Source organism: Lissotriton vulgaris, chromosome 5 (assembly GCF_964263255.1).
Source record: "Lissotriton vulgaris chromosome 5, aLisVul1.2, whole genome shotgun sequence".
Lineage (NCBI taxonomy): Eukaryota > Metazoa > Chordata > Amphibia > Caudata > Salamandridae > Lissotriton > Lissotriton vulgaris.
In genome coordinates this window covers 1,781,086,663-1,781,158,751 of record NC_141693.1, presented here as the reverse complement: position 1 = coordinate 1,781,158,751, position 72,089 = coordinate 1,781,086,663, and positions in this window count along the sequence as shown.

Here is a 72,089-nt window from a genome sequence, read left to right as displayed (position 1 = left end):
TCGCCTTGTCCTGGATGTGGTCCTAGCCGACCGAGGAGGAGCATGCCGCATCATCGGATCTAGCTGCTGCACCTACGTGCCAGACAACTCGCCTTCAGTCTACAAAGCCATTGAACACCTCCACAGACTCTCCTCGGAGGTTCACCAGGAGCAGGAAGGATGGTCGCTTGGGAGCTGGTTTTGGGACACTTTGAGGAACTGGGGTTGGAGGTTGTTTTCCTTCGTGCCGATACCTGTTGTGATCTTATGTGGGTGTTGCTTAGGTATCCAATGTCTACCATCTTTGTGCGGCCTTGTTTCCAACTGTATGTGCCCAAAGACTTTGGACTTCCGAAATGAGCACATGAGTCCCCTCTATGAAGTAGAAATACGTGGCCTTATGGGGATAAATCCAAACTGACAAGTTGGCGAGATATGTTAAAAGGGAGGACTGTGGAATTCTAGTTTGTGAGCTAAACATTATCTGCGCCCACTTGTCACCCACGTACAACGTGCACGATCGCCATTTTAGGCATCATGGTCTCCCTGTCCACGATCGATCGCCAGCGCGCCCCTCTGACCCAGCAAGCATCCTCCGCGCACCCTGGCTCCCCCTCCCTCCCCTCATGAACATAACCCTTCTGCATGACCCTGTCCTTGGGAGTCACGCCAGCGCCTGACCAACACCTCCTCTCCTCCGATGAATGCCCCTCTGTTGATCAACCTTCCCTCCGCACTGGATTGTCCACGAGGCATGAATACCACTCCTTTGATGACCCCTCACCCCGTGTCCAGCTGTCCACACAGGTCCGAGGCCATTGCCTAAGCCGGGAGATATCATTTACTGCCCCTTATTGTATGAGGTCGCTCTCCTTCAAAGGACCCTCTATTGATCCAGGCCTCCCCACCCCCTGTGATATGATCAGGCGCACACATCCTAAGACTCGGCAGAACACTCAGCTGCGTGATGACCCCCCTCCTCTTATCAGCAGGTTGAGGACCTCTATTGTGAAGGTATATGGGGGTGGGATTGACACGAGGATTGCGGGGATGTCTTTTTCCGGGCTTCACAATGTTCTGATTATAATAAAGAAAGGTCACATGCCATAAACCAGTGTATAAGAGGCCAGGCCTCCGAGAGGCTGTTAGAGCACCTCGAGATGATACCTTGTTGTCTGATCTGATGTGTTCTGCTCCGTCGGAATAAAACTTCTGTTTCCTGCCTTCTGGTCTCCGGCGCCTGCCTCATTGCTTGGTAAATTTTGAATGGTACAAGGGCGGTTAGCGCCGGGCAAATCTTGAGAAAGGTCCTAGCCCTACCTTTTTCCACAGCCAAGCACTACAGAACTCGATGCGCAGTGTGGGATTGGCTTCCTTTACGAGGTTGGCCACAAAGCCTGGCTGCAGGTCAGGCCTTGTGGCCAATCCCCCACAGTGCACAGGTGATGTAATTCATTAGAGTTCTGCACACATTTTCTTATAGAAATAGCAAAATAGTAAAGGTTAGCACTTACGGTTTATCAACAACCTTTTATAGGATAAATAGCATAAGGGTTACATTTGCCAATAAAAAGAAATGGTAGTACCACCAGTTACATAGACTGAGTTTCTTTATCACCACTGAACCGCCCCCCCCCCCCCCATCCCCCCCGCCCCCTCGTGTGTGTCAGCCCAGGCTGACGCACCTTTGCGGGCTGGCGACCATCTAATTGCAGCTGCACTCGACTACTTAACAGGTATTTAAAAGACCATTTACTTGTAAATTAGGTTTTTATTGTGTTTTCACCCCTTCTTACAGCTACTCTGTCTATGGTTGGAAGAATTAGCCCCCCCCCGAAATATTTTTCAGGCCCCCCCCCCCAAATTTGGCTCTAGTTGCCCGCCTGCTATGAGCCACTCTCCAGCAGTGCCACTCATTAAATGTCCTACAACGCACACAAAAGTGAGTCATTCCACTTTGACAATCTATTCAGAGCAGCCGCTGAAAGGGAGTGGGGGAGGGCCACAGTCTAAGCACAATACAAGGCACCAAGGCCTGCAGCGGGACTTCCCTTGTGAGCATACTGGGTGTCCCATTACAAAGCACTGGAGGGGAATAGGGCGCCTAGAAATATCAAACAAACATTTCACAACCGGCATGGAGGAGTTAAAGGCCTCACGTGGGCGCGCCCTCTCTTCGCACGCGAGCTCTCACGCGCACTCTCCAAGATGCTCCCTCCCGGGCAGGCACTCGGGTCTGCTCTGCATACCAGGCATAGCTCGGCCTGCTTTTCTCCGAACTGTGGCCGATCTCTGCAGGCAACGGCCTTGTGCTCACGCGAACAGATCACGGGAGTGATAAATTATAACTTTCCAGCACGTGCAATAAGCAGGGAAAGTTTATTCCCCCACTGCTGCCCGCACCTCTTCTGCGATCTTTTTCTTTCTGGAATTGCGCCTGCCCGCGGTTGTGTACAGTTTATGTCTGGGCGCACACAGGCTAGCACGTCTTACCTTTGCATTTTTCCGCATTTGTGTAGATATTTTCCTACCCCTTAAAATGCCAAAGCGCTTTCTGGATGGTTGGTATCTACTCCGTTTCCTATGCGTGGTTGGAGGAGCGTGGGTTGTGGTATGGCCTATATGGAGTATTTTTGGTGTTGTGTGTGTGTGCGTTGGAGCCCGTTCTCCAGCCAAATTGTGGTACGCATGTAGCAGCACAACATATTTGAAGGGACAAGCGAACGACTGTGAGAGATGCCATCACAATTTACATATATAAACCCTCCCACAGCGCTGGTAAAAGTGGAACTCGGGTGATAAATTTCACACACCACCGGTGGAAGGGTCTATATAGAACCTTAGTTCAATTTAAACTACAGACTAAATCAGTAAATGTCTGTGTGACCCAATTGAATTCAAAGACACTTCCAGTATCTGGGTCTGTGGGGTTCGCTCAGAATCAGGGAACTTTCGATCCAAGTACAACCGCAGATCTACCAGCAGATTGGTCAATATGTTCAACCCTCACTATGGCCAAGTAAAACCACAGACCTACAAATAGATTGGTCTATAGGCTCAAACCTCACTATGGCCAAGTAAAACCACATAACTACCAAGAGATCGGTCTATAGGCTCAACCCTCACTATGGCCAAGTAAAACCACAGACCTCCAGGCAGATTGGGCTATAGGTTCAACCCTCTGTATGAGCAAAGTAAAACCACAGACCTACAAAGGGACTGGTCAATAGGTTCAACCCTCACTATGGCCAAGTAAAACCACAGACCTACAAAGAGATTGGTCTATAGGCTCAAACCTCACTATGGCCAAGTAAAACCACATAACTACCAAGAGATCGGTCTATAGGCTCAACCCTCACTATGGCCAAGTAAAACCACAGACCTCCAGGCAGATTGGGCTATAGGTTCAACCCTCTGTATGAGCAAAGTAAAACCACAGACCTACAAAGGGACTGGTCAATAGGTTCAACCCTCACTATGGCCAAGTAAAACCACAGACCTACAAAGAGATTGGTCTATAGGCTCAAACCTCACTATGGCCAAGTAAAACCACATACCTACCAAGAGATCGGTCTATAGGCTCAACCCTCACTATGGTCAAGTAAAACCACAGACCTCCAGGCAGATTGGGCTATAGGTTCAACCCTCTGTATGAGCAAAGTAAAACCACAGACCTACAAAGAGACTGGTCAATAGGTTCAACCCTCTGTATGACCAAAGTAAAACCACAGACCTACCAAGGGGTTGGTCTATAGGCTCAACCCTCACTATGGCCAAGTAAAACCACATACCTACCATGAGATTGGTCTATAGGCTCAACCCTCACTATGGCCAAGTAAAACCACAGACCTGCTGGCAGATTGGGCTATAGGTTCAACTCTCAGCATGACCAAAGTAAAACTACAAACCTACCAGCAGATCCGTCTATATGTTCAACCCTCGGCATGACCCAAATAAAACCACAGACCTACCAATAGATTGGTCTATAGGGTTTACTCCGAGCATGACCCAAGTAAAACCACAGACCCACCAGTAAATTGGTCTCTAGGGTTAAATCTGAGCATGACCCAAGTAAAACCACAGACCACCAGTCCACTGGGTTGGTCCAGAAGCATGCCCTGCTAAAACGAGAGACTCATCAGTAAATGGATCAATGACGTCCACCCTTACGCAGTGACAGTCTGACCCAGGTCAAGCTATGCTGGTGACTGTAGCATGGACTACATGTGTACCTAAAGTGTCTGGATTCTCAGATTGCTCCATCACAGCAGGGTGCCAAGGCTACGGTCGAAGTTTTTGCCGCTTCAGATCATTATTAGGTGGGTTGTACCTGTGTATGTTACATTTGTTATGTAAATGTAACTACAAAGCATTGGAGCCTTCATAATAGATGGGGTGGAGCACAAATGAAGGAAAGGGGAAGGAGGCGGAGGGCGCAGGTAGAAGAACCCTGCTGGGGCCACGGATATCAATCAGTGGTAGACAGCTGTAGTAGCTGCTACTCTGACCTGTCCTTATGTACTGCTGTAAAGAATGCACATTCAGTTTTGAATCTTATTAGGGTGATGCCTTCAGCTATGGTGGTATTGTTCGAAGGCCTGTTGTGGATAATACCAAAGTTTAAAGTGGGCTTTGGGTTACCCCACTGCTTATCATACGTTAGCTTTCTTGACATGCTTACTTGCTTGCACCTTATCCCATTGCCTGCCTTCCTCTTTTTGTGTTTGATCCTCCCCTGGAGGCAGGCTTCTTAACATCCCTTTTGATTGGATGACTTGTCCCCTTCTATTGCTTACATTCATAGAATTACCTTCTTTTTTTTGCTTTCAGCACCTCATTGATTGTATTTGTTTTCTTGCTCTGTCCTCCCTTAAGTCCCTTAAGTCCCCAACTCCACGCTCTATACGTCGATTTTCCTCAACTTCTTGTCCGTTGTTGCTCCATCCTTCCTGATACAGCTCAGTGTTTATGTTTTGTTTTTCACTGACCCTCTCCTCCATTGCCTCTCCTCCATCCCTCAATTCTCACTGTTCTAGAAGCTTGGTGGTGTTAAGTTGCCACTGTTCCTCTGTTTTTGTTCCAGAGGGCTTGGTAGCAGCAATTCACACTTTTTCTTTTTTAATTTACTGCTCCAAGAAGGATGTCCACCATCTTGGAATGGGAAGCAAAAGCACATTTTACAAAATGGCTGCCAAAGCATCATGACTCATACATGTACTTTAATAGTGGCCCCCACATACGTATGTTTTATCATGCTGGAGCCATTCATGCAGTAGAACAAAAATGCCTACCACACAAATCTTTATGCATGCTTGGTGACGCATGTATGCATATCCTACTGGTGTCAGCCATTTTGACTTTTTTTATTTGCTTTTGCTGACGCTGTCCAGCTTTGGCAAAAAGCTCTGTCAAAGTCTTAAGGTAAGCTATTACCTCCAAAGGTGCCATGTATTGGCTTTGCCAGTGCTCATTCTTGTTGCTGTCTTGTTGATCTCACCAGGTAGTGACCAGCTTGGTAGCCAGAATAACAGCAAAACTTCAGTAAGTTACATCTGAAGATCTTCTTATTGAGGTAGGGTGTAAACAGGGCATCTGCCAAAATGTGGTGGCTATCCAGTCTGTCCTCTTCTCAGTTCTCCACCTCATTACGAGAAGGTAGAACTAGGATTTGTCTGAAGACAGATGTTCATGTCTTGGCTGTCAAGAAATCCATCCCCAGATCCAAGGCATTCCGGAAAGGCATCAGGTGGGCTGTTTTATTTAGAACAACCCCACTGGACTCCATTGTGTCCATGACTAAGATTTGAACCATAGTGTTCATAAATGTCCTCCAAGGTTGGGGAAAAATCCCATTACCTCAGGGATATTAGCAATGTTTACTTTGGTGGTCATATTATAGCACCACTGCACAGTTAACCTACAGTTAAAAGCTTTTTTACCACCAAAGCAGCACCTGACTTAAGGGGGAACTGCTTTGTCAGAAAGACAGGTTGACAGCACCATTTACATTTGGTGGGTCCAGTGCTTAATTGTAAAAGAATAAGTGCCAGGGCCCTGCCCAGGAGGCCACTGCAGTGTGCGCCACCCATCACCCCCTTCATTGCAAACAAAACAGCTAATAAACATCTCTTTAACCGGCAAGTACGACAGTTCAGATTATTCCAGGTACCCAACGCTAAAGGAATGACTGGGGAAGCAGGTATTGGTCATTTTTAATGTATATTCGCATTAAAAAACAACTGCTGTTCTGCGTATCTCTAAATTTGATGAGCAGCGCCACTATGTGGCAGACTGCGGTGTTGACAATTAAGTGCCGGTTACCAGCACCGGAAACCACTGACTAAAATTAGGCACTGGGTGGGTGGGCCACAGCTGGAGAGGCAGATGTGGTGCTTCCATCTCCAAGTCAAGCAGCGAACTCAACTTAAAGACAAGGTACGGAAGTTGTGACAGAATCTTAACAGACTCATAGGCAAATCTCATGTTAAATACTTAGTTCAAACTTCTCCTTGCTGCTCATTTTGTCCTTTGCTAGACGTTCCTTGAGCCTTCTTGATGGCTCTGGTGCTTCCATCTGGTTGACAGAGATTACCAGGTAGGTGCCAACCCTCCAGATCTCTCAAGACATGAGCCTAGATAGAGCCCTTTCCCTTCTCCCTCCCCTCCCCTCCCCCCTGAGTCCTTTGGAAGTTACTTATGGTAAGGCTGCCACTGGATAGCTGAGCCCAGATTTGCTGTCCTTCATGGAATGCATGACAAATGCAGCTCTGCATTGTGTGAAGAGTGAAAATAGTGCAGAACGGACAGATTTAGCAAAAGTCACTCTCTGATTAATCATTAGAGGTGCACATGCTAAACCTGGCTGTTCTGCGTGATGCTCAGCCATGTACTTTGATGCACAGGTGAGTTAGTAGTTTATAGCCTAGGATTTGTACATTATAAATCCCCACATGTAGACAATAGCACAGGGGTCTGGCGTGTAAGATGTGTGCTTGTTATACCCTGTTATACATAGGTATATTAGGAGAAGCGCCACTTGAGCTCTTGCTTGCACCTGGTTTCACCAAGCATTAAAATGTGGCGCAAAGCCAGATCTCACTAGCTTACTAGATCTGGTTTCGCGCCAAAATCTATTAATTTTGTGCTGGCCCACCCCAGATATGTCCTCCCTTGCATACATTAACAGCGGGCTTGCACTAAGAGCTTTGGATGCAGAGTGAAGGTTGAACTTGAGAGAAAAGTAGCTTAGCGCATGGAAGCCAATCTTTGCTGATGGTCGCATGCCTTTGTGTTGCATAAATACGGGGCTTGTGTACCTCTGTGACGCTCACTGAAAATAACCACTCAGTCGATGGCTTCTAAAACCCAATGATGTTCTCGCTATAGGACTCTGCCGTGGTTTTCCCTTCTCCTAGCATAGCATGTCCGCCTGTAAAGCAGTCAACACCATCACCAGTAAGGTTCATCTAAAATCTACAGAGTATACAAAGTACAAAACTTTACACTTAGAATGCATTTAATAGCTTGCCAATGTTGGGCCCACCATCGAGTTTATAAAACTCGTTGAGAAGATTCTGACACAAGTCAAGAGCAGTCAAAAGGTTGTGAGTACTCTCTAGGTACACCTCAAACAGAGAGGTGCAGAAAACCTACTGATTACCCACCGTGCGGCCCAATAAATAAAAGTGAAATGCATACTCCAGCCATATCCCCCTACACATTCAACTCTTAGTCGAGTCGTTAAACTTATCGAACAAGTTACTTACCTTCGGTAACGATATCTCTGTAAGAAACAGTAGTTAGTATTAGATTCCTTACCTTGGAATATCCCCAGGCGTCAGACTGGATCCGGAAATTTTTGCGTAGCAGTACCCTTGCGCGTCGGTAGGTGTCGTCTGCTGCTCCGCGTCTGTCGTCGGCGTCGTGGGCGCCGTGATGACGTCGTCGGAGTACTTAGACGCCGCCTCCGCGTGCTGACGTCAGTTCTTAGACACAGCTTTTCCACGCCAAAAACACAGAGCCATGTCAACAAGCATTTGCAATGCAACAGTTTCGCCTTTGGAAAAATTAGAGCTATTGGCATTGTAAATTACAAAATTTGTATTTATGTGTTGGTTTTGAAAACAGATAAATAAATGGCATTGTCATTTACATTGCCAATAGCTTAATCTCTCGCAAATGTGAGACCTATTGTACCCTACGGACTAGCTCAGCAGACAGCAATTACTACCACACACACACACCCAGAGCCACACACACACACACACACACACACACACACACACCCAGAGCCACACACACACACACACACATACATACCCAGACCAACACACACACACCCACTCTCCCCACGCCTAAGAAAACAAGCCCCCATCGCTTCGTGGCACTCTACACTCTCTCTCTTGTATCAACCGGTGGTGCACTTTGGCCATAGAGCCTACTGTTCAGTGAACCAAATAACTACCTTCTGTGGGCACAGGCCCAGTAGCACATTGTCCACTGAGGCAAACACGTCTCTAACCCCTGTATGGTGGTGGTGGCACGTTCGTCACTGTCCTGTACCGATGATCATCCCTCACCCCATGAGACAGTGCCCACTGTCCTGGCGAGGGAGGGACAGCGAGAAGACTTCGTTGAGAGTGTGAATAAGAATTCCTTACAAATGCACTAGGGGGAGACATGCGTCTGCTAGAACACATGTACTGCACTGCTGAAGTGTAACTTCCAGCGGTCGCTATTTCACTGACGAATGGCTTGTGATAGGAGGAAACATATGGGTACCAGATGCTACCATGATACCGTTACCAGGGCAAAGGTACCAACGCCCTGGTGCAGCACCATTCAAGAGCATGCACAGTTATCAGACAGGAAGAGGGAATTCAAACAGGGCAAATAGCTGGGTTAATGCCGCACAGGCCAGACCGCGGGAAAACGGATAAAAAAACAACGCCTGCTGCAAACGAGCTTTGAATACAGACGCACAGCTGCAGGAGCCAGCACTGCTTCGGTTACAAGCATGCATTGATGAGAGTTTTTTGCAATATGAAACTTGACGTGGGAACCTCATTGCAAAGTCGTGCATGCAGAGAAAGTGTTTTCCAGCTGCAAGCAGCAGAGCCGGCTGAAGCCACAACCACAATGTTTACCACACACAACCCAATCTACCCCTCACATGCCCCACCTAGCTGTCACGCCCAGGCCACCACAAGGGGTCACTACACTCACACCTTTTTACCAGTCTAACCCCGTTAGTTATCACTGCCAGGTAGCCGCAAACTGCATTCTGGTCAATATAGTTTCCCCCCGCCACCCCAGGTTTCACCCCCTTTGTGCGTCTCCTGCCTCTTTGTTCGAGGCACTAGAACCCCGCCCCTCACACCTCACAAAAAAAGCAAGACATTTAAAAGCAGCCTCCACCAGCCTCAGCATTTACTTTGGCTCGAGACCAGTTTGCTGGGCCTTTTGAGCCCCCTCCCCCGCCTCCGGCTCTCAATAGCACACGATAGGCGCAGGAGCCTACGACGAGTGTTGGTAAACCCTGCAAGGGATGGGGCCCCATAATGCGCAAACCCGAGGAGGCGAGGCGCGTGGGACTGGCCACATCTGAATGCAATCAAGAGAAAAGAGTGAATGAGCCGCAGGTCCGACGACCCCCTTCAGACACAAAGCCAGCCCATGTGCAGCCTAAAAGAGGGCAGAGGGGGTGTCCGTACCTCGCCGAAAACCAAGCAGCAGTTCTCAAACTTCAAGAATCATTTAACCATAACGTACCCCCCCAAAAAAGTGATCAATTTGAACTTAGTAGACTCAATTATGAAGAGCACCCCCATACCAACTAAAGGCGCTGCAGACCAGCCCCACCGACACCTATCCAACGTGTGAGGGCAGACTGAACTTGAACTGACGCCGGAGCAGTAAATGCAGATAGATTCCTTAGTTCAGCCCAAGGACTAATCATGAATTGCAGCCCAAATGCAACTCTCACCCCACCCCCGTCTAAACTACTGCTTGAAGAGATTTAAAACAAAATAAGTCACAGCCGCCAGAATCAATAATGAGTACAAATATAAATATATTGCATAGAAACACCCCTCAATCATAAGCCGTAGCCCCTTCATGTAAAACACACCCATGAAACGCTGCCCTCCCAGACTGTGTACCACCAATTTTGAAATACACTTATGGAGAGAATGCGCGCGTCCACCCATTAAAGACTATCACGTGCGACCACCTCAGTTAATTAATTTAAACTCCCCACTGCATCTCACGCGGTCCACTGCAGGTCACAAGAACTTCTCAGCATCACACTGGCTCCCGCCGGGCGCCCTCGCTCCCCTTCATGACATCCGAGATGCCGAGTCACAACAAAGGAAATGCAGGCAGAAATCACAGGCACCCACCTTCAAGGAGCCACAGAGCAGCAGCTGGGGTACGAGCCCCCTTTGTACCCTTCCAGAACTTTCCTGCACGCCCCGGGTCAGGGGGGCTCCAAAGGCACGGGTGCTCCTTTCACTGGGGGAAGAGTTCATTCCCGCCCATGCTCCATTAATCCCTGCGCTCCGGCATCCCTGCTGCTGGATGGCGGTCACCGGAGCTCTGCTTTCGGTGCAGCGAGCCCCGGGCCTCCACTCCTTAAACTGTACAAGCTTGGAAAGGCCTCTGACGTGATCCACCAGACTCCGGTGGGTCTCCAGGCACACAGGACCCGTCTCTCTCTGGATCACCGGCAGGACACTGCTTCCTGGCTGCAGCCCAGCCATCTGCTGATGGCGCACTTGGCTCAGCTGCACACACAACTAAAGTGCAGTAAAAAAAAGGCCACGGACAGTGGGCGGGCGGGAGGGAGGAGGCACGGACAGTTGGCGGGCGGGAGGGAGAAGGCCCGGACAACGGGACGGCGAGAGGGAGGGTGTGGGGGGCGGGACTTAAAAATAGACACGGAAACGCCCCCGAATCGCGTCGTGACGGGGGAAAGAGTAATTGACAACCATCCTTTCCAAAGGCTAGCCTCCATTTATGGAGCTAGCCAATGGAAGAAAGAGGCGGGACAAAGCCCCTTACTGTACATCAAAAGATTTCGCCTGCGCATTGGTGGCACAGGTAAGGACACCGAGAGTCTCAGCCCAGGTGAGCAATGAGAAACAGCAAATATAGTAAGATGATGTATGTAGCGCTGAAACTTTTCAGACACACACCCCGTCACTTTTAAGTTAAATCCATCATCGTTCTTTTGTTCACGTCCCCACTCCAGTTCAGACCCACCTATATGCAAATCAGTCTTGACCCTTCCCCTCATGGGAACAGTCCAGCCCTAACTGCCAGGCCAGGACCATTCTTGACCGGAAACAAGTATCCTAGGACTGGGGGTGAGTGTCGGGAGAGTTTCAGCGCTCCTTCCATCATCTCCTTGTGTTTGCTTTGTTCGCCCCAAGTTGGCAAGTTATGCCCAGGATGCTTGTTTCCAGTCCACAGGGTCACCCAGCAGGAGCTGATAACACATGGTGAACACTGACGTCCATTAAAGAGTGTACAGACACCCCAAGACATTGGTTTCAGCCTCAATATCCATTATTTGTTTGGGGGAGGGGTGCTGGAGGCAAAATAGCAGTCTGTTTGTGTGATGTACAGTCCTAGCACCAAGTATGCTGTGACTATATATATATATATATATATATATATATATATATATATATATATATATATATATATAGCTCCTGTATACAGCACCCTATATATTCTATCTCACCCGGGTCGCTATAGCAGTACATTTCCTTCAGGCAGCGCGGGCCTGTCATAGGGTGTTTTGTGCTTCCCAGATGTTCGTTTTGACAGCCCCCGAGCCTGCAGCTGTGCGGGCCAATGCTTCGCCCCTCCCCCCTGTGTTCACCCCTGCCCTTTGCACCTAAAATCTCCGTCGTAAACTTGTGTTCTGCAGGGTTGTCTAGCATTGTGGGGGGCTCGTAAGGGAGGCGGGCGGTTGCTTCTGTCAGAAAGGCCTCTCTACCAGGGCACGTCGAGGGGGCACCTTTCAGTGTCACCGCTTGGCTTTGTAGACCTGTCCGTGTAGGTTACACCAACTGCTCAGCTGTGCAGCACACGTGCAAGGCCTCCAGACCGAAGGAGGGGGGGCAAAGGTCAGAGATGAAAGGCTTAGTGTCCGCGCTGCCCATAAATCACGTTGGAACCAGGAGCCGGCTGAGAACATCCAGCATGGCAGGAGTCGGAAAGTGGGCTGTGTTGCGCACACCTGAAATGCTCTGACCCCCCTCCAGTCACACCATAGCCGCATGACGGCTCAGAGCTGAACACCCTTGGTGAGGGCCATTAGCACGTGCCCCCGCCGGCGTCCATGCCCCTAGGAAGACCCAATGTCCACTCCTCAAACAAACACCATACAATACTTCTCCGCATAAGATTAAACAATTAGAAAACCACCGGGAGCCCGGACTCACCCATAGTGTCAGCTTCAGGTTCCAGAGCGGAAAGGAAGAGGCCCACAATTCACCGCGCGAAAGGAAGGCTAGCAAGGACCCAAACCTCCGGGCAGCCGTCACCGAGAAACTATAAAACATGAGTCCCAAACGAAAGGGATGTTGTTTCACGTTAGGCCCATCCGTACATAGGTTCATCTGTTCTAGGTACCCGTGTGTCCAGATTTTTTTCTTCCGAGTATAGGGAGTGTTTCCTTGAAGCTTCGAGGCACTGAGGAAATAGGGAGAGGCAGAGCGGTAGGATCTGTAAGCGACATTGGACAGCATCGAACACGGACAGTGGGCGGGAGGGAGGGAGGAGGCACGGACAGTGGGCGGGCGGGAGGGAGAAGGCATGGACAACGGGACGGCGAGAGGGATGGTGTATAGGGAGTGTTTCCTTGAAGCATCGAGGCACTGAGGAAATAGGGAGAGGCAGAGTGGTAGGATCTGTAAGCAACATTGGACAGCATCGAACACGGACAGTGGGCGGGAGAGAGGAGGCACGGACAGTGGGGGGGCGGGAGGGAAAAGGCACGGACAACGCGACGGCGAGAGGGAGGGTGTGGGGGGCGGGACTTAAAAAAAGACACGGAAACGCCCCCGAATCGCGTCGTGACGGGGAAAGAGTAATTGACAATCAATCTCTTCCGATGGCTAGCCTCCATTTATGGAGCTAGCCAATGGAAGAGAGAGGCGGGACAAAGCCCCATACTGTAGGATCAAAAGATTTCGCCTACGCGAGCACTGCTGCGCAGTGCTACGGCCAGGCAAAACCTAAAAACCAACACTCGTGCCATTGAAACTAGGGCCCTGAAAGGGGATGACCTTAACCCTAGATATCGGTTCGCAGAACGGGGAGGATGGGTGGGACGGTAAGGAATCTAATACTAACTACCAGACACTTGGTGACCCAGGTTAGAAAGGGCGCTCTGCAAGTAAGGGTAAAGTAAGCTTCTCAAATGTACGTCTCGGTGCTCAAAGGAAAGGTGTGGTCACCAACACCCCACACAACCTACCAGTAGGTCTACTAAACAAATTGGTTTTCCTGAGCACTCACAATCTATGCAATTCAATACCAAAAAGTACAAGAATATTCCAGTATATCCAAAGCAGTCCCAGGTGGGTAATCCAAAATGATATATCAAAGTCCTTCTGATCATGAAGCTTTATTTTTACTTCTCTTCAAGTGTAACTTCTCCACATTCCATATACAGATGTCATTGGATATATTCAGCCTGAATATATCCAATGACATCTGTATATGGAATGTGGAGAAGTTACACTTGAAGAGAAGTAAAAATAAAGCTTCATGATCAGAAGGACTTTGATATATCATTTTGGATTACCCACCTGGGACTGCTTTGGATATACTGGAATATTCTTGTACTTTTTGGTATTGAATTGCATAGATTGTGAGTGCTCAGGATAACCAATTTAATACTAACTACTGTTTCTTACAGATATATCGTTACCGAAGGTAAGTAACTTGTTCATCTGAAAGAAACAGGTTAGTATTAGATTCCTTACCTATGAATAGATACCCCAGCAATACCAACCCCGGTGGTGGGTCTGCGAACCAATAATCACACCAGAAAGTCCTGGAGGACGGAACGGCCAAAGAAGCCATCCCTCAGGACTTGGCTGTCCAGGCAGTAGTGTCTTGTAAACGTGTGCAACGATGCCCACGTAGCTGCCTGACAGATGTCCTGCAAGGGGACACCCCGGGCCAGGGCAGTGGTAGCTGCCGTGGCCCGAGTGGAATGGGCTTGAAGCCCAACAGGAGGTTCCTTCCTTGCCAAGGATTAACAAGCCTTGATACACAAGACGACCCACCGAGAGATGGTCCGCTTGTGTACCGCCCGTCCCTTCTTAGCGCCCACGTAACCAACAAAGAGTTGGTCATCCACCCGGAACTGGCGTGTGCGATCCAAATAGAATGAGAGCGCACTTTTTGGGTCCAGACGGTGGAGCCGCTCTTCCTCCTTTGAGGGATGCGGAGGCGGAAAGAAGGTGGGCAAGGTGATAGACTGCCCGATGTGGAAGGTTGTGACAACCTTGGGCAGGAAAGAGGACCTAGTCCTCAACACAACCTTGTCCGGATGGACAGAAAGGAAAGGAGGTTTAGAGGAAAGAGCCTGGAGCTCGCTCACTCACTCTCCTGGCAGAGGTGATGGCAACCAGGAAAGCAGTCTTCAAAGTAAGAAGGCGGATAGGACAGTTGTGAAGTGGCTTAAAGGGAGCGCACATCAGATAAGTAAGAACCAGGTTCAAGTCCCACTGAGGCATCACGAAGGGAACAGGTGGAAACGTGTGAGGCCTTTCAGAAAACGAGTTACAATAGGGGACTTGAACAAAGATGGTTGATCAGGCAGCCTTAGAAAGGCCCAAAGGGCAGAAAGGTAGCCCTTGATAGTGCCCAGAGCAGAGCCCTGCTGGGCAACAGAAAGAAGGAAGAGAAGAACCTCAGAAAGAGGGGCAGAGAGAGGATCGACAGCCTTTGCTGCGCACCATGCCACAAATCTGTTCCACCTGCAGGAGTATACCGACTTAGAGGAGGGACGCCTGGCTACCAGAATGATATTACAGACTTCAGGAGGCAAGTCAAAGGGCCTCAACTGTCGCCGCTCAATCTCAAAGCATGGAGGTGGAGACTGGACAGGTTCGGGTGGAGGACCGTCCCCTGCGACAGAAGGTCCTCCTGAAGAGGCAGGTGAACCGGGGGATCGACTGACATACTGAGTAGCTCGGGATACCAGTACCTTCGTGCCTAGTCCGGAGCCACAAGGATGACTTGGGCCCGGTCGCGTTTGATCTTCTTCAGCACTCTGGGCAGAAGTGGTATAGGCGGAAAGGCGTACAACAGACCGCAACTCCACTCGCGACGAAAAGCGTCTCCGAGCGAGTGCCGCCTTGGAAATTCCAACGCGCAGAACTGATGACATTGTGCGTTCTCTTCGGTGGCGAATAGATCTAACCAAGGCTCTCCCCACAGCAGAAAGAGACCTTGCGCCACGTCCGAGTTAAGGCGCCATTCGTGATCCATCATGCACCGTCGGCTGAGTTCGGCCGCCCTGGCGTTCAGAGAACCTGCCAGGTGTTGAACCACCAGGGTCACGCCCTGACGTTCCAGCCACTGCCAGAGGCGCAGAGCCTCCTGGCAGAGGGTCCACGACCCCACCCCGCCCTGTTTGTTGCAGTACCACATGGCGGTGGTGTTGTCCGTGAACACCTGCACTACACTCCCCCAGACAGAGGGGAGGAATGCCTTCAGTGCTAGACGAATCGCCCGCAGCTCCAAAAGGTTGATATGGAGCCGGGACTCCACCGGAGACCAGAGGCCTCTGATCTCCGCCTCTCCCATGTGGCTTCTCCAGCCCTGGAGGGACGCGTCCGTCACAACTACGTTCTCCGGTTGGGGAAGGGAGAGGGATCTGCCGCTGACCCAATCGCGGTCCGTGAGCCACCACTGCAGTTGTCTCGCAGTGCCCTCCGAGATCAGGACATGGTCGGACAGGTTGCCCTGATGCTGGGCCCTCTGAAACTTCAGGTCCCACTGCAGAGCCCGCATCCGTATCTGTACAATTTGATCATACAAAATGGGGGAAGGGACAGGGGCAATGACAATTTAAAGGTGTAGGCCTCAGAATGATGGGGGCGTGATAGTCGTCGTTTCGACCCTGGCGCAAAAAGGGGGGATTCACAACCTCTGCTGCGGGTCTTCTTCAGGACTGGGGTCAAGGGAAAGGGGACAGGGGACCGATGGTAACGTGTAAGGCTCAGGTCAATGCGACTGGACGGGCCACCTAACGATGACTTGTAGGTGAAAATCCAAGAATGAATATATAATGCGGAGCACAATTATGTGGAAATTTCAGAGTTCCCTGATGTGTCGTTCCCCGTGTTTTCAAGGGTAGTTTAGTTGAAGGGTTTGTATGATCGAATTGTACAGATGTTAATGTATGGGTAGGCCCGTTTTTGGTTGTCCAACTGAAAAATTGTATTTTTAGTTGTACATAAATATCTTAACTTTGTCCTTTAATCTACTTTTCTTTTCAATTCACTTAAGCACCCCCTTTTTTCTTACTGCAGGTTGCAGTCCTTCCTTTTTTTCTATTTCATAAACATGTAAATAAATTTGCTATTATACTAAGAAGAGATTGAGTATAAAATGGCCTTTTGCATTGTTTGTGTTGGGTTAGTTGTACGAATATTGTTTTTTGCAAATAATACATCTCCTTTTTTCAGATTTATGATCTGTTTACCTTAAATAACAAGATTTACATTAAGTGAGAGATTGAAGTTGTGTCAGGGACCACCTTGTTTCTACATACAAACTATTACCCAGGTCCTTTGACTTATTGGGTCAACCCCATTGGTTTAATTGTCACCAAAGAGGCGACGGCCATCAAACGGCATGTCCATGAGAGTATTCTGGACATCCGCTGAAAAGTTGGCGGACCTCAACCAGGCGTGGTGACGAATCGCCTCCGTCGTTGCCATCGCTCTGCCCAGTGAGTCGGTGGTATCCAGCCCACACCGGATGGAGAAACGTGACGCATCTCGACCCTCCGCAAGGGCTTGGGCAACTTTAGCCTTGACCTCCGCCGGGCATTGTGGCAGCACGCCAGCGACAGTGTCCCACAGGGAGTGGGTGTAACAGCCCAAGAGACACGCGGTGTTGGAAGACTGCAGTCCCAAACTAAGAGAGGAGAATATCTTCTTTCCATAATTCTCATACCTCTTGGATTACCGATTAGGCGGACCCGACGGGAATGCGGTCTGGGAATTAGAGGCCTGGATGACCAGGCTCTCTGGGGTGGGGTGGGTGGACAGGAAACAAGGGTCGCCCGGGGCCGGGCAGTGGCGTCTGGCCACGTTCCTATCTACAGGCTGGCCTGTGGCGGGCCTGGACCAAGTGCCCAAAAGAACGTCAGTCAAGGCCTCATTAAATGACAGAAGAGGCTCAGTCGAGCTTGACTGCGGTTTAAGGACCTCAGTTAGGAGGTTAGTCCTCACGGCCGCAACGGGGAGCTCAAGGTCCAAGGCCTTGGCTGCCCGCGTCAACACCACACTGAAGGTTGCCCCCTCCTCCGAAGCCACGGTGGGAGGTGAGACAAAACCAGTGTCTGGCAAAGCGTCCAGATCACTGGCATCCCCAAGTCCACCTGTCCAGTCCTCCTGGGACTGACACTCACGTGTGAGAGGGTCCTCAGACCCCTCCCAATACTCCTCATCACCCATCTCCTGATAATCAGGGTTGTCAAAGGACGGTGCCGGATCATTGAAGTAGAACTCCCCAAGCGGCGTCGAGAGCGGCCGACGCCGGAACCGGGTCGAGAGAGGAATTGGGGACGGCGCCGCCCGGGAACGGCACCGGAGGTGACACCTGTGGGACCGGCGCCGGTGAGGTCGTCAGGTCGACCGGTGCTGATCCGGATCCAGAAGCGGATCCAGTGGGGCCCGAAGGCGCCGGGCCCGAAGGCGCCGGCAGCGTCGGGGCTGAAGCACCCGCCGGCGTCGGGGCCGAAGCACCCGACCCGCTAGGGCCCCCAGACGGGTCCGCTGGGCCCGAAGGCGCCACGGAGCCCACCGGAGGAGTGAAGGACCTCATGGCCATGAGGAAGCGCTCGATCTCCTCCGGCGTCGCTTGCTGCCCAGGGACCGGAGGGTATGGGGCAGGTCGCGACGCCTGCGACTCCGACGGAGCCGTGTGGGCGGTGTCACCCGAACCCCCGGCCGAATTGCGCAAGCATCGGGGGGGAGTCGGAAGAGCGATGATGTCTCTTCAACTTCTTGTGCTTACCTGACGACTTCGATCCTGAGGAGTGATGTTGACTCCCGGAGCTATGATGGCTCCGCCCACGCGTCCGGTCCCTCAACCTCCATCCGGACCGGGACCTCTCACGGCGCGGGGCCGACTGCTGGAGCTCGAGCCGCTTGCGGGACCGCTCCTGCCTAGCTTTCGAGGTTAAGGCCCGACAGTCGGAGCAGGTCTTGTCCTCATGATCGACGCCGAGACAGTGGAGGCACCGTCGGTGAGGGTCGGTGACCGACATCAGTCGGTCGCAGTCCCCACAAGGCTTAAAACCTGGCAATCTACCGGCACCGATCGGAGTCGAAGTCTCGAAGAATGATCAAAAAGATCTCCAAAAAGTTTAGTCAAAAAGTGACTAAGGTACCACTTATTCTGGATCTGCGCTACTGGCGCGGAAAAAAGAAGAACTGACGTCAGCACGCGGAAGGGGCGTCTAAGTACTCCGATGACGTCATCACGGCGCCCACGACGCCGACGACGGACGCGCAAGGGTACTGCTACGCAAAAATTTCCGGATCCAGTTGGACACCTGGGGATATTCTAAGGTAAGGAATCTAATACTAACCTGTTTCTTTCAGATATATATTGTGACTGAATGATTATGAGAATGCAGACTCTAGTTTGCATAAGTCGAGTTTGCACTCAATGTTACAAGAACAGCGAGCATTCTTGTCATCAATGATTTCAGAGCTGTCCTGATAAGTCGACATCTATTGCTGACTAATTGATTATGACTCAATCATGGTATAATTGAACCATAATCGATTAGTCACATGATTTACAAGTCTTGCGATTTACAAGAGCAGAAATTTAGCACCGAATACAGCGGTTTTGCTGATTCTAAGCACTATAAAAACAGGCGTTAGTAGTATCCAATGCAATTATTGACTTCGGAAGGATTAAAGGCTGAGTTGGCCTTTTCGTGACTCGAAGTCATGACCTACAGTTCAAGCACACGTGCCAGAATTCATCCAAACATCTAGCCGTGCACAAATGAGGAGACCTCGTGGCACCCTCCGGCAAAAGATGGGGAAGGCAGAAACAACACAGGATGAATGAACTACACAGCAACACAGGCAAGACAGCCACCCGCATTTCTGTACTCCTCCTGTTCTGCACTATTATCACGGTAAATGTTATGTTATGTTAAAATGATTTATACAGCGCATGGCTGCCCCAGCGACAGGGCGTCCTAGCAGGACCCAGGTATTAATTGCCGAAAGACAAGCAGAGGGAGAGACATTAGACTGGGAATAGCCATGTTTTTATGGCCTTTCGGAAGGTAAGATGGTTCTGAAAACCTCTAGGGCAGGGAGGGTGAAGGAGGGAGTGGGGTACAGGCTAAAAACTGATCGGCTGAACGCAGGTTACGTCTTGGAGAGTACAGTGCTAGCATATTCACTAGGACAAGAGGCGCCTGCTGGGTCAAAATTTTGTAGGCAAATTACAATGGCTTGAATTGAATTCCTTTATCCACAGGCAACTAGTGTAGCTTACGTAAAAGCTTTGACACCGAGCAAAATTTAGGGAGATCAAAAAGAGTGTGTGCTGCCGCGTTGTGTACCCTTTGAATGCGCTGAATACCAGATTTATTAGCGCCTAGGTATAAAGAGTTACCATAGACCAGCCTGGATAAGATTGTGGCCTGGACAATAGACTGACGAGTTTGTGGGTCAAAGAAACCAAGAAGGGGCTTTAATCCTCGGAAAAACGCTAAAACAGATCCCCACGACCGCCTTTGTTTGGATTTCAAAGGATAGCCCTCTGTCAATCCAAATTCCCAGATTTTTCACTGCCTCCTTAGGTAGGGGTACAGGTTTCAGCTAATCTGGCCACAATTGCTCCGACCACAAATTACTGTCTGTTAGACAGGACCTGGAGGGTCGGCCGAGGATAAGGGGAGAGGTCTCCGGGGAGAGCCGTCTCCAGCGATCGTACAGACAAGTAACTTCCCCCCCACAGATAGACACCACACAAGGATAAGATTTAACGTTCTTTATAAGCAATCTTGAGGTACGGTAGAATGGTACAAGGAGGTCTGGACTCAGGGGTCCCCTCGATTCTAGTCTCTTGGATGGGAATGGGGGTAGCGGGACAGTCTTATTACCAATCTGGTAGTTGCGATGAGATGATGGGTAGCTCACAATCCTCGAGCTCGGCGTTCTTGAAGGACGGGCCGCGGCAGCGCCAGCAGGTCCCGGGGTAGTCGAAGGTGGCAACCGTCCGCGGCAGCGCCAGCAGGTCCCGACGAAGATGGTAGTTACAACGGGTCGCGGCAGCGCCAGCAGGTCCCGACGAGGATGAAGGTTGCAGAGGGCCGCGGCAGGACGACAGTTCACAAGGCAGGGCTGCGGCAGCGCCAGCAGTCCGTCAAGGATGAGTTCTTCTCGGTGTCTCTCGACTCCAGGATACAACTGCCTTCCTGCTCTGGAGCTGCCCCAGTTATAGGTCTGGCGGTCTTTGATGTCCGGACCCTCGCACTTGGAGGTCGGGAGGTCCGGGATGAGGGAGTCCAGACACCCAGCAGGGGGGTGGAGCCAGCGCCCGGGGAGGCTGGGGGCGATCGGCACCTGGCGGGGGAGAGCCATCGACACTTCTTTCTCCCATTGACCTGCCAAGTGGTCCGTTCACCTCCTGGGTGGATGGTGGTGCCGGGATGTCGGGGCCTGGCCAGGCCCAGGGTTGGGGTCGAGCTGAGGCCGTGCGGCCTCGTGGTGCAGTGTCCAAGATGGCGGCCGGGCTGGGCAATGGTGCTGACGGTGGCCCGGGCCCAGGATACAGAGATGTCCGGGAGTAGGAGTCCCGTAGGGGACGGAGTGTGGGTTGCTTCTGTGGGTAGCACCTGGAGAGCTGATGTCCGGGCTCTGTCATGCGGGGAGGGAGCGAGCCCTTCATGTGGCCTGTCCAACATGCGTCCCCCCCAGCTGAAGGCGGGGAGAGTCACCCATCTCCTTGGGGACTCTCCTCGTCGAGGCGGAAAAATCGTGACAGGCCATCTGCGTTGGCGTGATCCTGGCCAGGGCGATGTTCCACAGTGAAGTCCATCCCTTGCAGGGATATGGACCATCGCAAGAGCTTGGGATTCTCCCCCCGCATCTGCATTAGCCATTGCAGGGGGCGATGATCTGTTTGCACCCGAAAGTGGGTGACGAAGAGGTAGGGCCGGAGCTTCTTGAGGGCCCATACCACTGCGAAGGCCTCCCTCTCGATGGTGCTCCAGCGCTGTTCTCGGGCCAACAGACGTCGGCTGATGAAGGCCACTGGTTGGTCGACTCCCTCTGTGTTCAGTTGGGAGAGGACGGCCCCAATGCCATGGTCGGAGGCATCAGTCTGGACGATGAACTCCCGGCTGTAGTCGGGAGCCTGGAGTACCGGGGCGGTGCACATGGCGACCTTCAGCTTCTCGAAGGCCGCTTGACAATCGGGAGTCCAGTCGACTCTTTTTGGTTGGTTCTTAGATGTAAGTGCCGTGAGGGGCCCCACAATGCTGCCATAGTCCTTCACAAACCGCCGGTAGTATCCGGTGAGCCCCAAGAAGGCCCGGACCTCGGTTTGCGTTACGGGTGGTTGCCAGGACTGGATGGCAGCGATCTTGAGTTGGAGGGGGGCCACCAGACCGCTCCCCACTTGGTGTCCGAGGTAGGTCACGGACCCCTGGCCAATCTGGCATTTGCTGGCCTTGATTGTGAGGCCGGCCTGTTGGAGGGCCTGCAGGACCTCTCGGAGGTGGCGGAGGTGGTCTGACCAGTGGCGGCTGTAAACCGCGATATCGTCCAGGTAGGCGGCGCTGAACTCTTCGAGGCCCGCCAATACCTGGTTCACCAGGCGTTGAAAGGTTGCTGGAGCGTTTTTCATGCTGAATGGCATCACTTTGAAATGGTAGTGGCCATCCGGGGTGGAGAAAGCGGACCGTTCTTGCGCCCTGGGGGTGAGGCCGATCTGCCAGTAGCCCGCTGTTAGGTCGAAGATGCTGAGGTAGCGGGCAGCCCCCATGCGGTCGATCAGTTCATCGGCTCGGGGAATGGGGTGAGCGTCGGTCCGGGTGACAGCGTTCAGGCCTCGATAGTCAACGCAGAATCGGAGCTCAGGGGTGGTGCCGGGGGCAGCAGCTTTGGGGACCAGTACGACTGGGCTGGCCGAGGGGCTGTCCGAGGGTTCGATGACCCCGAGTGTGAGCATCTTGGAGACTTTTTCTTGGATGCGGGCACGTACCCGATCTGGCACGCGGTACGCCCGATGTCTGATGGGGGGCCTCTCCCCAGTGTCCACGTCGTGCAGGCACCAGGGGGTGACCCCTGGGGTGAGGGAAAATAGGGCTGCGAACTGCAGCAGGAGAGCCCGACAGTCTTGGCGCTGCTCTGAGGTCAGGGCATCTGACAGTCGGACCCCGTCTACCGAACCATCTTTTTCACGGGTCCTCAGTAAGTCAGGGAGGGGCTCGGAGTCTTCTTCCGCTCCACTGTCTGTAGCCATCAGTAGGCTGAGCTCCGAGCGCACAAAGTGGGGTTTGAGTCTGTTGGCGTGGAGGACCCGGAGGGGGTTCCGGGAAGATTCCATGTTGATGAGATAGGTGACGGGGCTCTTGCGCTCGATCACCTTGAAGGGCCCCGTCCACTTATCTTGCAGGGCACAAGGTTCGGTGGGGGACATCACCCATACTTGCTGGCCAGGTACGAACTCTATGGAGGAGGCGTTCTGATCGTACCATTTCTTCATGTCCTCCTGACTGGCTTCAAGATTGGCTTTGGCGATTTCTCGGAACCGCCTGGTCTGATTGCGGAGGGTCAAGAGGTACTTGTAGACGTCTGGAGGGGCTTTCAGGGGGGCCATCTCCCAACCTTCCTTGACTAGGCTGAGGGGCCCTCGAACAGGGTGCCCGTACAAGAGTTCGAAGGGGCTGAAGCCGAGGGACTTCTGAGGGACTTCTCGGTAGGCGAAGAGGAGGCACGGGAGGAGCACATCCCACTGGCGGCGGAGGGGCTCTTCCAACCCCATAATCATTCCCTTGAGTGTACGGTTGAACCGCTCAACCAGTCCGTTTCCTTGTGGGTGATAGGGGGTTGTGAATCGGTAGGTGACCTCGCACTGCTGCCAGAGGGATTTCATGTATTTTGAAATGAAGTTCGTGCCTCTGTCGCTGACGACTTCCCGGGGGAAGCCCACCCGGGAGAAGATCCCCATTAAGGCTCGGCCGACCACCGGTGCTGTTACAGTTCGAAGGGGGATGGCCTCGGGATAGCGGGTGGCATGGTCCACCAGTACCAGGATGAAACAATGCCCTTGTGCTGTTCGGGGGTCCAGGGGCCCCACAATGTCTATTCCCACCTTTTCGAACGGGGTGGTAACCACCGGAAAGGGCTGCAGGGGCGCCTTGAGTTTGCGGCCGCTCTTCCTGCTGGCCTGACAAGTGGGACAAGACCGGCAGTGGTTGAGTACGTCATTTCTCATTTTGGGCCAGTAAAAGTGGGTCACCAGGCGGTTGTAGGTTTTGTCCTGACCCAAGTGTCCGGCCAGGGGGACGTCGTGGGCCAAGTTCAGCAGGAAGTCTCTAAAACGGAGGGGCACCACCAACACTCGACTGGCCCCCAACTCGGCGATTCTTTGTTCGCTGTACAATAGATCATTGTCCCAATAGATCCAGTGGGCCCTGGCGGTATCTCCCGCGCTCTGGGCGAGGGCTTGTTGTCGTAGTCCCTCGAGGGAGGGACATGTCTTTTGCTCTTGACGGAATTGTTCCTAGGTGGGTCCCCCTTCTTGACGCCACTGAGCCAGGTCTGGGAGATCCTGGGGCTGAGCGGGTTCTTCTTGGGTTTGTTCCGGGAGGTCGGTGGTGTCGGCGTCCCCCACTAGAGTGATCGGGGGAGGAGGTGCTGGCCATTCGGGTTCTTCTGGTCGGGGGATGGCGCGGGCCGCCATGGACCGGGTGGTTACGCACGCCCAGTCTGGGAGGCCCAACATCCCCAGGTGCTCTCTTCTTTCCACGGCGGCCCACGGGGAACTCTCGAGATCGTTCCCCAGGAGACAGTCCACGGGGGCATCATCGCGGACCGTCACCTTCAGCATGCCGGATACTCCTCCCCACTCGAAGGGGATGCAGGCCATCCGACACATGCTCTCCGAATTGTCGGCTGAACGGACGGGGCAGAGAACGTTCGGTATTATTTGCTCGGGGGTCACCAGGTGACAGCGGACGGCCGTCACACTGGCCCCCGTGTCACGTAGGGCTTCGGCCTTGCGCCCATTTATGCTCACCCACTGACTGTACTTTCTGGTGTTGGCGGGTAGGGGAGCCCGTGGGACCATGTCTCTCCCCCCCAGGCACGCCAGGACCATGGCTGCCGGTTCCCACTCTTGTTGCTCTGGTTCGTATTCTTCCTGCTCCTCGGAGACTTGCTCTTCTCCTAGGGCGGCGGCAGCTACCTGGCGGGGCCTCGGAGTCTGGTTCTGTGGGCAGTTCGGGTCATTGGCGTAGTGACCGACTCGCTGGCACCGATGACACGTGACATTGGCTCTGAACCCCGGGCGCATCGGGGGGTTGCCCCTGCTGGCCGGGGGCGGGGTGCTGGTAGCGGGAGCGGCCAGGACGGTGTCTTTCCCCCGGCCCTGGCCTCCTCCTCCTCCTCGGGGACGGTGATGGCCTTGGTTGTACCGGCCCTGCTCGTTCGGGCCACCCCGGCCCACTCGGGTGCTTTCCCATCGGTCAGCCTCAGCGGCGAGCTGCCGTGGATCAGTCAATTTACTGTCGAGGAGGTGCTGCCTGAGCTCGACAAAGCAGTTGTTGGAGAGGTGCTCCCACTCAACAAGGTTAAAAAGCTGCTCGTAGGTCGTTACGTTGCTCCCCTTGATCCATCCTTCAAGGGCTCGGCTGAAATAGTTCACATATTCCACCCAAGTTGTACCCGGGATTCGGGTGCAGTCGCGGAACCTCTGGCGGTACATTTCGGGTGTCAGCCCATACCGAGTGAGGAGGGCGGCCTTCATGTGATCATAGGACGTCATTTGGTGATCCGGGAGCTGTAACAGGGCATCACGGCCTTCATTGACGAACCTCCCCCATAGACCGGCTCCCCAGCCACTTCGATCGATCCGGTGAGAGGACATGGCGATCTCATAGGCCTTGAACCACTGCTGTATGTCGTCGTTTCGGTAGAACTCTCGGACGACATCTTTGGGAATGTGGACCTTTCGTTCTGAAGTTCCTGGGGTGCGTGGTTGCTCGGGCACCCCCAGGTCCTTGCCTTGCTTACGTAGTTCTATTTCTGCTAGTTTGCGCTCGTGTTCATATGCCAGTCTTTTTTCTTCAAGCTCTCTTTGTCTTTGTTTTTCCTCCCGCTCTTCTCGGAGCCGTAAGTGTTCTAGGTTCAATTTTTGTTCCGCTAGTTTTAGTTCTCCATCCATTTTGAGCCGTGCCAACTCTAGTTCATGCAGTCTGTTTTTCTCTCGCTCTTGGATCTCTTCCCGGGAGAGACCCGTTCTCCTTTCCTCGGAAGGAGCGGGGTTGGTTTCCGGTGCTTCGATGCGTTGGTCCCGGGGACCAGCGGTGTTTGCCTCTGCCCATGATTCTAGGGCGTGTTTAAAGTCATCTTTTGTGCTCAGACCGGTGGTAGCAATGCCCAGTTCCATACAAAATTGTTTTAATTCTCGATGGTTGTACTCCTCCAGCTTGTCCATTTGGAATTTCTCTGTAGACCCGCTCTCTTGGGCCTGCATTGTGGTTTAGTCGTGGGGTGAGTTGCTTTCTGTACGATTACGCGTTGGTTCGGATCCCGCCGCTGGCCACCAATGTTAGACGGGACCTGGAGGGTCGGCCGAGGATAAGGGGAGAGGTCTCCGGGGAGAGCCGTCTCCAGCGATCGTACAGACAAGTAACTTCCCCCCCACAGATAGACACCACACAAGGATAAGATTTAACGTTCTTTATAAGCAATCTTGAGGTACGGTAGAATGGTACAAGGAGGTCTGGACTCAGGGGTCCCCTCGATTCTAGTCTCTTGGATGGGAATGGGGGTAGCGGGACAGTCTTATTACCAATCTGGTAGTTGCGATGAGATGATGGGTAGCTCACAATCCTCGAGCTCGGCGTTCTTGAAGGACGGGCCGCGGCAGCGCCAGCAGGTCCCGGGGTAGTCGAAGGTGGCAACCGTCCGCGGCAGCGCCAGCAGGTCCCGACGAAGATGGTAGTTACAACGGGTCGCGGCAGCGCCAGCAGGTCCCGACGAGGATGAAGGTTGCAGAGGGCCGCGGCAGGACGACAGTTCACAAGGCAGGGCTGCGGCAGCGCCAGCAGTCCGTCAAGGATGAGTTCTTCTCGGTGTCTCTCGACTCCAGGATACAACTGCCTTCCTGCTCTGGAGCTGCCCCAGTTATAGGTCTGGCGGTCTTTGATGTCCGGACCCTCGCACTTGGAGGTCGGGAGGTCCGGGATGAGGGAGTCCAGACACCCAGCAGGGGGGTGGAGCCAGCGCCCGGGGAGGCTGGGGGCGATCGGCACCTGGCGGGGGAGAGCCATCGACACTTCTTTCTCCCATTGACCTGCCAAGTGGTCCGTTCACCTCCTGGGTGGATGGTGGTGCCGGGATGTCGGGGCCTGGCCAGGCCCAGGGTTGGGGTCGAGCTGAGGCCGTGCGGCCTCGTGGTGCAGTGTCCAAGATGGCGGCCGGGCTGGGCAATGGTGCTGACGGTGGCCCGGGCCCAGGATACAGAGATGTCCGGGAGTAGGAGTCCCGTAGGGGACGGAGTGTGGGTTGCTTCTGTGGGTAGCACCTGGAGAGCTGATGTCCGGGCTCTGTCATGCGGGGAGGGAGCGAGCCCTTCATGTGGCCTGTCCAACATGCGTCCCCCCCAGCTGAAGGCGGGGAGAGTCACCCATCTCCTTGGGGACTCTCCTCGTCGAGGCGGAAAAATCGTGACAGGCCATCTGCGTTGGCGTGATCCTGGCCAGGGCGATGTTCCACAGTGAAGTCCATCCCTTGCAGGGATATGGACCATCGCAAGAGCTTGGGATTCTCCCCCCGCATCTGCATTAGCCATTGCAGGGGGCGATGATCTGTTTGCACCCGAAAGTGGGTGACGAAGAGGTAGGGCCGGAGCTTCTTGAGGGCCCATACCACTGCGAAGGCCTCCCTCTCGATGGTGCTCCAGCGCTGTTCTCGGGCCAACAGACGTCGGCTGATGAAGGCCACTGGTTGGTCGACTCCCTCTGTGTTCAGTTGGGAGAGGACGGCCCCAATGCCATGGTCGGAGGCATCAGTCTGGACGATGAACTCCCGGCTGTAGTCGGGAGCCTGGAGTACCGGGGCGGTGCACATGGCGACCTTCAGCTTCTCGAAGGCCGCTTGACAATCGGGAGTCCAGTCGACTCTTTTTGGTTGGTTCTTAGATGTAAGTGCCGTGAGGGGCCCCACAATGCTGCCATAGTCCTTCACAAACCGCCGGTAGTATCCGGTGAGCCCCAAGAAGGCCCGGACCTCGGTTTGCGTTACGGGTGGTTGCCAGGACTGGATGGCAGCGATCTTGAGTTGGAGGGGGGCCACCAGACCGCTCCCCACTTGGTGTCCGAGGTAGGTCACGGACCCCTGGCCAATCTGGCATTTGCTGGCCTTGATTGTGAGGCCGGCCTGTTGGAGGGCCTGCAGGACCTCTCGGAGGTGGCGGAGGTGGTCTGACCAGTGGCGGCTGTAAACCGCGATATCGTCCAGGTAGGCGGCGCTGAACTCTTCGAGGCCCGCCAATACCTGGTTCACCAGGCGTTGAAAGGTTGCTGGAGCGTTTTTCATGCTGAATGGCATCACTTTGAAATGGTAGTGGCCATCCGGGGTGGAGAAAGCGGACCGTTCTTGCGCCCTGGGGGTGAGGCCGATCTGCCAGTAGCCCGCTGTTAGGTCGAAGATGCTGAGGTAGCGGGCAGCCCCCATGCGGTCGATCAGTTCATCGGCTCGGGGAATGGGGTGAGCGTCGGTCCGGGTGACAGCGTTCAGGCCTCGATAGTCAACGCAGAATCGGAGCTCAGGGGTGGTGCCGGGGGCAGCAGCTTTGGGGACCAGTACGACTGGGCTGGCCGAGGGGCTGTCCGAGGGTTCGATGACCCCGAGTGTGAGCATCTTGGAGACTTTTTCTTGGATGCGGGCACGTACCCGATCTGGCACGCGGTACGCCCGATGTCTGATGGGGGGCCTCTCCCCAGTGTCCACGTCGTGCAGGCACCAGGGGGTGACCCCTGGGGTGAGGGAAAATAGGGCTGCGAACTGCAGCAGGAGAGCCCGACAGTCTTGGCGCTGCTCTGAGGTCAGGGCATCTGACAGTCGGACCCCGTCTACCGAACCATCTTTTTCACGGGTCCTCAGTAAGTCAGGGAGGGGCTCGGAGTCTTCTTCCGCTCCACTGTCTGTAGCCATCAGTAGGCTGAGCTCCGAGCGCACAAAGTGGGGTTTGAGTCTGTTGGCGTGGAGGACCCGGAGGGGGTTCCGGGAAGATTCCATGTTGATGAGATAGGTGACGGGGCTCTTGCGCTCGATCACCTTGAAGGGCCCCGTCCACTTATCTTGCAGGGCACAAGGTTCGGTGGGGGACATCACCCATACTTGCTGGCCAGGTACGAACTCTATGGAGGAGGCGTTCTGATCGTACCATTTCTTCATGTCCTCCTGACTGGCTTCAAGATTGGCTTTGGCGATTTCTCGGAACCGCCTGGTCTGATTGCGGAGGGTCAAGAGGTACTTGTAGACGTCTGGAGGGGCTTTCAGGGGGGCCATCTCCCAACCTTCCTTGACTAGGCTGAGGGGCCCTCGAACAGGGTGCCCGTACAAGAGTTCGAAGGGGCTGAAGCCGAGGGACTTCTGAGGGACTTCTCGGTAGGCGAAGAGGAGGCACGGGAGGAGCACATCCCACTGGCGGCGGAGGGGCTCTTCCAACCCCATAATCATTCCCTTGAGTGTACGGTTGAACCGCTCAACCAGTCCGTTTCCTTGTGGGTGATAGGGGGTTGTGAATCGGTAGGTGACCTCGCACTGCTGCCAGAGGGATTTCATGTATTTTGAAATGAAGTTCGTGCCTCTGTCGCTGACGACTTCCCGGGGGAAGCCCACCCGGGAGAAGATCCCCATTAAGGCTCGGCCGACCACCGGTGCTGTTACAGTTCGAAGGGGGATGGCCTCGGGATAGCGGGTGGCATGGTCCACCAGTACCAGGATGAAACAATGCCCTTGTGCTGTTCGGGGGTCCAGGGGCCCCACAATGTCTATTCCCACCTTTTCGAACGGGGTGGTAACCACCGGAAAGGGCTGCAGGGGCGCCTTGAGTTTGCGGCCGCTCTTCCTGCTGGCCTGACAAGTGGGACAAGACCGGCAGTGGTTGAGTACGTCATTTCTCATTTTGGGCCAGTAAAAGTGGGTCACCAGGCGGTTGTAGGTTTTGTCCTGACCCAAGTGTCCGGCCAGGGGGACGTCGTGGGCCAAGTTCAGCAGGAAGTCTCTAAAACGGAGGGGCACCACCAACACTCGACTGGCCCCCAACTCGGCGATTCTTTGTTCGCTGTACAATAGATCATTGTCCCAATAGATCCAGTGGGCCCTGGCGGTATCTCCCGCGCTCTGGGCGAGGGCTTGTTGTCGTAGTCCCTCGAGGGAGGGACATGTCTTTTGCTCTTGACGGAATTGTTCCTAGGTGGGTCCCCCTTCTTGACGCCACTGAGCCAGGTCTGGGAGATCCTGGGGCTGAGCGGGTTCTTCTTGGGTTTGTTCCGGGAGGTCGGTGGTGTCGGCGTCCCCCACTAGAGTGATCGGGGGAGGAGGTGCTGGCCATTCGGGTTCTTCTGGTCGGGGGATGGCGCGGGCCGCCATGGACCGGGTGGTTACGCACGCCCAGTCTGGGAGGCCCAACATCCCCAGGTGCTCTCTTCTTTCCACGGCGGCCCACGGGGAACTCTCGAGATCGTTCCCCAGGAGACAGTCCACGGGGGCATCATCGCGGACCGTCACCTTCAGCATGCCGGATACTCCTCCCCACTCGAAGGGGATGCAGGCCATCCGACACATGCTCTCCGAATTGTCGGCTGAACGGACGGGGCAGAGAACGTTCGGTATTATTTGCTCGGGGGTCACCAGGTGACAGCGGACGGCCGTCACACTGGCCCCCGTGTCACGTAGGGCTTCGGCCTTGCGCCCATTTATGCTCACCCACTGACTGTACTTTCTGGTGTTGGCGGGTAGGGGAGCCCGTGGGACCATGTCTCTCCCCCCCAGGCACGCCAGGACCATGGCTGCCGGTTCCCACTCTTGTTGCTCTGGTTCGTATTCTTCCTGCTCCTCGGAGACTTGCTCTTCTCCTAGGGCGGCGGCAGCTACCTGGCGGGGCCTCGGAGTCTGGTTCTGTGGGCAGTTCGGGTCATTGGCGTAGTGACCGACTCGCTGGCACCGATGACACGTGACATTGGCTCTGAACCCCGGGCGCATCGGGGGGTTGCCCCTGCTGGCCGGGGGCGGGGTGCTGGTAGCGGGAGCGGCCAGGACGGTGTCTTTCCCCCGGCCCTGGCCTCCTCCTCCTCCTCGGGGACGGTGATGGCCTTGGTTGTACCGGCCCTGCTCGTTCGGGCCACCCCGGCCCACTCGGGTGCTTTCCCATCGGTCAGCCTCAGCGGCGAGCTGCCGTGGATCAGTCAATTTACTGTCGAGGAGGTGCTGCCTGAGCTCGACAAAGCAGTTGTTGGAGAGGTGCTCCCACTCAACAAGGTTAAAAAGCTGCTCGTAGGTCGTTACGTTGCTCCCCTTGATCCATCCTTCAAGGGCTCGGCTGAAATAGTTCACATATTCCACCCAAGTTGTACCCGGGATTCGGGTGCAGTCGCGGAACCTCTGGCGGTACATTTCGGGTGTCAGCCCATACCGAGTGAGGAGGGCGGCCTTCATGTGATCATAGGACGTCATTTGGTGATCCGGGAGCTGTAACAGGGCATCACGGCCTTCATTGACGAACCTCCCCCATAGACCGGCTCCCCAGCCACTTCGATCGATCCGGTGAGAGGACATGGCGATCTCATAGGCCTTGAACCACTGCTGTATGTCGTCGTTTCGGTAGAACTCTCGGACGACATCTTTGGGAATGTGGACCTTTCGTTCTGAAGTTCCTGGGGTGCGTGGTTGCTCGGGCACCCCCAGGTCCTTGCCTTGCTTACGTAGTTCTATTTCTGCTAGTTTGCGCTCGTGTTCATATGCCAGTCTTTTTTCTTCAAGCTCTCTTTGTCTTTGTTTTTCCTCCCGCTCTTCTCGGAGCCGTAAGTGTTCTAGGTTCAATTTTTGTTCCGCTAGTTTTAGTTCTCCATCCATTTTGAGCCGTGCCAACTCTAGTTCATGCAGTCTGTTTTTCTCTCGCTCTTGGATCTCTTCCCGGGAGAGACCCGTTCTCCTTTCCTCGGAAGGAGCGGGGTTGGTTTCCGGTGCTTCGATGCGTTGGTCCCGGGGACCAGCGGTGTTTGCCTCTGCCCATGATTCTAGGGCGTGTTTAAAGTCATCTTTTGTGCTCAGACCGGTGGTAGCAATGCCCAGTTCCATACAAAATTGTTTTAATTCTCGATGGTTGTACTCCTCCAGCTTGTCCATTTGGAATTTCTCTGTAGACCCGCTCTCTTGGGCCTGCATTGTGGTTTAGTCGTGGGGTGAGTTGCTTTCTGTACGATTACGCGTTGGTTCGGATCCCGCCGCTGGCCACCAATGTTAGACGGGACCTGGAGGGTCGGCCGAGGATAAGGGGAGAGGTCTCCGGGGAGAGCCGTCTCCAGCGATCGTACAGACAAGTAACTTCCCCCCCACAGATAGACACCACACAAGGATAAGATTTAACGTTCTTTATAAGCAATCTTGAGGTACGGTAGAATGGTACAAGGAGGTCTGGACTCAGGGGTCCCCTCGATTCTAGTCTCTTGGATGGGAATGGGGGTAGCGGGACAGTCTTATTACCAATCTGGTAGTTGCGATGAGATGATGGGTAGCTCACAATCCTCGAGCTCGGCGTTCTTGAAGGACGGGCCGCGGCAGCGCCAGCAGGTCCCGGGGTGGTCGAAGGTGCCAACGGGCCGCGGCAGCGCCAGCAGGTCCCGACGAAGATGGTAGTTACAACGGGTCGCGGCAGCGCCAGCAGGTCCCGACGAGGATGAAGGTTGCAGAGGGCCGCGGCAGCGCCAACGGCAGGATGACAGTTCACAAGGCAGGGCTGCGGCAGCGCCAGCAGTCCGTCAAGGATGAGTTCTTCTCGGTGTCTCTCGACTCCAGGATACAACTGCCTTCCTGCTCTGGAGCTGCCCCAGTTATAGGTCTGGCGGTCTTTGATGTCCGGACCCTCGCACTTGGAGGTCGGGAGGTCCGGGATGAGGGAGTCCAGACACCCAGCAGGGGGGTGGAGCCAGCGCCCGGGGAGGCTGGGGGCGATCGGCACCTGGCGGGGGAGAGCCATCGACACTTCTTTCTCCCATTGACCTGCCAAGTGGTCCGTTCACCTCCTGGGTGGATGGTGGTGCCGGGATGTCGGGGCCTGGCCAGGCCCAGGGTTGGGGTCGAGCTGAGGCCGTGCGGCCTCGTGGTGCAGTGTCCAAGATGGCGGCCGGGCTGGGCAATGGTGCTGACGGTGGCCCGGGCCCGGGATACAGAGATGTCCGGGAGTAGGAGTCCCGTAGGGGACGGAGTGTGGGTTGCTTCTGTGGGTAGCACCTGGAGAGCTGATGTCCGGGCTCTGTCATGCGGGGAGGGAGCGAGCCCTTCATGTGGCCTGTCCAACACTGTCTCTCCCAAATTGTAGTATTTCAGATTTGCTGGCAATTAACTGTAAGCAGTTTGCTGTCATCCAGTCAGCAATGGCCAGCAGGTCCTCCTTGAATTTAACAAGGTTGTTTTTGCATTTCTTGGAAAAAGAGATAACTAATTGGGTGTTATTAGCGTAACACACTGATGACAGCCCTATGCTTTTTGCTATCGTCGCGAGGGGTTGCAGGTAAATATTAAAGAGCGTCAGGCTTAATATTTATCCCTGTGGTACTCCATAATGGATAGCATACTCCTGCGAGCAGTGGGGTGGTGCAGTGACCTGGAATGTTCTACCATCCAGAAAAGATCTGAACCAGGCCAAGGCCACACCCAGATCCCTATCTCCTGCAAGCGTCGCAATAGGATCTCATGGAATACTTATCAAAATCGGTGCTTAGGTCAAGAAGTTTTAGGGCTGTGGAGTTTCCTTCATCCAAACTGCTTTGAATTTGCTCCGTCACTGCCAACAGAGCGGATTCAGTACTGTGGCGTGTTCTGAAACCATTTTGTGAGGGGTCCAGTATCTCATTGCGTTCTACATATTCTGTGAGTACAGCGTTCACATGAGATTCAGTAGCTTTGGCCAGGAAAGGGAGCCGAGATATAGGGCGATAATCTTCCATCTTGGATAGTTCCAGAGACTGTTTCTTTAATAGTGGAGTTACTTCAGCATGCTTTCATGTGAGTGGTATGGACGCCGAAGTGAGCGATATATTTATCAACTCCCTGCATACTGGTAGAATATGTTTTTGGAATTTTTTGAGTAGTTCTGGTTTCATGGGATGAGCTGGGGAGCCTGATTTAATTTTAATACAGAAAGACTCTACCTCGGTGAGGGATAGTAGCGGGAAGGAGAAGAGTGTTTTTCCATACTTGTTTCCGCTGTCCCTTCACCCTCCCATACAGTCCATGTTGGCATTTACTGCTGGAAAATTACTGTAGATTTTCTCCAACTTGTTCACAAAATATCCGGCCAACTCGTCTCTCTGGTTGGTCGAGGTGATGGGTGATTCTGTTTTTGAATTTGCACTCTTCATAACCTTGAGAAGGGTGAAGATCGTTTTTGAGGGATTATTACTCTCTTTAATTCTAGCAGCAAGGTACTCTGCCCTGGCTTTCCGAGCCAGTTTGTAATAAACCTTGATTGATGCGCGATACTGGTCTTTCGCTTTTCGGTCATAAGAACGTCTCCAAGCACGCTCAAGTTCTGTTTTGTTATAACTCAGTTTATCAGAATGCAGCTGTCCAGAGCATGTGTCAGCCAGTCCTGAAAGAGGTTATTTGCTGCATCTATGTTCCAGGGTAAATGAGGTTTATGACTTAGCAGCTCAGCTGATCCGAGAAGTGGTAAGCCTCTAATTTGTGCCAGGGTTGCCTCAGAGCAGGCTGCAGACAGCTCTGTAGTGGATTTCCTTGCCAACGTAGGGAAAAAGAGACAAGGAAGTGGTCTTAGCACTCCATAGGGGGGGGGGGGGGGGGGGGGGGGGGGGGGGGGGGGGTTGAGACCTTTACGGAAGCCAGATTGTAGAATACAGGAGCCAGCAGGTGCCCTGCAGAATGCGTATGTTGGGAACGCATTGCACCAGCTGGCAGGCCCCTTTCATGTGCAGGGCATGCTTTGTGTCCAGGAGCACACTGTGTTAGTAGCATACAGGTATGTATCAACCTGAATGTATGTGTCACCAGAGACTGGTTTGTCTTCCAACACCCCAAGGAGCAGGGGCGATCACGCTATAAGGAAAGAGAACGCCCACTAGCAGACAGGAAACTTTAACAGGCTTGTATTTCTTTTAAAATGTAACACAGCATTATTGAGGGAAGAAAAAAAGGGAGTCCACGGTTCAGTTTTTGGACTGACGGATTCCCTCACTAATGCTGCTCAAAGCTGCTTCTCGAGGTACCTAAACACAGCCCTTCGCAAGCAGAGACATCTAGTGGCAGACTGGAAGAATAACATCAGCCATACACGTAAACCGGTATGAACTATTTCAATCAAAAACATGAATTCAAAACGTGCATTTTGAGCACTATACGGGCTTGACCCGTTTTCGATTCCTTGAAAATGTCCATCTCATGAACCATTATGTAATTTTTCTGTCTCAATTCACAATCACCCTCATTCTCAACAGTAGAGGTTACACAAATATATGATGATGTACTTAGTTCGGTCACAACCACGGACTCTCTTTGGGGCTGTATAAATGCATCCCAATGTCACAGAAGTGCTATTTGCACAAGTAAGTTTAGTTAACTCGTGTGCCCCTTTTTACAAGTGTAAAACTTTTTTTTACATTAAGAAAAAGGTGGTCTTACCCTTTTCCGGTGATTTATTCAGAGTTTTTTTAAAGAGTAGATCTACACCCTGATTTTCAACGATCCGAACGAGCTAAGAGGATATCTAAGGAGCCCAGAACCAGAACATATGGAGGCACAGAGCCCAGGTGCAAAGAGAAGGGCCTCGTCAGACGCTGCAGAAGGGGAAGCGGAGTAGCGCTAACGTCCCAAACGGCCAACTACGTGCCACACCGGGCGTGGCGGCACAAAGAGACTACCTAAGCAAGCACAACCTTTCTACCTCGGACCTGCGAGCAAGTACAACACATCTACCTCAACTCGGAAGAGAAGGTTTGCGGAACCAAGGACCTCATAGGAGGCTAGCACAACAAGAGTACGCAACAAACACAACAATTCTTCTACCACATACGTTCAAGCAAATACAAGGAGTGAGAACCGCACCAACCTCAGGAAATAAAAAGAGAAGGAAAAGAGCACAACAAGCTACCTCATAGGCACCTGCGGTGGCACGGAAGGCGCAACGGTGAAACCATATCCTTTTTCTTTTGACATTTGCGAACCATGTGGGGTAAATACTATGCAAGGACATAAGTGTGACAAGGGTTATCTTCTCCGTCCTTTATAGGTACGGACTTGGGGGGGAGAGAGGGAGGGCCCTTGCTGTCACACGCCCACAGTTCTAAAAGTAGAGGGAGGGGGGAGGGGAGTGAGTTGGGAGGACAGAAGGGAGGGGGGAAGAATGAGGAACCACGAGAGTACACCACAGTACAGAAGTATGCACCACTTTTTATTTATGTCTTTACTATCTCTACATCCCTACCCTCACTTATCTATGGCCCGGGGGGGGGGGGGTGGCAACTCCAAGCGGGAGGCACAGACCAAAGACGTCAGCAGCAGGTAACCTAAAGGACCCATCGACAAGCGGCTATACCAAGGAACCACCATGACAACCACAAACCTCAAGGTAGTGTCCCTGAACGTGAAAGGCCTCAACCACCCAGTCAAACGCAGGAAGACGCTTTAATATCTGGCAAAACTGAAAGGGGACATCTACGTACTACAGGAAACCAGGCTCTCACAAGAGGAGGCCTCACACCTGAAAGCAAGGTGGATAGGAGAAGTCTTCTGCTCACCAGCCAAGCATAAGAAGCGTGGGGTAATCACAATAGTAAGCAGGAAGGCCAATCTGACCTTAGAGAAAACTCACACGGACGAAGAGGGCAGACTACTACTAACGAGCCTGAAAAGGGGAGATGAAACAATACACGTAGCCAACATATACGGACCAAATGCAGACGACAAAGAATTCTGGCAAGGTGTGGGCACAACACTATCAGAGCTACCCCAGGAAGAACTCCTCCTCGTGGCAGGAGACATGAACCAAGTCTTAGACCAGGCAACAGACAGACACCCGCACAGAACGAGTCACGACTCCCGAAACCCCAACATCCTGAAAGACTTCTGCACCAAGCTCCAACTCACAGACCCATGGAGACTGCAGCATCCTGATGCGCGTGAATACACTTTCTACTCACACCCACACAACTCCTACAGCAGGATAGACTACATCCTAATGTCAAACACACACTCACACCTGATAGACCACACAGAAATAGCTCCAATCACCATCTCAGACCATGCACAGATCACACTCTCAATGAGCGGGAAACACGACACACCAACCAGCAGATGGAGACTGAACTACAATATCCTACAGGACCCCAACAATTTAAAGGAAATCGAAGGGGCCATTAAAGACTACCTAGACCTCAATGACAACGGCGAAGTGGAGAAGAGCACCATCTGGGACGCCCTAAAAGCAACTCTCTGAGGGAAACTGATTAACATCAAGGCCAGAATGAATAGAGGCAGGAACAAGAAGATAACGGAACTAGAAGAACAAATTGGCCTCCTTGAGAAAGGCCACTGCGCAAACATCACAGACAAAAACACCCTAAAAACACTAACAAAGAAAAAATATGAGCTCAACAAGATCCTGAGCGAAAGAGCGGGCACATGGATAAACAAATTCAAGGCCATAAATTTATGCTCAGCCAACAAGGCAGGGAAACAACTGGCATCGTACCTGAAAGCGAAGCAGAGGCAGAGGCAGCACTTGATCGCACCAGTAAGCGACAAAGCAAACAAATCACAGACGACAAACAGAGGGATCCTAGAAGTCTTCAGACAATTCTACCAGGAGTTATACAGCGCAGACAGGAACCTGGACGTCGACGGGGGGAAGAACCTACTCAGCAAGATCAACCTGCCAGCACGGACAACCAAGCAAAGTGAGGTACTAGAGGAGGCTATAACAGATGCGGAAATCGACGCAGCATTCAACCAACTAAAACCAAACAAAGCGCCGGGGTCTGATGGATACACGGCAACCTTCTACAAAAAATTCCTCGAACAACTGAGAACCACCATGGCAGAGACCTACACGCACTGCATCCGCAGAGGTAAAATGACGGACTCAATGGCAGAAGCCAAAATCATCGTTATCCCCAAAGAAGCAGGGCCGGACTGGCCATAGCGGGCACCGGGCGTTTCCCCGGTGGGCCGCTAGGGTGGGGGCCGATTTTGGACCCCTAGGGGGCCGTTTTTCTGTTACCGGGGGTCGGCAATATCGGCCCCCAGTAACAAAATTGGCCGAAACCGGCCCTCGCACACTGCTTTCCTGCACTCCCCCTCACCCCAGGGGGGCTGGCTGAGCAGTGTGCCAGGGCCGGTTTCTGTTCCCAGTCCGGCCCTGCAAAGAAGGCAGAGACCCGCAATTCCCACAAAACTATAGACCCATATCACTCATCAATGTGGACTGCAAAATCTACGCAAATATACTGGCAAACAGACTGAAATGAAATGAAAAATTGCATTTGTATAGCGCATAACCGCCCTGGGGCCTCGCAGCGCTTGTAGGATGAGTAGGGGTCCTACCACTACTCATCCACAACCCGCAAGTTGGCTATATTAAGAACAGGCTATCCCAAGACAACACGCGACTACTATGCCACCTCATCAACCAAACAACATGGAGCGAAGAACAGGCAGTGATGATAGCGCTAGACACGGAGAAAGCCTTTGACAGGGTATCCTGGCCTTTTCTCGACACATGCATGGGGAAATTCGGACTAGGTACTAAATACAGAACAATGGTGATGGCCCTATACAACAAACCAAGAGCCAGAGTTGTGGTGAATGGAGGCACATCCAAGCCCCTAACCTTAGAGAGACGCACAAGGCAGGGATGCCCCCTGTCACCGGGACTCTTCCGGCTAGCGCTAGAACCATTACTAGCTATGATAAGAGACAACAACATAACCGGCGTCAAAATCAAAAGCAAGAGAGTGAAACTTGCAGCATACGCAGATGACGTTCTCATCACCACCACAACACCAGCCACATCAATCACGGCCTTAATGGAAACCATAGGGAAATACGCAGCCGCCTCAAGCTACAAGCTCAATAAAGGCAAATCAGAGTGCAAGCCAATGAATATACACACGACGAGAGCAGTACTGGGTCAATCAGGCCTAGCTTGGCAAACAAAACCCCTCAAGTACCTAGGCCTACTGTCGGGAGAGACCTAAAACAACGCTAGAACATAACCAGGAGGCCACCCTCAAAAAGATAAAGGAGAGACTGGACCTTTGGTCGCCCAAATACATCAGCTGGTGGGGGAGGGTAGAAACAATTAAAATGATGGTGACACCAGCCGTCAACTACACACTCAGCATGCTGCCTCTAGCAATGACAGAAGACTTACACAGGAAGCTAGACAAACTAATAAACAGATTTATATGGAGGGACAAGAGACCAAGAATCAGCCTACAGAAGCTGAGACTAACGAAAGCCCTGGGCGGACTAAACATAATGAACTTTAAGAACTTCCAAATAGCCTGCCTAGCTAAGCAAGGAATATTCTGGGCCACAAACACACAAGACTACGAACCGGAGTGGCTGAAGGTAGAAAGGAACATCCTGGGGGGTTTAAACCCAATAGCAATGCTCACAGCAAACAAGCACCCACACAGACTGAATCCCATTATCAAACACACCAAAGAGGCCCTAATGAAAGTAGACAAACTTATGAGACTGAGGATCGGGGGGACAAACTGGGAATCGATCTGGTTCAACACAAGGATACTATACCAGGGGAAGACCTTAGACAACGGAACATGGATGGAGAGAGGGGTCACCACGCCAACCCAGCTGGAAACAAAAAAACTCCTGATCACCTTCCAGAATCTGAAACCGGTCTACAGCCTCCCTGACATAGAACTATACACATTCCTGAAAATCAAAATGGCCACAACAAAGGCGAACCTAAGCAAAGCACCACCAACCATCATCCAGTACATGGATAACCTCAATGCCGCAGGCCAACAAACAGCACAAATCTACAGATTACTGAGCCCAAACACATCAACACTGAACAAGAAAGTGATAAGCGCATGGGAAGCACTGACAACAAGACAACTCTGCGACGAAGAAAAAAGCAGACACTGGAAATCAGCCACAACCAATAAAGTCACGCCACAATTGGCGCAAAATAAATTTTGGCTCCTTCACAGAGCCTACTGGACCCGAGCAAGTCTCCACAGAGCAGGTATAAGAGACACAGGAACATGTTGGAACTGCGATAAAGAGAACGGCAGCCTAGAACACCTCATTTTCGAATGCCACAAGGTTAAAAACTTCTGGAAGAAAGTGAACAACCTCATTAACGACATCATGGGAAAAAACATACCAATAAGTTTCGTTAGTCTCGCCACAGGTTTCATGTCAGACTGTCTAGAGAATAAGGAGGAAAGAGACCTAGTGGACATCCTACTAACAGCTGCAGTAAAAATCATACTAACAAACTGGAAAAATACGGCCAAAGCAACCTTCAAAAAATTGGATAAACTGGGTCACCTTCCTTAGAGGCGCAGACAACATCACCGACAAATTCTCGAAGGAACACTACGCCAAGAATGACATGTGGGAAGCCCTAGACGCACACCTAGAGACAGGCCAAACCTAACCAGCTCGAAACAGACATCCCCCCCCCCCCCCTTCACTCTTCTTCTCTTCTTTCTCTCACACCAGGGGGGGCGCAGTATACTCAATGTATAATGTATGGTGAGTAACCATGACGCAACATATAGTGTACAACCAAGATGCAAGAAGCCCAACTCAACTGTAACTCCCCCACCCTCCCCCTTTTTTTTTGCATTACTCTGTACTGTATATATCTTCTGATATGCACATCTTATAATAAAAAAAAATTGAAAAAAAGCTGGGAGGGCTGTTCCAGGGTGGGCTTTCTTTAAAGTTTCTGTACACCCGCAAACCTGCCTTGAAGTTGACCTGATGCAGTTTTTAACATGCTCAGGATGGAGTTTCATTGTGATATATTTCATTTTCAATAGACCGTCATCTCCATAACTTGTTTCCATCGGCCTCTCCCTTTGGCTTTCGATGTAGAAAGGACAGGAAGGCGGGAACCCAAGACTGCAGCTAGTAAGAACAGGATTAACACTTTGAGGCATATGTACGAGGAAGTGGCGGAGTGAGGCATTAGCCGTCATGGCTTAACGCCTCACTCCGCCACTTCTGAACCGCAAGGCTGCACCATATTTACAACGATATGGTGCAGCCTTGCGTTTCCCCCTGCGCTGGTGCTACACTAGCGCCAACACAAGAACCCTTGCACCATAATGCAAGGGTGTCTGCGTGCAGGGGAGGATTGTTTATGTGTAGGAAGGTGTCCCTTCCTGCACATAAACAATCCCAAAATGCCATTTTGTCACTTTTATGTGTGCTGCTTCATGCATCACACATAACAGTCACAAAATGGCAGTTTAAAAAAAGATTGTTTATGTGCAGGAAGGGACACCTTCCTGTACATAAACATTCCATGGCAGTTTGCTTTTTCAATGTGTGCTGCACAAGGCAGCACACAGGAAAAAAGCAAAAAAAAGGAGAAATAACGCATTTCTCCTTGTTTCGTCAAGTTAAGACCAGGTTTTCCATGGTCTTAATTTTGGCGCTGCCTCCTATGTACGCCACTCTTGTGAATAGGGAACAGCGTCAACATCAATGGGTGTTGCGGTGGAACACCAACCGCAACACCCACTGCCCACCTCTTTCAAGCTAAGCATAGCGTGAAAGGGGGCCTTATTTACAAGGCAGCGTTTTAAGCCACGGTAAGTGGCTTTACGCAGCCTTGTAAATAAGGCTAAGCCCTATCCCCACCACAACGTCGAAAAAAGTGACGCTGTGGTGGCGATAGGGTCTTGTACATATGCCCCTTTGACACTGTTCCTTGTCACATTCTTTTCAGTAAGAAGATATGCCAAGCATTGATAAGTCTACAAATGACACCCCTTAGCAGTCACACACCACTCTTTGACCCACTGATTCCAACACATTACTACACAAGGTAAGCAACTCCTTGATGATCCATCACATCAGTAACCACAGGCTGTCACCGTAAACCTACATTTCCGGATCAAATACCCATAACTCCACAAGAGGTTAGTATTGATTGCAAAAAGATGGAAAGCAACTAGTAACTGTAGCAGCACAACATACACCAGCAAGAATGAAAACAAGCATTTGCAATGCAATAGGTCTCTCATTACTAATAGTTTGAGGTATTGTCGTTGCAAATAATAATAATGCAACGTCAATAGCTCATACTTTCAGTAATGAGAGACCTGGTGTATTGCAAATGCTTGCGTAGTGAGCCAGGAACCAGCATTGTACATCTCAGAGCAATACCGTTAGCTGCTCCTAGAGGTCCCTAGTGAGCAAGGTGCCAGCACTGCATGTCTAGGTGCAGTACTGCAAGGTGCTCCTAGAGGTGCCTAGTGAGCAAGGCACCAGCACTGCATGTCTCGGTGCTGTACCGCAAGCTGCTCATAGAGGTCCCTAGTGAGCAAGGCACCAGCACTGCATGTCTACAAAGTTGGAGCTATTGGCATTATAAATGGCAATGTTTCTTACCTAGCCACGTTGCAGCGTTTACTACCATATGTGGCCAAAAGGGAACCTCTATTGGTCACATATGGTATTGCAACCTGCAGAAGATATGGTAAATCCAACGTACCCATAGTGCATTGCATGCAAGACAGTACTACGAGTACATTCAAATAGCTATGTCCATATATACAATTAGTAGCTTTGAAATGTGACAAAATAATTATTACATACATTTCAGCCTAGATTGTACTCTCTGTGGGGCTGATGAAGGGAAATTTATAGACGGTCTCATATAAATGTGAGATTTTCTAGTGAGTGAAGTAATCACTGCAAGCCTAGCTTAGGACCAAGTGTGTGTTCTACCTGAAGCCTTTTAAGAGAATAGTGACTAGAAGCTGTAATTAAAACCTAGGGAATAACATCACATGTAAAAGGGGGTGTTCTCATGGGAGGTTACAAGAAGAGACCAGGGCAGTACTAAGGAGGGACTACTGAAATGAAACGAAAAACGAAAAAGAAATTTATAAAGCGCAAAAACATTCACCCAAGGGTGTCAAGGCGCTAGCTCCACAGACGAAAGATAAACAGATTTTACCACATCAGAGATTTCAAAAAAGCCACGTTTTTAATGCATTTCTGAAGGCCAACAGATGAGTTTCTTCTTTTAACCTTAGTGGAGGTGAGTTCCAAAGTCGGGTAGTGCCGATCAGGAAACTTCTTCCTCCCCAGGAATACTTTTTAAACCTGGGAACTACCAGGTTATGAGCATAAGCTGAGCGGAGATGGCAGGTCAGAATATAAGGGTGCAGATTTTGTTTAAAAAAGGCAGGTCCTATGTCATGAACAGCTTTAAAAGCTATGCAGAGTGCCTTAAATTCGATCCGCCTCTTCGCCGGCAAGCAGTGTAGCTCTTTAAGAGTCATAGAGACAGATTTATGTTTTGGAACATTCAACAGCAGACGTGCTGCTGCGTTCTGCACAATCTGCAACTTGGTCAAACATTTCTTCAGAAGAGTGATAAAAAGGTCATTACAATTGTCGGCTTTGGATAAAACAAGAGCCAACACCACTAATTTCCGCAGGTTAGCCGGGATAAAAGGAAGAATCCTTCTAAGTAATTTTAAAGTGTAGAAGGATGTTGAGGTAACCTGGTTCACATGACCCTCGAAAGAAAGCATGAAATCAAACGTGACACCTAAGTTCTTTACTTTATTCACTGGATTTGGTAAAGAGCCAATCTCCAAAGGCCCCAATGCAGGAGACCAGAAGTTTTTGTGGCAGCCAAAAAGAAGAACTTTGGTTTTACCCGAGTTTAATTTCAGACAGTTCGCTGCCATCCAGTCCCCAAATGGATGACAGCGAACAGCGAAGACAGGTGTGGAACTGTGCTGCCGTGTCTGATGGTGAGCCTGTCACTGAAACCACAATCTGAGTATCATCGGCATAAGAGATAGCCGAGAAACCCAGTGATCGAATCAACCAATGGAGCAACATAAATATTAAAAAGAGTGGGGCTCAGCGAAGAGCGCTGGGGTACTCCACAGGGCAATGTGAAATTAGGTGGCTTAAAATCTGACAGAGCCACAAACTGTTCCCGATCTGACAGGATAGACCTGAGCAAGGCAAAAGCTTTCCCCTTAATGCCAATCCTTTCTAGAACTCCCAGTAACTTTTGATGATTCACAGTATCAAAAGAGGCCGAGAGGTCAAGCAGCTGCACTACCTCCTGCATCCACTGTCTACCTGATCAACTCGGACGCTGAAATCAACACCAACTCAGTACTATGATGCTTTCAAAAACCAAACTGAGTTGTATCCAGAAAAGAATGTTTATCAATGTAGTTCGATAAAACACCATTCATGGATTTTTCAACCATTTTTGCACGTAAGGGGAGTTTTGAGATAGGGCGGTAATTACTAGGATCTGCGCCATCAAGGTTTGCCTTCTTTAAGAGGGGAAGAACGAATGCCAGTTTCCAATTAGTGGGAAAGATACCAGAGATAAACATTTTATTAAAAATAGATACCTGATGAGATGCAAACACTTCTGGTAATAGATGGAACATTTTGGGCGGGTATGGATCCAGTGGAAAGCCAGATTTGGTACATAGCAGAAGATTAGTGTCCTCATCCACAGTTAATGGAAGGAAAACAGATAGTTCTGGAGGGTCACCAATATCTGAGGTAACTGGTGGCATTTCCCTTTCCTCCCTAGGATTTGTTACAGTCTCCAAAGAGGATGATGTCCCTTGTGCCAACAGTTGGGAGAAGCCACTATAGACTGCCCTAACTTTGTCTTGGAAAAACGTGGCTAGTGAGTTGCAAAAAGTCTGATTCATTGGTGAGTCTATCACCTCCGGACATTTGGCTAGTTTTTTCACGGTGGAGAAAAGTTCCTTAGTAGAGTTTTTTGCCGTGGTTATCGCTATGGTAAAATAGACATTTTCTCCTCTTGTACAGATTTTTTATAGTCTAGCAGAGCTTGTTTATAAGCAGTTCTGTTGTTGATTTCATAACTAACTTTCTATTTCCTTTCGAGGCGACGTCATTTTTGTTTTAAAATTCTAAGACGTTTGGAGTACCAGGGTTCCAAATCTCTTAACCTACGATTACATCATAAATAAACGGGTTGCCCACCTCAGTTCCTGAAATTCTTCTTTTTATGACCATCAAAATTCGTCCTTTATGCATGCTTTTTCACTGGCGACGTGCCTAGCCCAAACTGCACGTTATAACTAAACAACATCATAATGGGGTTATCTTTAAACCCCAAAACAAGAGGCACAGCAATTACTGCATATGCAAGTGTTCATATTACTTTAACCTTTTTTCTCCCGTTTACTCCTCTTTACTCCTTGTTTCATCCACTCTTTCATTGTAAACTTTTCGATCCTACGATTAACCATAGATTTGACCGGTAGCACCTGATCAATTGTACTCTTAAGCCATTTATCAAATGAGGCAGCAGCCTCATGTGGGTCCTCTGTAAGGTTGGGTGGATTCTGAGACAGGGAACTTTTAAAAGTATCAATAACAATCTTGTTCCAAGGCCGAACCCTTCTTGGCTGATTATTTTTCAATTTTGCTATCTGTGTATTTTTGAGGGAACGAGAGAACATAACAGCTTTATGATCTGACCAGACGAGAGGCATCGATGGAAGACATTCTAGAGATTTGTTGTTTGAGAACAACCCATCCAACAAATGGCCCCAGAGTGTGTACTGCCTATCACCTTCTGAGTGAGGCCTAGGCTGTTAGTGATATCCAAGAAATACACTGCATTTTTTGTCCGCTGGGTCTTTAAGGTGAAGATTAAAATCACCTAACAGTGTAAAATCCGATGACTGGGATATCACATCCAAGGATCTAGCAATAGTATTCAGAAAATCAGCCAGAGAACCGGGCGGCAGATACAATAGAATGCCATTAAAAGTGTAATGGTGGTCTATTATGATTTTGAATAATAGAGATTCCAGAAATGATTCGTTATTTTGAAGACTAAATGTCCCTTTCCACTCACTTCTAAAAATTACGGCGAGTCCCCCTCCCCTTTTTCCCACCCGATCTTGCCTGAACATAGTGAACCCAGTAGGAACGGCTGTTGCTAGGTCTAGGTCTTCAGAGAAGCGTTACCCCCATGTTTCCGTAATGAAAGCAAGGTCCACTGTGTGTGCTTCCATAAACATAGCAAACTCTAATGCATGCTAACAAAGGGAGTGTGGGTTAATCAGTGTAAATGGTACTGTCTTCATCCCACACAGCCTGTTTGAGTCATATTTAGAGCTTGATGACGCTACTAATCCTATTAACCAATGAAAAGATACCATTAACAAAGGACAGGGACAGGAGCCACTTAAAAAGATGGGCGGAGCTTTATGCCGATATTCTGAATACAGCATGCCTCAAAGAGACAGACCAAGCACTGCCTAGGCGAGATCTAAAAACCAGCCAGCTACCACGTGCGGTAGTGTCTGAACAACACCCAAAAGGACAATGAAAAGAGAACTTTTCCCAGGGCTAATCCATCTGGCCTATGAACAGTCAAGTGAGACAGCAAATGACACACACTATCGGCAATCAGTAAAGCAGCTGACGACATGTCATACCAAATGATAAGCAATTTCAGAGAGAAGAACCTCTCCCAAACCAAAGGGACAAGGAAGACACCATTGTCATTGCCAATAGTTTCAGTTTGGTGTTCCAGAATGAAGCTCATGTCGAACTCCACCAAATATCAAAGACATCTTGGGTTCATTTCTGACCAGAATCTAACCTCCTTAAAACATGGCAGCCAAAACTAGTGCAGTGCAAAGTTGTGCAGTTTTATTTATATTGAGTACACACAGATAACACAAGAACAACAAGTATTATGAGCATTTCATGCAAACATTGCCCTCACACAAAAATCTGTAGGTCACTGTTTTTGGTCACAAAGTTTGATTTTGACCAACTGTTGGTGACAAAAAAGGGCTTAATTAATTATGAAAAATCAAAATTGAGCAGACAAAATTTCACAAGTGTGATGCAAATATTACAAATCAGCTCCACTACAAATACATACCAGAATTTATGGGACAAACAAGTTAGACAAAAAAAATTATGCAATCTTGTAAACAGCGTTAAATGAATAACTGAACTACAGGTAAATCCTGCAAGTAGTTCTGCGTGAGTTTAAGCCTGCGTAATAAAAAGTACACAGAACCCTAGCTTCCTCCACTTCTACTGCTTTTGGATGCTTCACAAAATATTTCCTCTCTTACATATAAGCCGGAATAAGACAGTAATCCATGTGACCATATTATTCAGCCTTGACTAACCTAATTCCATGTATTTGAGATTCATAGTTCATCTCTTCCACCATCTCCAAATTCTTCAGGATGCTGCTGGCCGCTTGCTTTTAGCTTCTACTATGCGTGTACGAGCATCCACCTCGCCACACCTCATGACTCTTTGGAGGCTTCATGGGGCAAACCATCAATTTTAAAATGTATGTTGTATCAGCCATCGTGCCCTTCACCAGACAGATCCTTCTCGATCTTCAACATTGGATCAAACCTTGTCTCCTTCAGAACTCTGCGTTCCGCTTCAGCGGATCTTTAAAGAGGGTACATGTAGACTACAGAGCCTTCTCATGTCTCACTGCTATGGGTTGGAATCCCCCACCCACATCTTAACAGCATCAGCAGTCATTCAACCTTCTGAAGAGAATTGACACTCCATGCTCTGGCTAATTATTTTTGTAAAGCCTGTCACGTACCCCCAGATGCATCAAGAACCCATTTTGCTATTCCTTAATAGCGAAAAATAACGATTCGCTAATAAGGAATAGCAAAATGCTATGCATGAAGAAATCACTAAAAAAAATAGAGATTTCTTAAAATTCCTTAATTGCGACTCGGAAATTGCGAGTCACAATTAAGGAATACCTCCTCATTCATTCCTATGGGCCTAGAGGCCCATAGGAATGAATCGGAAGACATTCTCAATTTGCGAATCACAATTACCGAATCGCAAATTGAGAATGCGATTTCTAGGGTGCAGGGCCACCCTGTTGCACCCCTGAAATTGATCTGTGCACATATTTTGCGCACACACATGCCCTTAGGACGTGTGTGCGCAACATGATACTTCGAAAAATGCTCTTTAGGGCATTTTTCAAAGTTTTTGCAAATTACCATGAAGTTCAACTTCATGGTAATTTGCGAGCCCTATTAGCGAAATCGCTCTTTTTTTTAACTTTAATGCATTGCATTTAAGGAATCTCAATTTGAGATTCCTTAAATGCAAGTAATCGCAATTTTGCGATTTCTTAATTTGTGATTTTTTGGGCTCAGGCCTAGCCAACACTGCGTCAGCCGTGTGGGCGTAGCCCAGAGAGTCCTTTTCTCAGGGCTTTTCAAAATGTACCTAGGAATTCCACGCATTTCATGAGTGTTATTTCCTTGGTGCATTCCTATTGGCGTTAGCGTGCGTGTGCTTTAGAAACAGAACACGCAATAGGCCATAGGCCTATTGCCTATTGGTGTCTGTTACGCGCACCAGAAGGCCATATATCTTCGCAAATGCATCCCAAATGCAAAAATACTGGTCACAAAGGGGCAGATTCTGAGAATCTGCCCCTTTGCGAGCGGATTTTACCTTAATGCATCTATGCCTTAGTGCCCAGACCCCTGAGTAGAGTAACACTGATCGAGAAAATAACTTTTACAAGCAGAGTAGGCAATTTTCAGAGATGGAGCACTGGTGAAATGTTCACTATTAGAAAACATTGCATGCCAGTCTCAGAGCTGGCGTCGCTGATCTACCTCCCACTTTTGCAGCTGCACCCTGCATACGCATGGGCCAGGAGGACACCACCTGTTTCACGTATAGCAATGTCATCATATTCTGGAGCTTTATACTAGAGCCAAGAGCTGCAGTCCTGTCCTGTGCTGTGCTCGGCACCCCCAAACACACGAACTACAGAAACGGAAGGAGGCACCTGGTGATTGGCGAGGTCACCTTCCAGAGCCACAGTGGTAGCCATCGACTGTGACACTTGGACCATAACTTCTATGTGCATTAATCTTAATCCTTGAAAAAGAGAGGACAGCACCATACTCAACTGCTTTAAATCTCGTGTTTGCGGAAGGATTCCATACCAGTGCTTACCAAACTTTTTACAACCACAACCCACTTATTAGAATAACAAACTTTTGTGACCCACCTAACTTTGTTGGACATGAGGTGGGTGATTAGTTCGAGCCTAGCGCAGCGCGCATGCGCTGCTCTGGCGAGACTTATAGTAAGGGGGCTTCAAAAAATTCACCACACACTCGTGCGTATGGCCTATTGCTTGCGGTTACCCGAACAGGCACCATCTGTTTTGAATTATCATGCCCAGATGCTTGTGCGATAATGCAAAACAGATGGCCCTGTGCTCGCTCTCAAGAGCACCACTCGCGGGATGCTGCATTCCTTGAATTCCTTGTTTTTTAACTTTCAGTGCGAGGCTACACATCCTGGCGCTTTCACTTTCGGTCGCAGCCCTCACACTACCACGGCCTCCACGCTTCAGTGAATGTCAGATGATTATTAAATGGCGAAATGCTTAAAACGTGTAGCATTAAGGTATTGCCATAGGTAGCTACGTATCATATAGAGCACAGGGAATCCCCCGTTACCACTCATTAAAAGAACACTCCTCCCTCGTGCAGGTTCGTGCGAAAGCAATTATCTGAAAACGGTGATGTCAAAAAATTTTTACTAGCGCCTTCATTACTCACTGTAGTCTTTCTTTCCTCCTATATCACCCTTTCTTTCCACTTTCATCCTTGCCCTTCTCCATTACCTTTCTCTCCCTCCTTCATTCCGCACACCCCGCCCGCCTTCTCTGAGCCATCCCGCTCCACGCAGTGCAGACATTGCCTGCTTTTATTTACGACTTTCAAAATACAATGCTTCAAACGTCAGAGATCCTTGCTTCCCCCTTAAAAGGTTATCTACTTTATTAATCTCCGCTGGCTCTAGGGTTTACTATGCTTCTGCTTTTACTCCTCCCTGGCTTTCAGACGGAGAGGTGGGGTACAGGTCGCCGACTGCAGCAATTCCGTAGGGTCACAAAGCCTGCCATGTTCAGGAAGCCCAAACAGGGATGCAGATTCCGCTTGGCTATAAAGGCACAATAATTTGAAGAAAAAATACTCGATATAGATTGTATAGTTTTCCCAAAAGAGTTTGGATTGTAGAATTTGGCTGTTTAAAAATACCCTCGTTTTGGAAAAGAGTTCTGGCGTGTGGTTTATCAGTATTATAAATTGTTTGGTAATGCTGTTTTGTTTTATATTTGTGAAAACCTGTTGAAATATGTTTTTAAAACTGGATTGGAGTATGATTAAAAGTGCTCTAAGGATTGTAAACACACATTTTCACATTTAATTTTTATTTCTGCTACTGGAACTTTTAGCTGAATGTTTCTATAGCACTTGCATGCTACTGAATTGCACTTTTTATGCGCTTTAAAGAGGAATGTATTTTTGCCAAACAGCATGTAACCTAATATACATAGAAATGTGCAATACCCACCACAACTGACAGATGAAGTCAGTAAATAAAATTCTCGCCTAACCAAGAATGGCAGTCCAATGCAGTCGATTCACTGAGCTATTTTTATTAGTGGTAATGTAGCTCATGTGTATGTAAATTAAACTTTGGCCGAGCAAAGGATGGCAACTTAACTAACTTAAAACACTGAGAGCAGCTCTGCGCCGCCGGCTAACAAGGCGCATGGGAAGTAAATGTAAGTGGATGTGGCCTTAAGCGTAACGCTGACAAATATTTTAGCCAGGTTTCAGTCTCTGCGCTGGCCCCCCATCCTGTGAGTCTGGGTAAATCACTTAATCTCCATCTGCCTAAAACAAAAACTATAAAACCTCCAATCTTTCCAATTCCTTTGAGTGAAGCTTTTAGGGCTTGATATAGGCTCTGGTTACTTTATAGTAGATCATATTAAGGTTTTTTAACAGTCCGGAATAGTTGTATTACTTGGCCTTTTCTAACCATGTTCTTGATGTTAAAATTTGTGTTTAATGATAAGAACTTTCATGAATTATTTCACTGTTTATTATTTATAACTACAGGTTGTTAGCTTGCGGTCATCTAGATAGGGAGAACCTTAGGGTGGCATTTGAGCTATAGGCTTTTGATATTGCAGCTTTCGCATCACCGGTAGTTAAATATATGGCGATTTGCAGCAATTTACAGTGTTTAGGGGCGATTCACTATGCTGACTTCAGAAAGTTTTATAGCTCATGATAAGATCTCTGGTCTTGATAAAGCCAGCCAGCTTGTTACACTTTTTTATCCATTTTTTTCTGCCTTTTCACAAAGAGGTGCTGGCGTTTGAGCTTTATTTTTTTAGGTCGAGCCTAGGCCCAGACAAAACTGTGGCATAGCCAAAAGGTCTCGCTTTTGGGACCTTATAAGTATTTAGTTATACAGCACAATATCCTTGGTGCAACAACATCAACTTTTGCATGGGTAAACACTTATAAGATTCCAATGGCGAGACCTATTGGCTATGCCAATGCTTGTTTTTTGATGTAACTTAAACATCGTGGGGTAGCGCACTGTCATTTACAGACAGTACATTTTCCAATGACATGGACACCACATTTTCACAGCAATACAATTTTACTGATAAAACTAGATTGACACAAATAATAGTGTGAAAATCAGGTTTCTGTAAATATTTACCATTTGTGCATCACCAAATAAAGGGGCTTATTTACAAGCCCTGTGCAGAGCTGGAGCGTCACTTTTTGTGACGTTCCAGTGGCGCACAGGGCTTAGCCATATCTACAAGGCCACAAACCCTCCCTGGATGGCTTTTCATGGCCTTGTAGATATGGAGTAAGGTAACCCAGCACAAGTTGCTGCGTTGTCTCACACTGCGTCGGTGAGGTGTGCCATGGGCGTTGCAGTGGGTGTTCCCACGCAACACCCATAGGTTTTGACACATCCCTAGATTTACCATGACGAAAATCTGGGACTATATTAAACCTGTGCGCCTCCCCAGAGGTGGCAAAATGAGGAGAAATAACATTATTTCTCAGTTTTTTCCTCTTTTCATGTGTGCTGCATTCTGCAGCACACGTGGAAAGAGGAAAACTCCTCCAATGATTGTTTTTGTGCAGGAACATGTCCCTTCCTGCATAAAAACAAACATGCCAAAAACACAGACACCCTTGCACGATGGTGCAAGGCTGCCTGTGTTGGCACCTGACTATTAATTGTGCGCTGGCTAAAAGGACAGGAAAGCACCGTATCGTGTAAATAGGGTGCGTGCATTCCTGCCCTTTCAGATTGGCATACGGCCGCATAAAAAATTATTTGCAGCACAGTCTTACGCCAATTCTTTCTAAAAAACAAACAAACCCTAAAGCGTTTTGATCCCATTCAAATCTTTGTTCCCTTCAAACTTCAGGATTTAAAAAAATAACTTCCTACAACCTTTCCTTTCACACAGCAAGATCAGTACATAATTCACTTAATTTTTTTTCTCTGACTGCAACATGAGGCGTTTATAAATATCAATCCCCAAGTTAAAAATAAGGAAATTTGTCAGAAGACAAAGCTTGACATTTGACCTCTCTCTTTGAAACACAGCAAACATGACAAGATAAATACAGAATTCAAATGCATCTTTATTTATTGCTGCAGTATAGTGGGGAGAGGCTGCAGCCTTACGGCTGAAGCGGTCGACCTCGAAGCTGGGGAACCGGGTTCGAGTCTCGGCAACGACGCTCAACATCTCCCGTGCCTAACAAAACTGAATGTGTCCATCTGTAACAAAACTGGAACGACTTCATTTCACCCTCTGAGGCGGAAGCCGGAGGTTCTACTGCACTTTACTTTATTTTCTCTGGCACAGATTGAATTGCTGAGGGTAATTCTGTATTTTAGATCGCGTCCCGAGTGAAGCTCGTTTTTAAGTGGCGCTTGATTTTAAAAAGCCCATTTGCACTAAATTCATTATCTCCTACCTTCCTCTACCTCCTGGGCCGCTCTCAGCTGAGCATTGACGCTGGGAGCCGGTCCCGGGGAGGCGAGGGCTGATTAGCGGCCATCTTAGGTGTGTAGTCGCGCTCTCGCGCTCTAGCGGTTATAAAAGGGGGTTCTGGTAGTGATTACCCAACGACTTCATTTCACCCTCTGAGGTGGAAGCCGGAGGTTCTACTGCACTTTACTTTATTTTCTCTGGCACAGATTGAATTGCTGAGGGTAATTCTGTATTTTAGATCGCGTCCCGAGTGACGCTCGTTTTTAAGTGGCGCTTGATTTTAAAAAGCCCATTTGCACTAAATTCATTATCTCCTACCTTCCTCTACCTCCTGGGCCGCTCTCAGCTGAGCATTGACGCTGGGAGCCGGTCCCGGGGAGGCGAGGGCTGATTAGCGGCCATCTTAAGTGTGTAGTCGCGCTCTAGCGGTTATAAAAGGGGGTACTAGACGCTCCGCGTAGCGGACGCGTTAGCGGATGCGCCGGATGCCCGCCGGAGTCACGCCAGGGTCCAGCCCGTCTGCGCCCGTCCGCGCTAGGACGCGCTGGACGGCTGGCCCCTGGACTCTGGTGAAATGCCTTCTCTCCCCTACAGCTATTCCCTTAACCAAATGTTGGCCCTGAAACCCAACAAACAACGCTGCACACATTCCTATGAGCCGGATGACCTTCTGTTCCCCCTACGATGTGGCTGCCATCCCATGCCTAGGCTGTCTAACTCCGCCCCTCCCCATCTTCTCCCTGGACACTCTGCCATACTTAGTCCTAAGACAGTAGGAGTAGAAGGCATTCTGATCAATGCCCGCTCCCTTATCAAGAACAAGATTATGTTTAAAGAGATGATATTGGATAGAACGCCCACTATAGTGTTCGTCACCGAAACATGGGCCAAGGACTCATCCGACCCTGATCTAATCGAGGCCGTCCCGGATGGGTACTGCCTGGCCAGACTTGATAGACAGGGTCGAGTGGGAGGCGGGATAGCAATCCTTTACAAAGATCATCTTCAATGCCATACCATACCTATACCTGATTTTCCGGACAGTTTTCAAGCACTCTATTTTACTATAAAGGAAGCGCAATGTCCCTTCTTTAATGGAATCTTACTCTATCGACCTCCAGGTTCGAGAACCCATTTTACGCACAACCTCCTTCAGTCCCTTGAACCCTATTTCGGCCGAGATAATTTTTCTATCCTGGGTGATTTTAACTATCACTTAGAACGCCATGACCTGTCTGATACCTCATGTCTCACTGAGGCTCTGGAATCATGTGGGCTCACGCAGCGTGTTACCGGAGCCACCCATCGTGCAGGACATACACTGGATGGTATCTTCTCCAATGACCCCCGTCTGACTATTAAGGATCCGATTCATCTATCCTGGTCTGACCATCTGGCGGTTCCCTTTCTTTTGGAACGCCATAGGGTGGACTCCTGTAAAAAAGGGAATCACATAATGGAGACTGCTAGAAACTTTAGGAACATCAAGAGTGATTCCTTCGTGCCCTGGGCTGCAAGCCTTTCCATCACCGGCTTAGACAGCGTACAGGATGCAGTCGCCCATTTTGAACAGGTTACCACTGAGGCCCTGAATAAATTGGCTCCTGTTCAGTCTCGCCGCCGAGCCAGAAAGAGACCATCTGCCCCCTGGTTCTCTGACTCCCTCAGACTTCTCAGGCAAGAAGTGAGGAGAAAGGAGAGGCTTTGGCATGCTAGCTGGGACCTCAAGAACAAGGAAGCCCATAAATTCCTTGTTAAAAAATACAAAGCTGAGATTGTGCAGGCTAAGCAAGAATACTTTGTTACCATGACCAACTCGCTTTCCTCGCCGAAGGAGCTTTTTAAAACTGTGGACTCCTTAGTCAAACTGCAAGCTCCGGACCCTGTCATTCCTTCGCAGGACCTATGTGATAAGATTGCCTCCTTCTTCCACACTAAAATTCAGGAAATTCACCTGGCCCTCGAGGTACAAAGAACCTGTATTAGTGCGCCCACCTCTGGGGTTGAGATGAGTACGATCACTACAGACATCTCCCCGCTATGCACCCTGGACTCTTTTCCCCCGCTGGCCTTAAAAGACCTGGAGTTACTGCTAAATAAGACCAAGTCTGGTTCTCCCTTGGATTCCTGTCCGCTGAAAGTCATCAAGCAGTGTAGGGAGACCCTCCTGCCACCGTTGCTAGAGGTAATGAATCTAGCCATTAGAGACGGTGTTTTCCCTACAGAATGGAAGAAGGCGGTAGTAAAACCCTTGTTAAAAAAGGCCTCCCTGTATCCGGAGGTCCTAAAAAACTTCCGGCCTATCTCGCTGCTTCCTGCCCCAGCGAAGATGCTTGAGGCACATCTCAACAAGCACCTCGCTGTCTTTGTGGAAAGCTCGGGATGCCTAGACTCCTCCCAGCATGGATTCAGGAGAGAATTTAGTACTGAGTCAGCCCTCACCATCGTGCTCGATAAGATCCGCACGACAGTAGATGGGGGCCAGACCTCTCTCCTGGTCCTGCTAGATCTATCTGCGGCTTTCGATACCCTCTCCCCCTCAGTTCTTTCATCTCGGCTGAGGGAGGTGGGGGTGAAAGACACAGCTCTGGATCTTTTGACCTCTTTCCTCACAGGGAGGGAACAAAGAGTCAAGCTGGGGGAGTTCCTATCTCCATCCCGACCAGTGCTGTGTGGGGTCCCTCAAGGGTCGGCACTTAGCCCGACCCTTTTTAACATCTATGTGACCCCACTAGCCAAGCTAATAAGATCTTTCGGGATGGAGGTAGTTTCCTACGCAGACGACACTCAAATCCTCGTCTCTCTCCCTCATTCTGATGTCCTAACCGCCTCCAAGTTTAGATCTTGTATGGAGGCGGTCGGTCATTGGATGATTCAGAACTCTCTTAGACTGAATGGGGAGAAGACTGAGGTGATGGTGTTTGGGGGGAAAGAAAACATCTGGTCAGCCAATTGGTAGCCTGACTCCCTAGGAACATGCCCTTCCCCTACAACATCTGCCAAGAATCTTGGGGTGCTGATAGACCCTGCCCTTGATTTGGGCAGCCAGGTGAGTAGAACCGTCTCCACCTGCTGGGGTTTGATTCACATCCTACGAAGGATCAGGAAATACCTTTCCTTGCAGGCTAGAAAACAAATAGCTGTTGCACTCATTGGTTCTCGTTTGGACTACTGTAATGCGCTGTATGCTGGGCTTAATAGGAGCCACCTACAGCGCTTACAGGTAGTCCAAAACGCCATAGCCAGATTTGTTCTGGATATTCCCAGACGTTCCTCGGCCACTGCGGCCAGGAAAACGCTGCATTGGCTACCGGTAGAACATCGAATCAGGTTCAAAGTCCTATGCTTGACCTACAGAGCCATCGCCAAAAACAGCGACTCTGGAATCGGGTCCATCATTTCCCACTACATTCCTGGAAGGGACCTGCGTTCCTCCGGGACATTGCTTCTGACAGCCCCCCGCGTACGAAGAGCTAGATGGGGTGGCAGGGCCTTTTCCACTCTAGCTCCCAAATGGTGGAATGACCTTCCCTTGGACCTGAGATCCCTTCCGTCCTTACAGAATTTCCGGACTGCCCTAAAAACTCTCCTCTTTCGGCAAGCCTATATGTAAGGTCTTCTGTCTCTATTACTGATTATTTTGTTAGGCGCCTTGATACCTGCGGGTTATTGTTCTGCGCATTATAAATCTCCTTCATATCATATCATATCGTGCTCATGTAAAGATATCTTTGGATCTAGTTTGCGTTATATAAAAAAATCAAAAGTTTTTTTTTTTTTTTTTTACATAGTGACCCACCAAAAATCAGCTCACGAGCCACAGTTGGGAAAACCCTGTTCTATACCATTCCAAGATGATGACTTAACAACTAGATAAAGAGAATCCACGCACCAGCCTTCCACTTAATTGATGATCAATGATCCGTTAACAACCCTGGAAGCGCTTCCCACTTCTATAAGCTTGGCTATGAACACAGAGATTCTTGATTTTACTGTTTTCAAATCATGATTTTCTCCTCTGCAGGCGGTTTCAGCTGTAATGTTGTTTTTCATAATGGTTATCATGGGCCACCAACCGCTTTTCCCGCGTTACTCTCCATGTTGTAGTTGTTTTAGTGATCAGGACAGCGTTTCCAATCAGTTAGAAGTTGTGAAACATATGTATTGTGTATAAGTTAGCGGCCTACTGTTGAAATTGCATTCCCTTGTGAATGGTTTGTTACTCATTTGGGTCATGCGCTTTTCATTACTTGGTTACTGTTTTTACTCTACATCTATCTAATTTAACATTTTGAGATATCATTAAAAAAAAAAAAATTCCGCATAAAAAAAAATCCTGGCTGGGAATTCACAGCTTTATTACCACTGAGATAACCATACTGTTCTGTGCGAACACTTAAACGCCGTCTACATTAAACTAGGTCTTCACTGATCAACCAAGCTAACTAGGTAGCCAAGAAGGCTTTGAATCACCTTTAAGTAAGTAACAAACATATTTATAGAGTGCGACGTTAACCTGATAGGTATCTTGGCGCTATATAGGGTGACCAGGCATCTCGGATTTGCCGGGACTGTCCCCGGTTTTCACCAGCTGTCCCGGCTGATTGCAGCGATTTTGGCTCATGTCCAGGTTTTTAGATGGGGTCGACTGAAACCAGTGAGAGGCACTTATTGGGTGTTCTAAAGTTGTGCTAGTTAGCAGATGTTATAAGTAAGCTATTTAATTAACAGGTATAATGCTGATTTTAGAAATTAAATTATATTCATCTTCTTAGTGCTTCTTCAGTGTTCCTATGTTAACAAGAGTGGTCATTCTGCACAGTACCGTTGATGTAAAATTGTAGTCCTTCCTCTATTTTTGAAAAATGTCCCTGTTTTTGGTTCTCAAGATCTGGTCACCCTAGCGCTATAGCATCTTTGGCAGGTTCCCTCTACATCGTACGGGAGGCCTCTGTCAGCTTGGCTCACTCGTTCCATTGCAGGCAGAGACCAGTGTCCTGACTAGAGAGGAAGGCCTGCAGCTTCAACCTGGACACTCCAAGGGGCTCCATGTGTCTGCACTAACATGATAAAAACCCTCGGTGAAATGGAAACGGTCCATACCTGCTTGCGCTATAATGCAAGCAAGTAAGAACTATTGCCCTCATGGTTAAAAGCCCTTGGCCATGCTGCTGCCAGTTTGTGTCACAGGCCTCCTCAGGGACAGATCTGTACACAGATGTGTTAAACCTGGGACAGGTCAGATTGTTGTGGCCTCAATCAGCTGAGGCACATTTTTGTGAAAACAGAAGGAAAAGCAACAACACGCAATGTTCATTTTCTCATTAGAAAACTATTTTACCTGATGCAGAGGTGCTCCTAGAGGGATGTTTTGTGTGCATTTGTAGAGGCAATAAAGGGGTACTGATACCTGAACTCTATTGGCCTGTACTACATTGACTATAGATATCAGCTGTGTGATGCTGCAGCATGGAAATAAATAGGGTAGAAACAAAATAAACAACACTAGATTCATGATTTAATTTGTTTTTTAAATGTAGTGGAAATGAACACGTTTCCGAACATAACGATATTTCTGGTAGAAACTCTTGGCCTCTGTCTTACCACAGATTCTTCACCTTTTGAATATAACCCAGACATCAAACTGGATCAAAAAACTTTCCCAACAGTACCTCTGCATGGCAGTAGGTGGTGCTTTGCAATGCCGCACTCATGCCATTCTGCAAATAACATGCAGAGCCTATGCATGCAGAGCCTATACAGCCTGTGTGCTGACGTCAGTTGCTTTGAAGCGGTCTGCTCCCCCAGATTCAGATTCACCAAAAGTAAACTGGCTGTGACCAGTGTGCAGTTTCCTAGAGTCCAACTCACAAAACGGGGAGGATGGAAAGGTTGGTGAGGAATCTACAGCTAGATAGCATTTCTATCAGAAAGAGTTACCAAAGGTAACTTCAGATTACTTAGCCTGGTTGCCAAGATGACATCAACTATCTCCGGAGGAAGGTTGAAGATGTTCAGATGTTGCCACTCAATCTCCAAGCATGAAGGTGGGGATTGCAAAGCCCCAGGTGCAGAACACTCCCCGTTGCTGTGACAGCAATTCCTCCCAGAGGGGCAGCCTGGTAAGAGAACAGATGCTCAAGCCTAGTAGCTCTGCATCCTATACTCTCCATGTCCAATCCAAGGCTTCCAAGATGACATGGGACCAGTCTGTAATGATCATCAAAATTTGGGTCAAAAGAGATATAGTCGAGAAGTCATACAGGGTCCGTGATCCCCCAACCCACCTTCTTTTTTGCAGTACCAAATGGCTGGGGTGTTGTCCGTAAGTACTTGTACCAGCTGGCCCTTGATGTATGGCAGGAGTGTTTGAACGCCAAGCAGATGGTCGGCAGCTCCAGAAGGCTGATGTGAAGCCAAGACTATTCCAGAGACCAGAGGCCTCTGATCTCCACCACTCCTAGTTGGCCGCCCCAACTTAGGAGTGAAACATCGGTCACCACCATCAGCTCTGGATGGGGTGGGGAAAGGGGTGTGCAGCTGACCCAATTGCGATCTAGTAGCTTCCACTTGCAGATCTTTTGCAGTCTCCTCCGAAACCTGACATGGTCTAATAGGTCCCCTTGATGTTGGGCCCATCAAGACTTCAGATCCTACTGCAGAGCATGAATATGCCACCTGGAGTGCTGCCCAGCAGCATGCAGGAGGCGATCAATCCCAGCAGCCTCAGAATGGACCTCACTGAAAATTAGGACAGAGGCTGAAAGATTGGGATCATAGTCTGAATGTCCTGAACTCTCCATTTTGAAGAGTATATGTAGCAAAGTGTACGAATTATTGTATTTGTTTCCAATATCTTGATGGAGTTTTAAGACAATACAAATAGCCACTCCAAGTGATAAACAAGAAATCCATTGCTTGCAGCTGTACATTTGGAGCAGATGTCACTCCTACAGAGTCAAAGGCATTAGTTCAATGGCGAGATATCACTGTAAACATGGGATATCAAGAAAAACAGTAAACTAACAAACCATGTAAGGCCTACTTCAGAGCGTCTCGCAACGTATTTGGTGTGTGGATGATTATGTGACTGCCCAATCAATCTTGTCCCCTGGACAGGTATGTACTAGTGCGCATGATGGTGGTGATGACGAGCAAGGATCACTCCAAAAAGTGTGCAATAAGTCATCCAAATCAACGGCTATCAGACATCGCTGAAAGCCCCGCTACTCGTCTGTGTGCAATGCTGTCAATTCTGCTGTGGCCCGTTGTAGCATGTCTGTGAGCCTCTTTGCCAGCCCAAGGAGCAACACAGTCTTCCACCGCATTGTGACTGTGTGTTTGGCTAACAGGACCACCAAATCAATAAAGCTGGACGTTGCTCCCGGTGCCTTCAGAAAACTATAGAGTCCAAGGAGGCACAACTCTGGATTACATATATACGAACGACCTGTGAAGTATTGCATAGACCTCCTCTAAGAAATGGTGCACCATTGAGCATTCTTACAGCATGTGCAGTATATCTGCACCAGTCTGTCTACACCTGGGGCACTCTGGAGAAGAGGGTGGATAAATTCGTAGTTGAGTTGGGGGTCAAATAAGTCTGATGCAATATGCTAAATTGGATATATTGGAAACAAGCATTTCAGGAGACCTTACGTGGGTACTGTAGCATAAGGTACCATTCCTAAAGAATCATTGTAAGTCATGTTCCCATGGACCCTTCAGGCTGGCCAATAAATCTGTCCTTGGGTCAAAAATGGCTCCTATGAGCAATGTAACTAGACTGCGTCCCTCCCCCAACGTAAACAGTGCCTGAGTCAAGGAGTGTATGGTCAGCTCAGTGGCCCCTGCATCCCACAGACGGTCAATCACAGCAACTAGTCGCCTATGCAGTAAAAACTGGCCGCCCGGAAGGGCGGTCTGCTCTGAAAGTATGTCGAACTGGTTACACTCCTGATGCATGTCACCCACCCCTGGGTTTCCCAGGTCACCAGGCCCGCCCTGCCAGCTGCCACACAAAAGCCAGAGAGAATACTCAGCGGGATGTCGTGTTGCATATGATAGGGTGCCCAGCAAGTACCTCAATGCACTACAGTAACAATCATGGGCTACCGGGAGAAGGCTACTGCAATGAGGGGGTGTTGGAGCTGGCACATTCTGGTTGGCTGAAGGGATGCCCCCAGCTAGGCAGAACCTACTGCTCCCATCAAGGGAAGGTGATTACACTCGCTGTAAAACCTGTGCTCACCCTTGGTTATCTTGGCACTGAGCAGTCAGACTTATCTAAGAGGCAATGTGTAAAGCAAAGGCACAGCAGTCACTCGCGATAAACATAGTGAGTGTCACAAAAGAGACTTCACACATGATGTATGTAAATAATGTTTGTATTTAACACTTATTCAGTCATTATAACATAAACATGGGGTACTTTTGGGCACAAAACTCATTTGGAAATAATACTAGCAGTAACAGGCCCGCTCATATTGTTAATAGTATGCACACTGTAGACAATTCCTAATTTAAACCCCCCACAGAGAGAGAGCACCCTTATGCGATGCGACACGTTGTCCAACCCAGGCCCACCCTAGCAATCCTGATAATACAATCCCACACAGTTATAGGGTACAACCCGGGTCACAACGATATCAAAAATATGTACATTCAAGAAACTAGAACACTTTTTAGCAGCACCGTGGGCCAGATCCACATGTGTAAACCCGATGTCAAATGTATCACGCTTTTGCCATAAAATAAATGTGTAAAGCGGCACTGCCAACCAGTGTTGTGAATCACAGGTGGTTGGTCGTCTATCATTTACATTCACACACTCTGCACCGCTACACGGTTAGGCAGGTATCAGCTGAGTCTGTACGGAACACTTTTGTACACATAGGCACGCAGCACCCTAATGCAGTGCTACTGGTACCCAGCAGATCAATGGATACAGACTCAGTGGCCCAAGCCTCCCTCCACCATCTAGTTCACCCAGATTGTCTTGTACCCCTAGTTGGAAGATAACCAGCCACTCCTCCCGGATACTAGGCCACACACTGCCTAAGTCAAAGTCTAGGTCCTCAGGACCCAGGTGGGGATATGTAGCAAGTTTTTAATTAGGAGGTAGATGTAAACAAGGGGAGTTTCGCAGCTACTCTGGAAGTTCACCCAAAGGACTCAAAAACCAATGGAGACATGCAGTCTCTTGACCTGCTTCAGACTGTCTCGGAAGCGTTCCTTCAACCCAGTCAATCTCTCTCGCTACTACCTAGTGCTAAGATGGCTTCAGGAGGGGCCAGGTGTGGAGAGGGCAGTTGATCCACCACAATGAGGGTCCAAGGGGAACAATATTGAACGGGGAGTAACACAGTGGAGCCTCTCAATAGGAGGAGGCACCCTGACCGGTACACATTGATCAGGGTTGTGTCCAGGATATCCAGGCACAGCATCTGGTGCACATTGGTAAGATGTGCGTCAGCCACTTCAGGTTTCAAATACAAAGAGTTGCACTTTTCGTACCTCCTTAGAAGTGAGGTACAATGACCGGGGCACGTTGAGATGGGTTGGACCAAGCAATTCTGGTCACACACAGCAGAGAGTTGCAAATTCCGTAACTCCACGGAAATGAGGAACAACGTCCGGTGCATGATGATACAGGCTGCACGAGGCCAGTACAGTCACACACAGATGCAAGTTCAGCAGAGCCACATGAGGGAGAATGAGGCACTACTACGGGTACACCCACTCCACCGAGGGTCACACCCTGTTAATCGGACACTACAAGCAATGAGCATGAAGTTTGCTAGTCACACAAGAGAGGTGCACCACAATAGATAAAACGGGAAACGCAGGACCCTGCAAACAGTGAATCTGCTCACCACAAAGATGCTCTTGTCAGTCCGGGTCCATACAGTACAAGAACCACATGCCTCTGATGCGGGCAAAATTTCTGGGGCTCTGCACTAGACAATCCAATCTCCAAGCACATGTAAGTTCCACGCTGAGACCGTGCTACCCAAAGGGATTCAGTAGCCGATGTGGGCACTTGAGAGGGCACCGCTCTCTAAATCTTTGATGGCCCTGTGATTAGGCATGGGCAAATTTTGCGAATCTGGCGTTCGCGAATTTGCGAACTCGCAATCCGCAAAATCCACAAATTCTCGCGAATTTGCGGATTTTTTTTTTGTGTTCGCAAGGATTTCTGCCAGTTCGCAGGATTTCTGCCAGTTCGCGAGGGTTTTGTACCAGTTCGCAATTGCGAACTTACATGTCGGCTCGCAACGGTCACGATTATGTTGTTTCTACGTCTGGTTCATCATCACAGGTTCCCAGCACCCTCTGTTTCACCCCTGCCACCCTCTGTTTCACCCATGCCACCCTCTGGTACATCAATGCCACCCTCTGGTTCATCATCACTGTAGATTATGGGGGGAAAAAGCAAGCACACCTGCCTGCTTCAACTGACATGAATTAATTTGGGGTTGATTTATTAATGTGTCACGGTTTTAAAATTCCAGTCTGGCACCTGCTTCCTTATCTGTAATTTGCTTTCTGTTGCAGTGCAATTTTTTTTCCAGGACCTTTGTGGCCTACTTGTAGCTATTCTATGAGCCTGCTGTGAGGGTCAGAGCATGGTCATACAATTGTTGCAACTAGCAACTGAACTCTGGAGGGGCCCTTGTCAGGAAGCAGTACAGGGAATGGTTACTAATGATGAGTTTGAACTTTTGAACCTGCTGAATGCTTTCACTATTGCAAAACTCGTTTTTCTGCAGAACAGCATTACAGCAACTGTAATGCCCAAAACAAGCTTATATGAGAAAGTTGATTTCTAATCCAAAAGTTATCCAATGAAAATCAAAAGGCCTCAAATCCAAAAAAGTGCAGGCAAATGTCAACCTGAGGAGTTATTCTGATAAAAATCATCATTTTCAGAAGGTCTATGCTGCTTGCTAGTAGATTTCTTGTGCAGAATTGCAATTTCTGTAATTTCGCGAGTGCGAGATTGTTTCTGCCCGCCGCACCTACATGTTCGCAATTGCGAACTTACACCGCACGCCGCAAAATTGTATCACCAAGAAAAAAAAATCCGCTGCGTGCGGATTTTCGGTAAATTCGCGAGCGTTCGCGGATTGCGAAGTTACCGAAAATCCGCAAAATCCGCGAGCGGAAAGGATTTTCTGCCCATGCTTACCTGTGATCTCCTGGAGAACAGGAGGCCCGCCGAGGGGCTCTTGGAGAGCTCCCTTCAGGGTACCACACTTAGGTCAACCACTATTCAGAAAGGACACGTGGTCCAGTAATCCTACATGTGCACAACAGAGTCCGGGGTCTCTGGTCCAGCGTCCCCACAAGCATATTTCACACGTTTCTGAAAGATGGCACCTATAGTTATACTGTCATGTGTCTTTAAAGTTAGTGGTGGTTTAAGGGGCTTCCTTTTGAACCACAGATGACTTCCCTAAACTGTGAGCCTTTACTGCCATAGGGCCATGGAATGTAACTCTTAATCTTTAGTGTGGCCATGATCTGGCCCCCAAAGGCCAAGTGTCAAAAACTCTCCCTCCAACCTATCCCATTTGGACTTCAAATGGCAGAGGTCTGTTATTCTTTTTGTATCCCCATGGTTTATGGCTGTCTTAGGGGAATGTCGATGTGCTCTCCCAACTCCTAGTGTCCACCGGAGCCAGGCACCATGGCACACAAGACTCTTAGAGTATATAAATGTCCGCATTCTATAAGTGGCATTTCTAAGCGAGTTATGCCAAACCCCCTTTTACCTCTAGAAAGGGTTTGGCATAGTGAATCCATTGATAGGAAACATGATGCTCCACTGCAATCTACTATTGTAGCCTGAACAAATGTCAACCACTTCCCCATGTCCTGGACAGCTTGTGCTGCCAGCAAATGTACAAAGTGTGTTTGTGTACACTTTAGAGTCACATGTAATTTGTAAACACCTATCACTAAGAAGGTTGCATTAGCATATTTACATACATGTACCCTGCCCCTGTGTAAAGTGCTGGCTAAGATAGTAGAGCTGGTTCACACTATATGAACCTGGGGGAAAAAGAATTTGAAGTTATACAGCGTTTTGAGAAATCAGCCACCTCATAGTAAACAATACAATATGCATTTGTTATGATCCTGGCCCATACATCTTTTTTTATACTCTAGTACCTCAGGCGCAGGGATACCAGTTTATTATTCACTGTGGGTATCTTCGCCTTCAGCTTGTGTAGAGAATAATACTGTTTTTACTATATGACTGGTGCACATTTCTGTGTGAAACAGTGAAGCTTTAGCAAAACACTTTCACAATACAAATCCAAAACTATTGGCATTGAAATAGATTGTGTTTGGGGACGCCCAGGGACGGCGGGATAAATCACAGAGGCGATGCTAAACAGCTAGGCACAGGCTGGGGTGGAGACTGTTGGGGACCTATTTAGCGAAGGGACATTGAGCCCATTTGAGAAGCTGGTTGCTGACACGGCCCTCCCTGCCGGACAATTTTTAACGCATGCGGCACTTATACGCACACTGACACAGGCCGGGGGCGACCTTTTGGATGAACCACCAATCCATTTGTTGATACAATATCTGCATGTGACGGGGAATGGGTCCCATGTGGTGCACTGGCTGGCGCAGGCCATCCAAACCCACACACAATATTCTACCCAGCGCTTGAGAGATAGATGGGCGGCGGACAGGGGCCGGAAGTAGACCGATAAGGAATGGGGGATGGTATTGGCTAGCGCTGTTAACATTCCGCGTAATTCCCGTTTCATGATTATCCAATTTTACATCATGCATCGTGCATACTTATACCCGGATAAGATCAATCGCTACTTCGGACTTACCACTTCGGCGTGCTCGAGATGTGGGCTAGTCGATGCAGGCTTTTTTGCATATGCTCTGGTCCTGCCCCTCACTGCACGCTTACTGGCGAGCGGTGTCATACTCATTGACAGCGGGTGTAGGTGGGGAACTGCAATTTACATGGGAAACATGCTTACTGGGCCTATGTAAACGGACGAAGCTGACCAGAGTACCTAATAGATTTTGTGACCTTGGCTTGATAACGGCGAAAAGGCTTATCACTAAGCGCTGGAAGAACAGTGAACCCCCCCACGCGACTCATTGGCGTAGCTCCTTTGACAACTGGGCAAAAGCTGAAAGCATTGTCCTACACAGGGAGGAAACGGCGGGGCTTCGAGCGTACCCCATAACCCAGACCTGGGATGATACCTTGGCCGCTTTTCACCGTGCATGCCTTCAGCATGGAATTACTTAGACACACCTCTCCTGGTCATACTTTTGCCTATGACGCTGACATCAGACATGACACAGATGTGGCTCTGCATTTGGACCCCAATGTGGGTGGGGGCCTTGCTGGGGTAACCTGAGTGCACCCATGCACTAAGCCAGGCACATGTGGCCCCCGCTGTACTGATATGGAGGCCACTGCTACTTATCTGCGCTCCCCCCGCTGCCACCCCCCCCCGTATTCAAACAAAAAAAAAAATTTGAAATGGATTGTGTTCCTTGAAACATTCAGTTACTGATGTGGGCAGAATTTTTAAAGTTCAGAAAGCTACTAGGTGCAGGGTAAATTATATGCTACGTGATGATCTATGTATTCAATGGTTAGAACAGTAAACCTAAAAGAGACTTCTTAGATGCTCAAAAATATGTATAATTTCCCAAAACTGCAATTAAAGCTTTGAACAAGCTTTGGCAAAGCCATTAGATCTTGGTTTTTTGGGCTAACGTGCAGTGTAAACTCATTAAAGGCAGTTTAGAAACGAAAGGAGGATTGTACTGAATACACCCTTGCCTTCAATAGAACCATTTTGTTTGTGTTTAAAATCAAGAGGGCTATAGTAGTAAAGTAGTTCTTTGTGCAGTTCAATGCTAGCACTCGAGTAGACGCGGAAGCATACATTCAAACAGCCAACAGCATTTGCTGAGAATAAATGCTCCTCTGGACAGAGCCAAAATGACTCCAGCCAACAGCTGTATAAGGCTGTCGAAAGAAAGCCAGCAGTGGTAGAAGGGGGCAGACCCAAAGCCCACTCTCTGTAAAGTGTAAGCAACCATTCTATTTGGAAGCCACACTGCCATAAGCCAGACTTCGACAGTAAAAGGTACTGTAGGAGAACAACTTGGTTGGCTCCTATTACCAATTAGGATTACATACATTTTGCAAAGAGAAGACACCAGGCAGTTTGTTTTATATATTTGTGCTAATTGGGAATGCTCTTTTAAGAAAGGCCACAGGGAAGAGTATGTTTATGCGACCTTCTTGTGGCTGTTTGCAGATTGCACATGACTCTAAAGTGTCTCAGTGCGTGTTTACAAATTGCACATGACTCTAAAGTGTCTTAGTGGCTGTTTACAGGCTGCACATGACTCTAAAGTGTACCCAAACACATTTTGCCCATTTACTGGCGGCACAAGCTGTCCAAGACTGGTGTTTTCATAGTTAGTTCAGGCGCTTTGTTTACTTGGAAAGATACTGCCGGGAAGAGTCGCACATTGTCCAAGTCACACTTTCAGGTGCAGATACGGGCGGGGGTATGATGGAGTCTATCCGCGTGATATGGCTGTAAATCATTCACTTCCTGTGGATCTCCAGATCCGTGTCAGAGCTGAGTCAGGGGCTGGCTTGGATCCAAGAGCTAGTGCACGAGTCCAGCCCTCAAAATATTTGGCATGTAATATCGTGTTAAAAGGCTTCAAGTTTAGTTTACCACGCGTGGGTACGTTTTAGTACTTCAGGTTATAATCACTGCATTGAGAAGTACTTATTAAAAATTATATTTTTTAAACTTTAGCATAAAAGCATGTCAGCAGCCCCCTACCTCCAGCTATTGCCATTGGTGAACAAAAAGGTATGGCAAATATCATGTTTACCCTACGTATGTGGTGGAGATCGTTATTGCAGATAAGCAACATTATAGTCTCTTAAACAAAAAAAAGAGGGGGCATATTATCAAGCCCCTTATCGCCGCGTCATCTGCACTTTTCTGCCGATAACGCGGCGATATTTGCATCGCCCTATTATCAAGGCAGCGTTAAGTCAATTAAAGTGGCTTAAAGCCACGTTAATTGACTTAATACTGCCCTGGTAATAGGGCCCCTTTCACGATAAACGCATTGTGAAAGGGGCGTGCAGTGGTTGTTCGACGCTGCCACCTATTCTCAAGAGAAGCGATAATAGGTTGCAGCACTGAATTTAAGAACAGGAAAGACCTGTTCTTAAGGTGACGATACGAGGAGAAATGCTTAATTTCTCCTCGTTTTTTGTTTTTTCCATGTGTGCTGCCTTGTGCAGCACGCATGGAAAAAGCAAAATGCCAAGGTTTGTTTATGTACAGGAAGGTGTCCCTTCCTGTACATAAACAAACCTCTTTTTAAAAATGCCAATTTGTAACTTACATGTGTGCTGCATGAAGCAGCCCACATGTAAGTTACAAAATGGCATTTAAGCTTTGTTTATGTGCAGGAAGGAACACCTTCCGGTACATAAACAAACCTTCCCTGTCTGCGCTGGCGTTAAGTTGTAAAACGTATCGCCATCGCAGGGGGAAACGGTAGGCTGTACCATATCCTTGGTAATATGGTGCAGTCTAGCGTTTCCGAAGTGACGAAGAGAGGCGTTAAGCCAAGGCGGCTCTTCGCCAATTTGTTGGTAATATGCCCAAGGTTTTTATATACCGCACATCCTGGAGCACGCAGTGCAAGGCTCCCTGAAATGTGATAATGAATAAATAATAATACTCTGATTTGTATAGTGCAGTTAATCACCTTAAAGGTCCCTAGGTACTGTTTCTAGGCACCAGGGGATTAAGTGATTTGCCCAGAATAACAGGATGTTGAGCCAACGCTGAGACTTGAACCTGGGTCGCCAGCTGCAAAGTCAGCAGCTCTGGCCATTAACACCAAACCCTCTCCTTGGTGAATAAAGAGCCTTGGTAAAAAAAAATATTGTCCTAAGATCACACCGTTTTGTCGAGTGCTGTAGCTGAGATTTCTGGTTATCCACTGTGCAATTTAACTACTAGATGGGTATCCGCTTCTCTCTTCTCCATTGTACATGAACGGTTTGTCATCAAAGCTTTGTCTTTATTTCCTGGCGCATGAGGTGACAGCCGGAGTCACAGGCAGTAGAGAGTTTGGCTTGTTATGGGCTAGAGGTGTCAAAAGGACCTCAAGCTGAGCCAAAGTCAGGCATTGGACTCGAGCTTTCAGTGCCACGCCGACCTCTAAGATGCAGCTATTGTTGACCAATAGATGACAGAGAGTCCCATCAACAAGCATAAAGAAAAAAATCACCATCATTAGGAAGGCACGGACATGACAGAATCTATTATCAAAAGCACCCTAAAACTGGAACAAAATCATCTGAGAAGGTAGGTAGGAGCACAAGTGCAGCAATTTCTCACTCTTCTCTGCTCCCCTCTGCACATAAGTGCAGCAATACGCTAGCAGCAGCATGGTATGAGCAGCCGCTGCTGAACACTAACATAGACCCTGCATAGGTTCGACTATATTTCCTCACTCTTGCAACCAAACCCATCATTTATTTATCAGTAGTCTCATAAGTTTTAGGCTTCCATCACCAGTTGACCAGTGAGCAGGTGCTAGTCACCACACCCAGCAGAATTATTGGTTTTGGAATTGAACCTCTTCGCTGTTAAATTTGAGGTTTGTATTGGATTCTGGGCAAAAAAAGTGGGAGGAAATTTGTACTGTTGAGGTGATCCCACAACTTTCTCACACAAAAAGGTTACCGTTTAGGTAAAATTGAGGGGGATTCAGGGTAAGAAAACTCTGGGGGATCCACGGAAGCCAGACCTCACTCGAATCCAAGTGTCTAGTTTTCAGAAATGTCTGCGTTTGGTAGGTTTCCCTATATGGCTGCCAAGCACAGGACCAAAAACACAGGTGCCCAGCTATCTAGCACAAAACTACCTGATTTTGCAAGGGTGTCACCTGTGTTTTTCTTACCCAGTATCCCCTTAACACCTCAAATTTAGCTAAAAAGTCAAATTTTTGTGTGAAAAAGTTGTAATATTAACGCAATGGCACATTTCCTACCACTCAGCATTCTCCTTGGTCTCCCGATAAAAATGATAGCACACTTGTGTGGGTGGGTCATGTGTCTGCAAAAGGGAAGGGCCAAAAACCTGAGGAAATTGAGACTGAACTAAAGCGGGTACAAAAGGGAAGTTTGCTTATACGTTTTTAGGCTGACTCTGCTACGGGCACCCACACATGTGAAATTGAATTTTTATCGAGACCGAGTGGAACGCTGGGTGTTAGGAAATTTGTGCCAGCGTGGTGATCCTACAACTTTCCCACACAGAAATGTGAGGAAAATATGACTTTCACGCTAAATTTGAGGCTTGCAGGGGATTCTGGGTAAAAAAATAAAAGCTGGGGGATCCACACAAGCCATACCACTAGTCCATGTACACCATCAGCCAAGCACCATCCCCATACACCACCACCCGAACGTCATTCACGCACGCCGCCATCCAAATGCCAGGACACACACCGCCAGCCAAGCGCCATCCACACACACAGCCAGTAAAGCGATATCCTTGCACACCACCACCGAAGCACCATCCAAGCACACCGTCAGCCAAGCACCAGTCCATGCACACCATCAGCCAAGCGCAGCCCAGGCACACAGACAGGAGTGGATGTCCACCAACTACCTACAGTGCAATGTCAACAAGACGGAAGTAATGCTGTTTGGAGATGCCAAATTACTGTGGACCCCAGACTGGTGGCCGTCTGATCTTGGTACTGTCCCAGAGCCCAAACAGATCGTTAAAAATCTGGGGATTCGTCTTGACCACGACCTTTCACTCAAACAGCATAGTAACATGGTAGCTGGCTCATGCTTTCACACCATCAGCATGATGCGCAGAATCTTTCCCCTGTTACCAGATTCTTTCAGAAAAACCCTAGTGCAAGCCCTCATACTGAGTCGCATTGACTATTGCAACGGATTGCTCCTCTCCGCTAATGAAGGAGTCCTGGATAGACTCCAGGTGGTCCAGAATACGGCAGCTCGCCTTGTCCTAAATGCCCCTCCCAGAACAGCATCAAAACCTCTCCTTGACAAACTGCATTGGTTAAGTATTCGACAAAGGGCCAAATTTAAGATATGCTGAATTATCCACAAATGCTTAAACGGACATGGCCCGACCTACCTGGAACAGAAATTCACCCCCTACACTCCCTCCAGATCACTGAGATCTAGCGAAAATCTTTTGTTGGCAGTACCTCGTGTTAAAAAAACCAGACACGGAGGGAAAGCACTATCTGTTGCAGGGCCCACACTGTGGAACAAACTTCCTTTGGCCCTTAAGCTATGCACAGATCATTTAAAACTCAGGAAACAACTGAAAACTCTGCTGTTTACCGATAAAATCTAGTCCCATGCCTCTTCCTCTGCTTATCTATTGAAATCTTATTTGGCATCAAAGCGCAGAGATACTCCAGTTGGAGTCGATTCCAGCGCTATATAAACTCATAAATAAATCAGCAGTTTACACAAACTGCCACTAAGTGCTAGTCCACACACACCACCACCCAAGTGCAAGTCCACAAACCACCAGCAGAATTCCAGCACACACACAGCCAGCCAAACGCCAGTACATGCAGACCATCAACTGAACTCCAGTTCACACACACAATTTTTCCCTGGTGTCTAGTGGTCCCCCTACCTCCCCCGGAGATCAGACGAGCCTAAAAATATTGCTGATATAAACGCCCAAAATGTGTCCCTAAAGAAAGGGGCACAACCTTGCCTATCAGGGTGCTGCCTGACATGCCCATTAACATATCCCTGCTGCCTTGTGGACTTTCTGCACCCCCCTCCCGGAGCAGAAAAACTGTCCAATTTGTATGGGAGGGCATTGGCATGCCCATTTTGGGCAGCCCCCATCCCTATGTTTAAAATAAAAAAAGTATCCCTTGAGCCTAGTGTGCTTTCTACCCCCTGGGGGGGGAGAGCTCAGGGGCTATTACCCACTTCTGAAGAGGGGTGAGGGGCGGGGGTGGGGCAGAAAGACTTAATATGCCCATACAAATATGGGGGAGCAAAAGCCCTTGCCCAAGAGGAAGCTCCCTCACTTAGGTACAGGTATGTAGCACTATATGATTGTATATACACTACAACACTCGTACGTATGTGTGATTGTAATGTTAGA